Source organism: Trichomycterus rosablanca, chromosome 9 (assembly GCF_030014385.1).
Source record: "Trichomycterus rosablanca isolate fTriRos1 chromosome 9, fTriRos1.hap1, whole genome shotgun sequence".
In the NCBI taxonomy this organism is placed as follows: Eukaryota; Metazoa; Chordata; class Actinopteri; order Siluriformes; family Trichomycteridae; genus Trichomycterus; species Trichomycterus rosablanca.
Genome location: NC_085996.1, coordinates 4,244,265 through 4,315,833, shown reverse-complemented (window position 1 = coordinate 4,315,833; position 71,569 = coordinate 4,244,265). Strand labels below are relative to the sequence as shown.

Genomic DNA, 71,569 nt, shown 5'->3' with positions numbered 1-71,569 from the left:
TTCTAATGATTCCATAATTTTTTCCTCAGATTTGAGTGATTCCATATTTTTTTCCTCTACTTGATCTAAAAAAAAGCAATTGTGACTGACCACAACTATTATATTTGTTTCTTTTTTTATTGTTTCTTAATGCCAGAGGGTTGACAGTTTGAGAAATGATAGTTTTGTGGCATGTCTGTGATTTATTTTTTTTCTACAAAATTAAACAATTGAAAGAACATCTTCCAAGAGTGGTGATTCCATAATTTTTGCCAGGGGTTGTACATATCAATTAGATTGTGGAAGTTGTGTAAATTTAGTCCTGAATGCTATTTTCATTGAGGACTTAAAAAGCTTGTGGGAAAAAGCTTGTGGGTACCACAAGTATTGTTTATAGTATTTTTTATTCTATGTTTATATATGTAGTGTTCCTTTTTCTATTAGTTAATTAGATGTATATATGTTGACAACCTGCACCAAGAGAAATTCCTTGTACACCTAGTACTTGGCGAATAATAAAGATTCTGATTATATATATATATATATATATATATATATATATACAGTATATATAAACGAAGTTGGCAGTAGTACAAGTAGAATCGTGTAATTGGGGGAGAAAAATGGTGAAAGATGCATAAACAGAAAATACAAAAAATAAATACATTTATGGATTTTTTTTTCCATTTTATCAGTGTGAGAAAGAGAGTACGTATAACTAAGTCTCAAACAGTGATCTTCTTATAACTCTTCTTATAACTGTAATAATTCTGGAGGGCTTTCTCTCACAATAAACTCATACCTTCTCACTGTACATGCACTTTAACTGGACTCTATATCTAAGCGTACTTCTTGTTTACTCAAACCTAAGCTGCTAACACTACCTCAGACCTGTTTATGCACCTATGCACCTTGTTAATGCACCTTTGTCTTTGTCCATGCACCTTGTCTAAGCACCTTTTATGTATGCACCTTTTCCCCCCACCCCTTCTCCCCTATTGTCTTTACACTATTGTCTTTACACTATTGTCTTTCGTACGGCTGGAGATGTAGCCTGACAGTGTTTATACTGTACAACCCTGTATTGTATAATGACAATAAAGTTTAATTGAATTGAATATAAGACCATCGTTTTGTAATTTTTTAATGGACGAGTTAAATAATATCATTGTTTTTCAACAAGAAAACATAAAAACAATAATTTATATTGTTGTTTCAGTTATTATTAATTTTCTGCTGATATTATTTGTTGTTTTTGTTATTATTAACACTCTATTTGTTGGGCGGCACGGTGGCTAAGTGGGTAGCACTGTCGATCCCCAGGTGGGGCGGTCCGGGTCCTTTCTGTGTGGAGTTTGCATGTTCTCCCCGTGCCTGCGTGGGTTTCCTCCGGGTGCTCCGGTTTCCTCCCACAGTCCAAAGACAGGCAAGTGAGGTGAATTGGAGATACTAAATTGTCCATGACTGTGTTCAATATAATCTTGTGAACTGATGAATCTCGTGTAATGAGTAACTACTGTTCCTGTCATGAATGTAACCAAAGTGTAAAACATGACGTTAAAATCCTAATAAACAAACTTTATTTGTTATTGTTGTTATAATTACTAGTTATATCATGAATATTATAATCATTATTTTTATTATTGTTATTTTTGTGGTAACTCTTATTAATATCAACGTTATATAATTATGAATAGTATATTTATCATTATATCATTATTATCACTATACAGGAGCTGGGCGGTTCCTGAATCACCCGGGTTAATGAATCTCAATTAACCCGGATCCTATGAGTCCTCTGACTGGCTGCTGTTAAGTTCACAAGGTGAGTGAGGAGACTCACCGAAACACCGTGGACTCAGATGATTTGGTGAACCGACCTTACTCCAGTTTGTGAATCTAAGTAATGTGTTAAATATTCTAATAAACAAGCGGTTAAACACACTGGTGTTCGTTATGTGGCTGATTTTATGCACGTTATTATTATTATCAGTAGTTGTGGTATAGATTAGTAATGCAGTGTATGTTCTTGAAAGCAAAACAACAAAATATAGTTATATTATTATTATTATTATTAAAATGTAAATGTATCATAGCCCCCATGGTAATTTATTGACTGTTTGTTTTGGTGCCACTGTGGCTGCCTGACTGGGTCAAGTTACTGTGGCAATTTATTGTTGACCATCCCCCTTGAACCTTTGACCCATTAATATACCCATCTGATTGGTAGGTGAGTCCACCGATAAGTCCACCTTAGAAAAAAGTGCCAACTTGTCATTGACAGGAGAAGTGTGAGATGCCAGGAGAGTTAAGAGAGAAGGATTTATTGACAGAAGTGATATTTGGATGCATTTTCATGCAGTGAATCAATCGCAATCAAAATGTCAGTACAAGTGACTCAACTGACTCAAGTGAACCGAATCACATTACAGAGTGACTCATTAACCCGAGTCCATAAAATGAAGCGAATTTACTACCACTGGTCTGCTCGCGCCATTCGTTTGACAGACAACTGACGTCACGTCTGGGCGGAGTTTCCGTAGAAGCTGCTAGAAAGAACCGTATCACAGTCACTACCGTAACCCAAATCCTTCCGATAGAGGATATAGTTCGGCAGTTTTTATTGTCTAGCGAATTACTACATGTGGTTTTTTGTTTATTTTATGTTAGAATAATGTCATTAGACAATATAATAAAATAAAACATTGGAAAACATTCGTTCAGTTACTCGGTTTGATTCACCTAACGAGGCCGTATTGGCGTAACAACCAATGCTACTTTTATGGTACCAACAAAAGAAAATAAAGGAGGTTTATATTATAGAATAATTAAATATGTTCATTAATTATGAGCAAATAAATAAATAAAAAGGACACACGTTTATTACAGATATACTGTCAGTTCTACTGCAATATAAAAATAATAATAGTACTCATGCATTTACTCATGTACTTATTACTTAATTCATCTTAAAAATACAATATTTAAAAATTATGCACTGCTACTATTATTATTATTATTTTCTTATTAATTCTATTATTATTATTATTACTACAAATGTTGGCTTTTGCATCTTTTGCTGCTAACAGTCTGGATGATCTAAAACAAGCTAAAATGTGGACTCATTTCCAGTCTGGTTCGGTCCATCTGAGATGAGTTTGTAACCAGAAAACTTAGTCTTATTTATGCATTTAACTTTCAGGTTGTATTTCTTGATGCAGCTTGATGCAGCTTGATGCAGAGGTGGACTGTGTTTAGTGGCAATGATTTTCCAAAGCACTCCAAAGCCTATATACTTATCTATATTTATCACAGTAGCATGACTGCTTCTAATGCAATGCTGTCTAAGGTCTAGAAGGTCTCAAATCTTGAGTAGTTTGTATACTTGCCCTTCATGAACTGAGAATCCCATCACAATATTGTGTATGACCTAAATAATGTGCAATATTACTTTAAGAAATGTTCTTCATGAATGGATTGGCAATAACATGGTAAACCTTTAGTGGATCATGATTCCTCCACTTGTTATCAGTTCACCTGCACATTGTGGAATTGTTTAAAACTCTGTCACTTAAATATTTTATAACCTTTTCAAATTTATTCTGCCCATGTCCCAATATTTTTTTAATGTGTTGCAAGCATGGAATCCAAAATTAGCTTCTATTTACAAAATACAATGAAATTGATCTGAATGATGAATATTTTACAATGTAACGCTTACATACTATTTATTTGTATTAATTTGAACTTTATTATTTCGTATTAATATTATAAAATGCATTATAAGAATATTCTTATCGTTTTAAATGATTATTGTGCTGCATTTCGTCGTGGTTTATGATGTTTATGATGATGCTCTGTACTGTTGTGCCTCAGGCGGAGCGCGGAGTGATACATCAATTCTATAGTATATAAAGTGTTCACTGGCCAATTCTCGTTCCCGTCCTTCTGTAACTCCCTGCACCAGAGCGCAGCGGAGAGTGTTAAAGTGTTCATCTGGTAGCATTTTATTCAAGACAAGTCAACGAAACAAAGCAAGGTGAGAGATGAGCCTCGTTTGTCTTTTTTAATCTATATATTTTTCATATATCTTTATGTTGAATTTAGTCGCACCACACCTTGAGCCGGGTTAGTTTCATTTAAGCCGGTCACGATGACTGTAATACGCAGCTAAAGATGTTCTTACTTTATTTTACAATCACTTACTGATACAGTTTCTTTAAATATTTCCTAATTTGTGAATCGGTGTTAGTTTGGACGTTCTGTTTCTTGGTGAAATGATAGAAATCGATTGGAACAATGGCTATGCGGTAGTCTGTGGCTGAACCTCATTTAGCACCGTGCTCGCTACAGTAGTGCACTACATGGTGTAAGAAGTGAACGAGTCCTTTTCCCTTCTTAGTGCACTTTAGGGTTCACAAGAATGTATTTGGGATACAGCCAACCGACCGCATGCCTCTCTGCCATTAGGATAATGTGGTTAATGCTCAGGTTTGCTGTGGATCAATAATATCTCGGTATATTCGATTTAATCGTTTGTACCACCAAAATACAGCGTTTTATTATATAGCTACTACAAATAGACTTTATTCTTTGAACGTATTTACAAATTCCAGTGTTTTTGTACTATATTTGAGTGAGTGTGTAAATAAGCTGGAATATTATATATACACTATAAATATAATTAATTTCAAGTTTAAATCCAGCCCTGATATTCACGCTTTCATTCTGTTCGGTTAATGCGACATGAATCCTCATCATGGTACTATTAGGTAACTTGGCCATTGTGAAGCACGTGGTTGCTCCTTTGTGCACACGGAAGTTCAGCCATGTTTAACTGTGGAGCTGAACTACATTAACCCTTCATACACCTACATTATAGTTTATATAACATTTTAAAGAGATTTCTCACTTTATGTACTGATTTGGGTTCTATATCAGCTAATGCGAGCCTGTTGGGGCATTAAGTAGGGTGGGTGAAGGGAAGGGAAGGGGGGCATTTGAACCCTTTCATGACCTCACAAGGGTAATCAGTCGAATGTGAATCATTAACATACTGTTTACGTCCATATAAATAAATAAAACACCCCTGATTTACTCTAAACTGGAGTAATTTGACCAGTTAGTGTAGAATTTTTCAGCATTTTTGTCCAAACACACTTAGTCTAAGCGTTTGAGAGTGAAGTTGCCCAACAGTGCCTTATAGAAGCCATATAGAATAGGATAGAAGGCCATATTAATAATTAATAGTGTTTGGGAACTAGGCAGGATCTGTATGTACTGTTCTAGGTACCCTGTTGTAACTTCTATTCAAATATCTACATCAGGTTAAAGCTTAGAACAGGTTAACCTGGATAGGTCAGGTGTTGCAATACTGGCTTTGATTGATAGATCACTATTAATCGCATAGGGAAAGTCATTAGCTCAAATAATAGTACACGAGTACCATGTCTCTCCTTTTTTTAGGGAACTGTCCGGACAAACTGCTTAGTTAAGATTCTGTTCTACTAAATGACCCCTGACTGTTGAGATCCTGAGCTGCTCATCTTACTGCAAGTCATGGTGGATGAATTGAACTGCGTGTCAAATGCTAATGCTTGCTTTGCTCTTTTTTTTTTTTTCTCCCCCCAGATGCCTGAAGAAATGCGCCAAGAGGAGGAGGCTGAGACCTTTGCCTTCCAGGCAGAGATCGCCCAGCTGATGTCCCTCATCATTAACACTTTTTATTCCAACAAGGAGATCTTCCTCAGGGAGATCATTTCCAACGCCTCTGATGTAGGTACCAGTTATCTAGGGGTTTTGGGCTGGGGGTGCAGGTTATGCTTAGGATTTACGTACAGAACTGTTCATTTGGATGTGCTTTGAAGATTGATTTGTTTGCCATTAACGGTAAAAACGGTAGCTCTGGATGGTAACTGGAAGTTCTGGTTCGATCTGTGCGCTCGTCTTTCCTGCCCGCAGGCCCTCGACAAAATCAGATACGAAAGTCTGACTGATCCGAGCAAGCTGGAGAGTGGGAAGGACCTGAAGATCGACATCATCCCCAACCAGCACGAACGCACACTGACCCTCATCGACACTGGAATCGGCATGACCAAGGCCGACCTCATTAACAACCTGGGAACCATCGCCAAGTCTGGAACCAAGGCCTTCATGGAGGCTCTTCAGGTACGGTGACGGCTCAGGACTCGGTTTAGGAACGACCACGAGACCTGCGGTTTTCCCGTATTTACCTGGATTTTCTGCCTCCCCAGGCTGGTGCAGATATCTCCATGATTGGGCAGTTCGGTGTGGGCTTTTACTCGGCATACCTGGTGGCTGAGAAGGTGGTGGTCATCACCAAGCATAACGACGACGAGCAGTACGCCTGGGAGTCCTCAGCCGGCGGATCCTTCACAGTCAAAGTTGACCAAGGTACGCTACGCTACGAGTAGAATATTTGATAGTTTATTAGTACCAGCCAAGGATCAAGCGGTCAGGAAAAGCCTGTTTTTAATAATATAGCCTAAATTTGCAGTTAGATTAATGTGCAGGACAATTTGCTTAACTAAAAAAAGCAATTTAATTTGCATATACTGTACATTTACATGGACCCGATTCAGCCCTTAAATTTCTTTAAATTCGGCTTTAAGGTGTTAAATTTGACTCTCTACCCCCTCAGGCGAGCCCATCGGCCGTGGAACCAAAGTCATCCTGCATCTGAAGGAGGACCAGACCGAGTACGTCGAGGATAAGCGAGTCAAGGAGGTGGTCAAGAAGCACTCTCAGTTCATCGGCTACCCCATCACCCTCTATGTAAGCGTCAGGGCGTGGCTCCGTCCACATCTCCGTCTTTGGTTGCATCTTGAGTTCCTGAATTCTTATTGATCGTTTTATTTATTTATTTATTTATTTATTTTTCTCCAGGTGGAGAAGGAGCGCGACAAGGAGATCAGCGACGACGAAGCCGAGGAGGAGAAGGAAGAGAAGGAGGTGAAGGAGGAGGAGGAGGAAGGCGAGGACAAGCCCAAGATCGAGGACGTAGGCTCGGACGACGAGGAGGACGCCTCCAAGGACAAGAAGAAGAAGAAGAAAATCAAGGAGAAGTACATCGACCAGGAGGAGCTGAACAAGACCAAGCCCATCTGGACCAGGAACCCTGATGACATCACCAACGAGGAGTACGGCGAGTTCTACAAGAGCCTGACCAACGACTGGGAGGACCACCTTGCCATCAAGGTATTGGAGATCTGGACGTTTCGGTTCGGTCCTAGGTCCTTTTTATTTGTCATCAATTAGATTAATAACTTTTTTTTTTTTTTTTTTTCGCCCGTAGCACTTCTCAGTGGAGGGTCAGCTGGAGTTCCGCGCCCTGCTCTTCATCCCCCGCCGTGCCCCCTTCGACCTCTTCGAGAACAAGAAGAAGAAGAATAACATCAAGCTGTACGTCAGGAGGGTCTTCATCATGGACAGCTGCGAGGAGCTCATCCCAGAGTACCTGAGTAAGAGAACGTCCAGCCTAAATAAAATAAAACCGCACAGCAAAGGAAGAACGCTAACGTAGGGGTTATGGAACACGCCACACGACCACGTGTACTTCATCGTACGTGGGTGGTGCAGATGACTGATATCGCGACCTGTGTAGGAAGAGAGAAAATGCTTTGGTTCGTGTGGTACTAGTGTTGTAGTGCGGCTGCAGCAACCCTGGTTCGAATCTGGGTCACGTCAAAGGCTCTTGATGGCATGGCGTGGCACAGTGGGGTCAATGATGCAAGCTTGTATGAACCAATCAAATGAGGGCTGATGCTCTGTATAAGGTACTTGATTAGTAAGCAGAATCACCTTGTTGCCACTGTTGGACCCCTGAGCAAGCCCTGAGCCTCAATGCCCCCCCTCTTTTCTCCAGGCATCACTCTAAAGCTTCAGTGAATCATTTGATCCAAACAACATGATTCATTGCTCTGCTGTTGCCATGACGACCGTTCACCCAACTTTTGTCTGCCCCCTCAGACTTCATCCGCGGCGTGGTGGACTCCGAGGATCTGCCCCTGAACATCTCCAGGGAGATGCTGCAGCAGAGCAAGATCCTGAAGGTGATCCGCAAGAACATCGTCAAGAAGTGCCTGGAGCTGTTCGCCGAGCTCAGGGAGGACAAGGAGAACTACAAGAAGTTCTACGAGGCCTTCTCCAAGAACATCAAGGTGAGGGTGGTCCACTGCTGATACACGCTTGAATGTGATCCCTTAGGGCTTCCTAGCACCCCTCATGCTGGACCTGCATTTTATTTGGGATTGTGCACGTCCAGTTCCCCGGTTAGAACTTCGTCTGCCGCCGGTGACCCCTGAGGAAGCCTCAGACCATCGCACCCCCCATCCGGTGTGTACAAATCTCTCTCGTCCATTTACGTTCATGGCATTTAGCAGACGCCGTTATCCAAAGCGATTTACAATCAAGAGCCTCGCTCAAGGGCACAACGGTGGCAGATGTAGGGCTTCCTTTTAATTAACCCCTTAACCGCTACCACTGCCCACATCCATCCAGCAGAGGCCGCAAATCACAGCAGCATTGAGATCTTGGCAGTGGTGGGCTAGCAGGGTTTAGATCATCATATGTGCAATAATAATAATAATAATGTAAGTATTTTAATTGTGTGAAATAACTAACTTTCTATTTGTAAAAACTTTCTTAGAAATACAAACTTGAGGACTTTTTATTTTTTTTATAAATTACTGCCCCGAATAACTGGTCCTGCCTCGAAAATTACTCAATGGAGTAAACAAGGCGTTAGAAAAACCAAATAAACAAACGGTCTATTTAATAATTTAAAACAAAGAAAAAAGAAGAAAAATTTGCAGCGTTTATTCTTCTACATAAATGGGTACTACTGTAAGAACTGCAATTTCCCTCTGGGATCAATAAAGTATTTGGATTCTGACTTAACACTGTAGAAGAATGAAGCTTAATCCCCTTTTATTTATTTATTTTTTTCTTCTAGCTGGGCATCCATGAAGACTCTCAGAACCGCAAGAAACTCTCGGAGCTGCTGCTGTACCACAGCTCCCAGTCCGGAGACGAGATGACCTCTCTGTCGGAGTACCTCGGCCGCATGAAGGACAACCAGAAATCCATCTACTACATCACTGGTGAGACGCAGCACTACTTCTAGGTGACGTTTCTACAGATCGATTAGTGTGGGGGTGGTTTTAAACCCTTGGAGTGGTCTGCTCAACCATTTGGTGGAGATTACCTTGGGTCTAATATCTTTACCAAAAACAATGCAAACATGATCACAAACTTTCTGACACATACAAACTTGAGGCCTTTTTTTTTTTTTTTTTTTTTTTAATAAACTCAATAAATTCCTGCCCCAAATAACCGCTCCTGCCTTGAAATAACTCAACAGGAGTAAACAAGGTGTCAAAACAAAACAAATAAACAAACTAACTTTGGGTCTAAATACTTGAGGCAACACAATGTGATCCTGAGGTCTTGTGTTCGAGTCTCAGTGGTGCTACTCATAAGGTTTGGACTGTGGGTGCTACACTGGGGCTCGCCTCGGCCAGCGTCGGGCCGATAGGGGAGTTGTTGTAGCCTAGCAGTCAAGTCAGGACTTGGGTTCAAGCCCCACCACTGCCAGGAGTCTTAACCAACCTTGCATAAAATATACCAAATTATAAAGACAAGCTGATGAGATAAGCAGACGCACACAATACATGTATTGTTATTATGTATGTATTTAAATATGGGCCGTATCTACTCCTTGGTTGACGTGTCGAACTCGGATATTGGTAGAGGACACCGTGGTTCTAAGAAAACAGCCTTTCTAACCTATATCAACCTTAAAAATGCAGAAATACTCATAAAATCCCTTAATATAAGACTGAAAACATGTAATACAAAACCAGTGCACCAATATTAGCATTAAACACAGATTTCCTGCTATGAATATCTCATGTGTGACATGGCATTATAGAAGCAAACAAAACATAGGTTTAGTCCCAAGAAACTATAAGAAATACTAAAAAAACACTTTATATAGACATTATTTTCTATGGTGAGACCATTAAAGGGTTAAAGAGCAACCTTACTGTCCCTTCCCAGGTGAGAGCAAGGACCAGGTGGCGAACTCCGCCTTCGTGGAGCGGGTGCGCAAGCGCGGCTTCGAGGTTCTCTACATGACCGAGCCCATCGACGAGTACTGCGTCCAGCAGCTGAAGGAATTCGAGGGCAAGACCCTGGTGTCGGTCACCAAGGAGGGGCTGGAGCTGCCCGAGGACGAGGAGGAGAAGAAGAAGATGGAGGAGGACAAGGCCAAGTTCGAGAGCCTGTGCAAGCTGATGAAGGAGATCCTGGATAAGAAGGTCGAGAAGGTAAACGAAACGGTTCTATCGCTTCTCCTTTGATTGAAATATCGCTTCTTGATCTTGACCGTTCCTAACGCCGCTCCGTCAACAGGTCACCGTGTCCATCAGACTGGTCTCCTCGCCCTGCTGCATCGTCACCAGCACGTACGGCTGGACGGCCAACATGGAGCGCATCATGAAGGCCCAGGCCCTGAGGGACAACTCCACCATGGGCTACATGATGGCCAAGAAGCACCTGGAGATCAACCCCGACCACCCCATCATGGAGATGCTGAGGCAGAAGGCCGAGGCCGACAAGAACGACAAGGCGGTGAAGGACCTGGTCATCCTGCTGTTCGAGACCGCCCTGCTCTCGTCCGGCTTCTCCCTGGACGACCCACAGACGCACTCCAACCGCATCTACAGGATGATCAAGCTGGGCCTGGGTAAGACCGGGGGTGGATCGCGTGGGGCGTGCGTTCGGGTCTCGGTGGTGCCGCTCGCCTGGCCAGTGGTGGATTTGATCGCCTGGTTGAGGTTGTTGGTCTGATCAGAAGGTTGCTGGCTCGAGTCCCTCCACGGTCAAGCTGCCTTAATGCAAGCGATTTCGGACGGTGCAGGTGCCACACTGTGGCTCTCCTGAGCCTAGTGTTTAAGGTACCGGACTAGTAATCGAAAGGTCGCTGGTTCAAGCCCCACCACTGCCAGGTTGCCACTGTTGGGCCCTTGAGCAAGGCCCTTAAGTCTGAATTGCTTAGACGATACACTACTGTAAATTGCTTTGGATAAAAGCCTCCGCTAAATGATGGATTAATATCATTAGAGTGAATAAGAGGGAATTGGACATGACTAAGTCACATTTTAAACCTCTCCTCCTCCCCTGCAGGTATCGACGATGACGATTTGTCCCCCGAAGAGCCGAGCTCCACCCCCGCCACGGAGGAGATCCCGCCCCTGGAGGGAGACGACGACGCTTCACGCATGGAGGAGGTCGACTAAACCCCCGTGCCACCCGCTACCCCTTTTTAGCCTCACTTTTTTTCTAACGCCATTCCCTTCGCGCCCCGTACGAGGGCGACCCGGTCGAAACCCATCGCTGTTTTTTGTTTTTTTGTTTTCGTTGTACAAATTGTAATAGTCAAAACGGCTGTAATTTTTTGACGGTCGGTCCCGGTTACGATGCGCCTCCTGCCGCACCGAGCTTCCTGTAAAGTGAGGCACCAGGGGAAGTGAAGAACATTCCACCGCTCTACTGCTCGCTGCATTTGGGGGTGGACTGCAAAACGACCCGTTCTGCCTGATTCCAGACTCGTGTGTTCAAGTGTGTTTTTGTTTTTGCAGATTAAAAGTCGTGATAAAATTTCGACCGTCTTGTCGTCTCTATCATTTGCTTTTATGTGACCGAGATTTGAGAATTGGTCTGAAATCGAGTTTAGTTCTACAATTACTGACTAGTCCCTTTCTTTTTTTTTTTTTTTTTTTTCATGCTGTTCTTCAGTGGTCAGGACCCCCACAGAGCAGGTATTATTTAGATGGTGGATGATTCTCAGCACTGCAGTGTTAGTGTGTGTGGTGCTGGTATGAGTGGAAACGCCTCACTGTCACTGCTGGACTGAGAATAGTCCACCAGCCAACAGTGCCCCATGGGCAGCGTCCTATGACCACTGATGGTCTAGAAGATGAGCGACTCAAACAGCAGCAATAGATGAGCGATCGTCTCTGACTTTACATCTACAAGGTGGACCGACCAGGTAGGAGTGTCTAATAGTGGACAGTGAGTGGACACGGTGTTTAAATACTCCAGCAGCGCTGCTGTGTCTGATCCACTCATACCAGCACAACACACACTAACACACCACCACCATGTCAATGTTACTGCAGAGCTGAGAATCATCCACCACCTAAATAATACCTGCTCTGTGGGGGTCCTGACCACTGAAGAACAGGGTGAAAGGGGGTAACGAAGCATGTAGAGAAACGGATGGACTACAGTCAGTAATTGTAGAACTACAAAGTGCTTCTATATGGTAAGTGGAGCTGATAACATGGAGAGTGAGTGTTGAAACAAGGAGGTGGTTTTAATGTTATGGCTGATCGGTGTATATATAATGAATAAAGATGAACCAGACTTTCTGTGTTCCTCGGGTGACCTCAAACCTACGGGCTTCAGGATTGGGTGTGAAGGGTCCATATCTGAACTAGTGCAGGGGTAAAAAAATAAAAATCTAAAATATGATATGAACGTAATACAACCACTTTTTCCAGGACGTTTTGTAAATTGCAATGTAAAGGAGAATCTGTAACATTTGTTGGAATCCTGCAGAACGAAGTTGGAACAGGAGCAAAGTAAGACTAAACTGTTATAGGATATTAATGTGCAGTTTGTGATTTGGTAACAGGTGAGGGAATCGTATAGGATCAAATAAAGGTTCATGCTGAACTTCAAAGAGAATTGTCAGTACGTTTGTTTTACCACCTACTGTTCATAATATTGTGAAAAGATTAAGAGGATCTGGAGAGATCTTTGTGTAGGGCAAAGCCAAAACCAAGAGTGTGTGATCCTTGAGCCCTCCAACAGTACTGCAGTGCTCAGGAGTACCTGGGGAAATCATTGTCACTTAACACAGTCTCCCGCTACGTTAAACGACACCCCCAGAGTAAACTGGACATTAATCATGTGCACATAAAATAACCTTAACCCTGTACTATCAACCACACTAAGTTAGATTTTTACACTGCAGCCCTGATCACACACTATCAGATACTGCTCCTGAACATCTCCCACTACTGCTTATCTCCCTAACATATTCAAATCCAGTGCTCCCCAACGTTTTTGCACCACGGTCCGGTTTCATATCGGATATAATTTTACGGACCGGCATGGGCGGGAGGATTTAAAATAAAAAGATAGGACGAGCATAATAAAAAAACACAAAGTTCACAACGATACTAATTACCAATGGAAAATCACTAGGAACCCTGAGCTTTTTTCGCTGCAATGAGACGCTCCCACCTTGGGGTGATAGGAGACAATAACACCTGAGGTGTGTGTTCCTAAGGGCCAGTGATAGCTCAGTGGTTAAGTACTGGACTAGTAAACAGAAAGTTGCCGGTTCAAGCCCCGCAGCCACCACCAAGTTGCCCCTGTTGGGTCCCTGAGCAAAGCCCTTAACCCTCAATTGCTCAAGTCGCTTTGGATAAAGGTGTCTGCTAAATGCTGTGAATGTAATGTCCAGTCTACTCTGTAACTTTGTTTTGGTTGCCGTCACTGCAGAAAATCTCTAATTATTTATTCTTTCTGTGTGACCCGGTAATAAATGACCCACGGTCCGGTGGTTGGGGACCACTGTTCTAATCATCTCCTGAACATCTCCATTTAATTAGCATTAGTACGTTTTGTGTTGTGTTCATTGCTTGTTTACATACAGTAAGTTTAAACCTAGTTATTAAGCACCAGGATTTAGAAGATTCATGAACACCACACTCATGAACACCAGATCTCCACTGGGTGGCGCTGCTCTCTAACACAGAATTGCTCTGACCGACTGCATGAGGACGCCATTCCACGATCCTTAAAGTGGGCTGTGTCCCAAATCACAAGCAACTGTACGCACCATGTGGCACACAGCTCCTCCCAAATACACTGTACACGTCTTACGACTGATAAATGTGCAGCAACAGTTTAGGGAAGGCTCTTTCCTGTTCCAGCATGCACAGAGCGAGCTCTATTAAGACTCTTATAACTCTGATTTAATGTATTTATTCCCCAAATGATTACAGAACGTTGTGATGATTAATGTGCTTCTGTCCCAACGTTTTTGAAACGTGTTGCAGGAATCAAATTTGAAATAAATGTAAATTTATAAATTATTTATTGTTTTTTTTTATCCAGTCCAGTCACGGCCAATTGGATCTTATCTCTCTTATCTCTCTGCCACCCCCACCCCTGATCGAGGAGCGCCCCTTTTGACACTTGCACAGCTGCCAACCACTTCTTTTCACCTGCCAGGGAAAAAGAAGACACATATATCAAAAACTAAACTGTACAGTATATAAACAGAGTAGGGCAGCTGTAGCCTAGTGGTTAAGGTACCGGACTAGTAATCAAAAGGTCTCTGGTTCAAGCCCCACCACCACCAGGTTGTCACTGTTGGACCCTGTATACTTCTCTATATACAAAAGCTTCTCACAAGAATTTGAAGTATGTCTGTGGGAATTTGTGTTCATTTAGTCAAAAGATGACAGCATTTTTATGGCCGGGCACTGACGTCGGTCAAGAAAGCCTCAGTTGATGTTCCGGTTCATCCCAGAGCTGTTGAGTGGGGTTGAGCTCAGGACTCCAGAGGTCCAGGACGACAGACCGGGCCCGTGTCGCAGTGGGCGTGTGCCGATCCGGCTCTCTTTGATCGGATTGGGGGTTGTGCAAGAGGCGATGGAATCACAATCGGGAATTGGATATGACTAAATTGGGATATAAAAAGGAGGGGGGCAAAAGTATTGGGACGCCCCTTCTAATAATGGAATTCAAGTGTTTTAGCCACAACAGGTGTGATTGATTTATCATATAAAGGAAAGTCTATGCTTCCAACAGTTTAGGGAAGGCTCTTACCTGTTCCAGCATGAGCAAACTCAGTTTAAAGAAGCTCCAGTGTCCTGCTCAGACCTCTGACCTCAGCCCCGCTTAACAGCGTGGCTCTCCATACGCGATACGGATCTTTGTGTGATCCCAACACTGACAGGTGATAAGAAGTGGCCCCAGACCGGGCCCGTGTCGCAGTGTGCCGATCCGGCTCTCTTTGATCGGATTGGGGGTTGTGCAAGAGGCGGCGGATTCAGAATCGGAAATTGGATATGACTAAATTGGGATATAAAGAGAAGGAAGGAGGGGGGGTCCCACTCACCCACTCAAGAGCTCTGGAATGAACCTGAACGTCATTGGAGGCTTTTCGGTCATTCAAACGCTCTTTTGTGCAACTGATCGGGCACAAATTCCCACAGACACACTTCAAAGTCTTGTGAAAAGCAGATCTGCACCCATCAGATATAACATTTATAATTCGGCATTTAGCAGACGCTTTTTATCCAAATCGACTTACAATTATAAGGGCCCAACAGTGGTGGGGTCTTCCCTAAACTGCTACTTCAAAGTTGAAAGCACAGAATTTCCTTTAAATAACTGATTTATTACTAATTTTAGCAACTGTTGTGGCCGAAACACGAATTCAAAACCTTGAAGAAGGGGCGCCCCAATACTTTTGTACGTTTTGTGTATTTCAAGTAAATGAATGTAAGTGAGCCCCGTTATCAGCGAGCAGGATCTGTGGTGCCGCCTACAGACGGCTGAATTCACCGCTCGAACGTTTCTGGTGTTGCATCACATATTTGGGTTTCTTCTAAATCACATGCTCTAGGGTAAGGAGGCGCTGTGAGGGGGAGGAGGTGGAGCAGGAGGTGGAGGAGGAGGTTTCTGCTGTGGTGCTCGGTTCACATCCTCAGGTGCAGAAATGAGTCGCTGGAAGCCGCCGAACCGCCGTGAATCACTCATAACCGGCTCAAAGTTCAGCTCACGATCTGACGATCGACACTGAAGATGCGCCGGTGTGCACTGGGGCCTGAGACGTGGCCTCTGAGGCGTGGCGTCCGAGACGTAGCCATCGCCCGTCCAGCAACAACGTTTACATTTACATCTTCAGCATTCAGCAGACACCTTTATCCAAAGCGACTTACAGTACAGTGACAGTAAACAGTCTGAGCAGCAATTGAGGGTTAAGGGCCCAACAGCTGCAACCTGACAGTGGTGGGGCTTGAACCCAACTTTGCAGCAACAGTTTAGGGAAGGCTCTTACCTGTTCCAGCATGAGCAAACTCTTTTTAAAGAAGCTCCAGTGTCCTGCTCAGATCTCTGACCTCGATACAGATCTTTGTGGGATCCCAACACTGACCGGTGATAAGAAGCGGCCCCAGACCGGGCCCCTGTCGCAGTGGCCGTGTGGTGATCCGGCTCTCTTTGATCGGATTGGGGGTTGTGCAGGAGGCGGCGGATTCGCAATCGGGAATTGGATATGACTAAATTGGGATATAAAAATAAGGTACCCACTGAACAGCTCTGGAATGAACCCGAACGTCAATGGAGGCTTTCCAGTCATTCAAACGCTTTTTTGTACAACTGATCGGGCACAAATTCCCACAGACACACTTCTAAGCTCTGCAAGATCTGCACCCATCAGATCAGATATTACATTTACATTTTCGGCATTTAGCAGACGCTTGTATCCAATTATGTAATAATTTATTACCAATTATGACTGAACACAATTTATGAGCAATTGAGAGTTTTAAGGGCCTCGCTCAGGGGCCCAACAATGCCAGTGTTGGTGGTGGTTGGGCTTGAATCGGCAACCTTCGGATTACTAGTCCAGTACCTTAACCACTGAGCTATCACTGCTCTATAAGTACTGCAAACTATCAGACAACTGTGTTTAAACTGTCTGTCCGGGCTGCAGCACTCACTACTGGGTTCCAAACTGCTTAGGAAGCCACGTCGGCACAAACGGGAGTTTGATGGATCTTGTTTTCATGGTCAAGCATCTGTCTCTAATCTCAGACAGGGCTGACAAGACTGCTGGTTTTCATACCTGAGAACGACCACGCCTCACTTTCCTGGTTTAACTGGTCTTCAGTCGGTCCTGGACCATAGTGGACTGACCAGTTGAATCGTGTGAAGCTCCTGCCGACTATACCAACCTGTTGCTACACCACACCGTCCATCTATTTGCAGATAAGACAGGATGCACATGATCTCAAACCATGCCAAGGTCCTTAAAGATCGAACCCGGGTCCTTAGGATCTCAAAGCCTTTAGGGAACAATTGCTGCACCCTGGAGAGGGCTGATCCTGGATGGCAGTGCATGTCACTCCACACATGATACCGTGACTCACCTGACAGGTGAAAAGAAGCGGTTCACAGCTATGACAAGAGACCATGCCAGAGTTCTTAAACAGAATGACATTAGGGGAGGATCAAACCCGGGTCCTTAGGATCTCAAAGCCTTTAGGGACATATTGCTGCACCCTGGGGAAGGCTGATCATGGATGGCAGTGCATGTCTCTCCGAACGCGATAACGTGCTCTGTGAGACTCTGTAAGACTCCGCCCCTGGCAGGTGAAAAGAAGCGGTCAACAGCTATGGCGAGAGAGAGATACGCTCAAACTGGACACAAGTGGATTGGGTGAAAAAAGGCAGAACACACTAAAAAAACAATGTAATCCTTTGTTCTCTAACACCAAAGGTCAACATGAGTGAGTATTTCAACTCTGCAAAAGTATTCACACCCCCCCTAAAACACAGAAGAGAGATGAGAGACAGAAATCCCCTCAGTCACATTCTTGCTTGGAGGAAAGATTAGTAAACCGGGTTATAAAGGCCAGAGTGATGCACAAAGAAGTCCGATTTGTTCCTCTCCTCTCGCACAAAAGCCCACAAAAGCCCACAAAAGCCCACCCCGGGTTTCAGCTTCCCCTTCCTGTGGAAACTCGGGTGAAAACTCGACCGCGGCTTCTGATTTCTAGCTCTGCGGCTTCGACGCGCCCACGCGCCAGAGTTACGACGAAGCAGGAAGCGCGGGTGCTCATCTAAATCTGGGAATCCCTCCTCACCCACGGGGGGCCAGGTTACCATCGTGTCTTCATATCAAAACAACATCAAGCACTGAATCATCGATCGGATTACCATACGTCAGGTAGTGGGGGTCCCGATTCGCCTCATCGGGTTTTTACAACTGCAGAACGTTTGGTTGCATTTAATACGTTAGATATACACGATATGGAGAAGTTCACGTGTTTCAGCTAGAACAATCACTAACAGGTGTAATAGGTCCATTGGGTAATAAATCATTAGAGAGGTTTAGTCCAGCTCAGTTTCTAAATAAATAATAAATGAATTGGTGTGGAACAGTGGTAGCCTAGTGGGTAGAGCTTAAGACTATCAATCGTATGGTTGAGAGTTCGAATCCCAGCTCTGCAATGCAGCCAATGTTGGGCCCTTTAGCAAGGCCCTTAACCCTCCCTGCGCCAAAGGTGCCTTACAATGGCTGACCCCGCCTTCCAAACAAGCTGTTTTACTGTACACGTGTACAGGTCCTTCTAAAAAAATTCGCATATTGTGATAAAGTTCATTATTTTCCATAATGTAATGATAAAAATTAAACTTTCATATATTTTAGATTCATTGCACACCAACTGAAATATTTCAGGTCTTTTATTGTTTTAATACTGATGATTTTGGCATACAGCTCATGAAAACCCAAAATTCCTATCTCAAAAAATTAGCATATCATGAAAAGGTTCTCTAAACGAGCTATTAACCTAATCATCTGAATCAACGAATTAACTCTAAACACCTGCAAAAGATTCCTGAGGCTTTTAAAAACTCCCAGCCTGGTTCATTACTCGAAACTGCAATCATGGGTAAGACTGCCGACCTGACTGCTGTCCAGAAGGCCATCATTGACACCCTCAAGCAAGAGGGTAAGACACAGAAAGAAATTTCTGAACGAATAGGCTGTTCCCAGAGTGCTGTATCAAGGCACCTCAGTGGGAAGTCTGTGGGAAGGAAAAAGTGTGGCAGAAAACGCTGCACAACGAGAAGAGGTGACCGGACCCTGAGGAAGATTGTGGAGAAGGGCCGATTCCAGACCTTGGGGGACCTGCGGAAGCAGTGGACTGAGTCTGGAGTAGAAACATCCAGAGCCACCGTGCACAGGCGTGTGCAGGAAATGGGCTACAGGTGCCGCATTCCCCAGGTCAAGCCACTTTTGAACCAGAAACAGCGGCAGAAGCGCCTGACCTGGGCTACAGAGAAGCAGCACTGGACTGTTGCTCAGTGGTCCAAAGTACTGTTTTCGGAAATCAAGGTGCCAGAGTCTGGAGGAAGACTGGGGAGAAGGAAATGCCAAAATGCCTGAAGTCCAGTGTCAAGTACCCACAGTCAGTGATGGTCTGGGGTGCCATGTCAGCTGCTGGTGTTGGTCCACTGTGTTTTATCAAGGGCAGGGTCAATGCAGCTAGCTATCAGGAGATTTTGGAGCACTTCATGCTTCCATCTGCTGAAAAGCTTTATGGAGATGAAGATTTCATTTTTCAGCACGACCTGGCACCTGCTCACAGTGCCAAAACCACTGGTGAATGGTTTACTGACCATGGTATTACTGTGCTCAATTGGCCTGCCAACTCTCCTGACCTGAACCCCATAGAGAATCTGTGGGATATTGTGAAGAGAAAGTTGAGAGACACAAGACCCAACACTCTGGATGAGCTTAAGGCCGCTATCGAAGCATCCTGGGCCTCCATAACACCTCAGCAGTGCCACAGGCTGATTGCCTCCATGCCACGCCGCATTGAAGCAGTCATTTCTGCAAAAGGATTCCCGACCAAGTATTGAGTGCATAACTGAACATAATTATTTGAAGGTTGACTTTTTTTGTATTAAAAACACTTTTCTTTTATTGGTCGGATGAAATATGCTAATTTTTTGAGATAGGAATTTTGGGTTTTCATGAGCTGTATGCCAAAATCATCAGTATTAAAACAATAAAAGACCTGAAATATTTCAGTTGGTGTGCAATGAATCTAAAATATATGAAAGTTTAATTTTTATCATTACATTATGGAAAATAATGAACTTTATCACAATATGCTAATTTTTTTAGAAGAACCTGTATATGTATAAATGACAAATAAAGGCATTCTTTTTCTTAAATAAATGAAACGGGCACAAATTCCCACAGACATGCTTTAAAGTCTCGTGAGAAGCAGATCTGCTCTGCTAGTTCTGCACCAATCAGCTGTAGGTGCTGCAAAGTGTGAGGTTCAAACGACCGGACGACCAAGTGTTAAGTGTTTCGTTTGGGCTTTTTTGAATCAAAGAAAAGATTCAGATTCAGTTCAATGTGTCCACATAACATGACTGAATCGGAACTGAATAATTTATGACGACGTATTTAATAATTACGTGCACTGTACGTTTACGTATTCGGCATTTAGCAGACGCCTTTATCCAAAGCGACAGTACTGTGACTGTCTGAGCATTGAGCCTTGCTCAAGGGCCCAACAGCAGCAACCTGGGTTTGAACCAGTGACCTTCTGATTATTAGTCCAGCACCTTAACCACTAGGCTACAACTGTAAAAGCATCCAGTCTTCTCGTGGATGCTGATGAGGGTTCAGTTGTTTGTTCCTTTAAGAGAAACACCGGCTGCGTCTCATTTGCATTACTGAAAAGCACACAAACACACGCATGGGTTCGGCTGGTATAGCGAGTGGGTACGTGTGGGCGCAAGGTGCAATACGGTGGGGAAGCCATGACTGTACACAACACACTTACTGTACGCAGAGTGGTTCTTCATCTGTGTTGAAGGTGAGATTTCCACCCTTACCGCTCCCTCTGACTCAATTTCAGGCCAGGCTGTGTTTCAAAACAGCGCCAAAGAGCACCAAGGGGTGCCAACACCCTCGGCATCGTGACTCAACACAAAAACAAAACAAAATACCACCGCAGTATCGGGACTCCCTTTAACCGTGTTTAGTTCTTTATAATTCTGTCAGAATTCTTGTCTGATCCTTTCATCAAGCTCTGATACTGTGGTACTCTTGTGTGTAGAGCTTTGGCCTATCAATTGTGGGCTACTGTTGGGCCCTTGAGCAAGGCCCTTTGAAACTATGGGCTCCAGGGGCGCTGTATAACAGCTCGGCCTGCGCTCTGACCCCAGCTTCCAAACGAAGAACTACGGAACTACACAGAAAGGTACGTTGGCGCCCAGGTGATATTCCGCGGGCACACCAGCACCGAGATTCTGAACTTCTCGGTTCAAAACTCGGCACTGCCACCGGTCGACTAATTGGCCACCGTATATGCAGCGTGGGGGCCGGACTATGTGTGTGTGGGTGGGTCTTCATTCGCTGTGTAAGGACCCTGATTGGAGGAAGAGACGCCTGTGCAGAATGCAGGAGCGAGAAGAGGAGGGCTGTACACGTGTCGGAAGAGACGTGCTCTCCACGGATGCAATCAGGTATCTCTCAGCAGCGGAAGACAAAATTGGGTCGCTAAATCAGGAGGAAAATGCATTAAAAAAATAATCAAACTTTTTTTTTTTTTTACAAAAAATAACAAATGTAAATAAATAAAAAATAAAAAAATAAATAAAATACATAAAAATAATAAAATAATAAAAACAAAAAATAAAAATAAATTAAAAATTAAAAAATAAATTAAAAATTAAAATAATAAAAAAATATTTTTAAATAATTTCATAAATAATTTAAAAAAAAGTTTTTTAAAAAAGAAAAAAAAGGAAAGTACTTTCGTTATTATATGATGACAAATAAAAGCATTCGTATTCTGGTCAGGATTACAGTGGGTCCAGTTCTGATGGTTTGGTCATTACAGCACATTCCATCCAGAATGTGTGCAAAAGTTTTGGGACCCCTGACTTACCAAATACCATTTTTTAAAATTTATTGGTGCATTTTCTTCCAATGCAATCTGTCCTGCGACGACCCGCGCGCAGTCCTTAACGGAACCCTTTTCCACCCATGCATTCTGCACAAGCGCCTCTAATCAGGGTCCTTACACAGAGTTTTAAGACCCCGCCCACATATTCCGGTCATCCCACCTTAGCAGAGACATTGCTGCTGCAGGCACTGCCAATTATGCTTGCTAGATGGAGCCCAGCCGACCGGACCGAACCGAGGAGTTCAGAACCTCAGCGGAATATCCCGCTGCGCCAACTGGGTGCCACTAAATTAATTATTTATGGATCAATTCTTTAAAGTTTCTCTCTCTCTCGTCATTGACCCCGTCCTCACCCACGACCCCGGAGGGTCGAGGCTGTCCGTCGCAGCCGCCGATCGCTTCTTTCACCCCTAAAAGAATCCAAAAGGTAAAAAAAATCACGATGCCAGACAACCATCAAATATTCAAATTCTTTTATTTTGCCTCACGTCATTAATGCACCGTTTTATTTTTTTTAAAAGAAAAAGTACAAACAGGACACAACGGTTTGCATTTCCTCGCCCCGGACCTCCACATGCACCTTCACATTTGTCATAGAGAAAAAGAAAAAAGCCAAAAGCAGGGAAGGATCATCTGAACAGAACCCAAAACAAAGTGTCATGAAGACAGACGACAACAGACGAGTGGAAATAAAATACAAATAAAAACGCTGGGAGCCGCCTGTAACCAACCGTCCTGTCATGATTGGAACCAAAGTGTAAAACATGACGTTAAAATCCTAAATAAATAAATACCTCAACCGCTTTACCCCGGGCAGGGTGGCAGCAGTGACGCGCGGCAGGAATACCCCAGAACGGGGCACTAATCCATCTCAGGTTGTTCAGAAGAGCGAAGATCAAACGCACCTTGACGACGGGCGCCCCACACGGTGCAGTTTCATCCCAATATAGTCGTACCCGATTCCCCTCCTCTCAGAGTCGTGCGCAGTATTAATCGCCTCTGCTCATATGGAGATCTGTATCGTGCACGGAGAGTCACGCACGATCCTCGTCATCCCCCGATCAGCCAGCAGAGGTCGCAGGAGGAACCTTTATGACCCTCTGACCCCTAAATGAGCCAATCACGTTCGTGTAGGACCCGTCCGGCTGATAGCTAGAGCTAAACGTAGTGAGCGCTAACATGAAGGTAACAGTTAATGGAAGATGTGGAGCGAGTAGCCGTCGGCATTTATCCCAGTATAGTCGTACCCAATTCCCCTGTACTGCTGCAGACCTCCACTCCTGACCGACACCTATGCTGTACCGATCGCTTCTGCTCATATGGAGATCTGTATCGTGCACGGAGAGTCACGCACGATCCTCGTCATCCCCCGATCAGCCAGGAGAGGTCGCAGGAGGAACCTTTATGACCCTCTGACCCTTGAATGAGCCAATAGCAGAGCTGAGATTCGAACTTGTGAGCTCAAATTGTAATTTACCGACAGCTGATCTATCGTTAACGTCCCTCGTGTACGGAAATAAACGTGAAAGCGGCTCCTAAATAATAATAAAGAGCGAAATAAATAAATTAAGGCCATAATTATGATTTGTAGTGAGTTCGGAGGCGTTTAGGGCTGCGAGTAAATATAAAACTGTACTAAAATAAACGTTAAAAGTAACCGTGAGCGAGGAACGTCCCGCTTTCCTCAGTAAAAGAATAATAAAACGGCCTACGCACCCACCGAACACCGCCGGGACGCTGCGACCAGACGCTGGCTCAGCGAAAACCAGAGGAAACACACACACACACACACACACACTATGTAACATTTCCTCCTGTTTGAGTCCAAATCCCAAGTTTAAAAAAAAAGAGCTTCCCTTTCTGTACCTGTTTATATACAAAGAGTAAAAACACACACACACACACACACACACACACACACACACACACACAGAACCACAAAAACGTGGTTATTTCCCCCCACGGTCCTCCGCCTAGACCTTCTGCAGCGGCGTCTGCGGCGCCTTCTTGCCCTTCTTCATGCGGTTGCGCGCGTAGACGCGCAGAAACAGCGCCAGGAACACCACCACCACGCCCATGCCGCCCGTGGCCGAGATGGCGTGGCCGTACAGCAGGCAGGACAGCAGGATGGCGAAGGCCTGGCGCAGCGTCATGATGATGGTGAAGACGGCGGCGCCGAACTGGCCGATGGTGTAGAAGATGAAGAGCTGGCCGCAGGCCGAGCAGAGCGACAGCAGCGCCGCGTGGGCGGCGAACTCGCCGTGCCGGCTCATGAAGGCCAGCGAGTCGAAGAGCGCGCCCGTCTCCAGCAGCGCGCCCACGGTCAGCAGGCAGGAGAACAGGTTCACCCCGAACATCATCTGCACCGACGACATCTTGTGGCGGAACAGCTCGTCCTGCCAGTTGGACGTGAAGCTGTCGAAGGTGATGTACCCGGCCAGGATGACCACGCCCGAGAAGGTGGTGACGGTGGACGGGTGCTTGGCGCCGGCGCTGGACAGCAGGAACATGCTGACGCCCACCGAGATCAGCATGGCCGTGAAGTACTCCCAGTACTCGTAGCTCTTGTGGGACACCAGTTTGCCCATCAGCATGACCGGGATGACTTTAGAGGCTTTGGCCAGCACCTGGAGGTGGCACAGAGACAGCTGGCATGAGCTGGGCACCCTACACTGGGCTACGTCATGGTCAAACCTTGCCTGCCAGGTATCGATCCCTATTGAACTCATGAACTCATGTCCTGGAGGAAGCACGTGCTAACCATAACCCTCACAGTACATTTATGGCATTTAGCTACAGTATACAGTCTGAGCAATTAAGGGTTAAGGGCCTTGCTCAAGGGCCAAACATCAGCAACCTAGCACTGGTAAGGCTTGAACCAGTGACCTTCTGATTACTAGTGCAGTACCTTAACCACTACGCTACGGCTTGCCCTGCATGTTCGTTGTCATATAAAGCAAAAATACACCATATGGCCAAAAGTATTTGGACGCCCGCCCGTTACCTGTGTGGGGAAGCTGATGTACTTCAGGGCCTCGTACTGGCACCAGCTGCTCAGGATGTTGGAGATGGAGGCGAACGAGTACTTGTACATGGGCGCCGTGTGTCTGGGCTGCTTGAAGACGGCGCAGCAGACGCCGGCCACCGTCAGGGCCAGGATGCGGTTCATGAACACCAGGAACTGGGAGTCGGTGAAGCGCTCGCCGCTGCCCTCCTCCTCCGTGGCTCCGTAGGAGCGCGTCATCACTCGCTCCTGCAGCACGCCCCACGTCAGGTACGAACCCTGAGGAGACGATGCGTTATTAATGATGTTATGAGCTCTGTTATATTCCGTGTATCTGTTGTCCCTCCCCCACAGACACACAGCCAATCGTGTGTCTGTGCAGGCGTCAGGCTGGCTGATAGCACACAGTTTCTACCCTGCGTTTCTGCCCTTCTTCACATGGAGCATCTTGAACTTCAGGTTCCTCACCACCGTCCCACTGTTCCTCACCACCATCTTACTGTTCCTTACCACCCCACTGTTCCTCACCACCACCCCACTGTTCCTCACCACCACCCCACTGTTCCTCACCACCATCTTACTGTTCCTTACCACCCCACTGTTCCTCACCACCACCCCACTGTTCCTCACCACCATCTTACTGTTCCTTACCACCCCACTGTTCCTCACCACCACCCCACTGTTCCTTACCACCACCCCACTGTTCCTCACCACCATCTTACTGTTCCTTACCACCCCACTGTTCCTCACCACCACCCCACTGTTCCTCACCACCACCCCACTGTTCCTCACCACCATCTTACTGTTCCTTACCACCCCACTGTTCCTCACCACCACCCCACTGTTCCTCACCACCACCCCACTGTTCCTCACCACCATCTTACTGTTCCTTACCACCCCACTGTTCCTCACCACCACCCCACTGTTCCTCACCACCATCTTACTGTTCCTTACCACCCCACTGTTCCTCACCACCACCCCACTGTTCCTCACCACCATCTTACTGTTCCTTACCACCCCACTGTTCCTCACCAACATCCCACTGTTCCTCACCACCACTCCACCATTCCCCATCACTGTCCCACTGTTCCTCTTCACCCTGTTCCTCACCACCACTCCACTGTTCCTCACCAACATCCCACTGTTCCTCACCACCACCCCACTGTTCCTCACCACCACCCCACTGTTCCTCACCACCACTCCACTGTTCCTCACCAACATCCCACTGTTCCTCACCACCACCCCACTGTTCCTCACCAACATCCCACTGTTCCTCACCACCACCCCACTGTTCCTCACCACCACCCCACTGTTCCTCACCAACATCCCACTGTTCCTCACCACCACCCCACTGTTCCTCACCACCATCCTACTGTTCCTCACCACCACTCCACTGTTCCTCAGCACCACCCCACTGTTCCTCACCACCACTCCACTGTTCCTCACCACCACTCCACTGTTCCTCACCAACATCCCACTGTTCCTCACCACCACCCCACTGTTCCTCACCACCACCCCACTGTTCCTCACCACCACCCCACTGTTCCTCACCACCACTCCACTGTTCCTCACCAACATCCCACTGTTCCTCACCACCACCCCACTGTTCCTCACCACCATCCTACTGTTCCTCACCACCACCCCACTGTTCCTCAGCACCATCCTACTGTTCCTCACCACCACCACGCCATTCCCCATCACTGTCCCACTGTTCCTCATCACCCTGTTCCTCACCACCACCCCACTGTTCCTCAGCACCATCCTACTGTTCCTCACCACCACCCCACCATTCCCCATCACTGTCCCACTGTTCCTCATCACCCTGTTCCTCACCACCACTCCACTGTTCCTCACCAACATCCCACTGTTCCTCACCACCACCCCACTGTTCCTCACCACCACCCCACTGTTCCTCACCAACATCCCACTGTTCCTCACCACCACCCCACTGTTCCTCACCAACATCCCACTGTTCCTCACCACCACCCCACTGTTCCTCACCACCACTCCACTGTTCCTCACCACCACCCCACTGTTCCTCACCACCACTCCACTGTTCCTCACCAACATCTCACTGTTCCTCACCACCACCCCACTGTTCCTCACCGCCACCCCACTGTTCCTCACCACCACCCCACTGTTCCTCACCACCACTCCACTGTTCCTCACCACCACTCCACTGTTCCTCACCACCACCCCACTGTTCCTCACCACCACTCCACTGTTCCTCACCACCACCCCACTGTTCCTCACCAACATCCCACTGTTCCTCACCAACATCCCACTGTTCCTCACCAACATCCCACTGTTCCTCACCAACATCCCACTGTTCCTCACCACCACTGCACTGTTCCTCACCACCACCCCACTGTTCCTCACCACCACTCCACTGTTCCTCACCACCACCCCACTGTTCCTCACCACCACTCCACTGTTCCTCACCACCACTCCACTGTTCCTCACCACCACCCCACTGTTCCTCACCGCCACTCCAACGTTCCTCACGACTTCACTGTTCCTCACCACTGTCCCCCACCACCGTCCCACTGTTCCTAAACACCGTCCCTCACCATGGTCCTACTGTTCCTCACCACCACTCCACTGTTCCTCACTGCCACTCCAACATTCCTCACCACCCCACTGTTCCTTACCGCCCCTCCCTATAAGCTCTATTATACTCTGTGTTGTATCTGTGGTACTGTGGTATGTGTAGATGTATTGTGTAGATCCAGTTATTCCTGTTGGTTGAACAGTGCTGTGTGATGTGTACAGCTATTCTATAGGTCCCGGCATGTCGTCTGTCGAGCCGACGTTTCAACTGTGTCCACTACACCACTGAACCTACTTCTAACTCGTAACAGCTCTGACTTGCCTAGACAGCCAAAGCCTTCATGTCATCTGGCATTAGTGAGTCTTGGCCGCCCAACGCCTGAGGGAGGGCAGGTGGGCGACAGGCTTTCACTGCTGTTGTGCAAAAGCGACCTGCTGCCTGCTCAAGGCGCCTGTTCGAGTGGTGAATGATTTACAGTACAGAGTGGTGTGACTCTCCGTACGCCATGCGGCTCTCTGTGAGAATAAGGAGGCGACCGATGGCTGCACGCATGTCAGAGCGGGCGCATTATATTCGGTGAGCACAGGGGTTCACCCCCATACCAGGGTAATGCATTACTATCACAGTTACATGAAAGGACAGGGCAGACTGATGCTCACCTGAAGTCCCACAGCACAGAACACCAGCTTCAAAGCCTGCTGGGTCGAGGACGAGGAGTCCGTCTCGGTCCGGGCCGACGGAGCCGGATCGTCCAGCAGTGTGGACTTAGCGTCGCTGCCGAACACACAAGATTTAATGACGGGGAAGCAAACACCCCTACCTGCAGGAGGAGAGAGAACAAAACAGTAAACAAAGGACGACGGCTTCAAACAAACCCCGACATACGAGCGTAGATTTATCCTGCACCTCACCTGTCTCCAGGTAGTTGGTCCTCTTGAAGTGGCGAATGAGAAAGTAGCCGGGGATGATGATGGTGGAGTAGCCCAGGATGTTCAGGAAGAACCGAAAAACCCACATGTCCTGCCAGCCGTCCAGGAACGGGGAGTCCCCGGCGTCGGCCAGCGCGGACCCGCAGAGAGCCAGCAGCAGGACAGGACTCGCACTGCAACACACACACACAGTGACTTTCACTATATGACTTTAAAGTGCGTCTGTGGGGATTTGCGCCCATTCGGTCAAAAGAGCATCTGTATGGCTGACTGTTCTGGTCCATTCCAGAGCTGTTGAGTGGGGCTGAGGTCAGGAAAGGGCCTTCCCTAAACTGTTGCTGCAAAGTTGGAAGCATATTTCCTTTAAATCAGTGTTTTTTTCAAACCTGTGAGCAACCCTTGTGTTTGAAACACATGAATTCAGTAATCAGAAGGGGCGTCCCAATACTTTTGCTCATGCAGTGTGTGTGTTTTGGTGCACAGAGGCAACATTCAGCCACACAACCACCTCCTTCAGCAGGAATTTTCACCAAACAGGAAGTGCTGTTACAGAGCAGCCGAGAGAGCGCACACATGAAGGTGTCCTCACCCCGGACCTGAAGTCGTGTGAAAGCGCAATATTTAAAGCCGTTATGGTGACGTGTACAGAACCGAATGAGCATCTCGTCAGGTGAAACACGACTGATGATTATTTTAAGCATCTCTACCTAAACGAGCCCCCAGTGGAAGGATGGAGGTTCAGTTAGACGTGAAGCGTTTATGTGATCTTAGGTTTCTCAGAGATAAATACGTTTATAAGCAGCAGCATCTGCCGAAGATCCTTCACTTGAGGACACGATGACACTGTTTTGTCTGTAAGAATGTAATCTAAACACTCTATAATCGTAAAAGCTGCACCAGCAATATAAACTGTGAGGAAAAAGTTTATAAATAATTTTTAAAAATTGATAAAAATCAAGGCCGTGACAGGCTGGGTGAAAGGGTCTGAACTCATAACAGTGTGATGTGTGCGTGCATGTACGTTTGCATGCATGTATGTGTCTGTGCTTATCTGTATGCGTATGTGTGAGCGCATGTATGTGTGTGTATGTACGAGTCCGAGTTCATTTGTGTGTGTGTGCGAGTGTGTGTATGTGCATGTATGGTCTGTGGTTTCATATTTATTTGTGTGCACATGTATGTGAGTCTATGCTTATGTGTGTGTGTGTGCATGGTTCCATGTTTATTTGTGTGTGTGTGCATACATGTGTATTTGAGTGTGTGTGTGTGTGCATACATGTGTATTTGTGTGTGTGTGTGTGTATTTGTGCATGTATGTGTCTGTATTTATTTGTGTGTGTATGTATGTGAGTGTGTGTGCGAGTCTTTGTGTATTTGTGTGCATATTGATTTGTGTGTGTGTGTGTGCATACATGTGTATTTGGGTGTGTGTGTGTGCATACATGTGTATTTGAGAGTGTGTGTGTGTGTGTGTGTGTATTTGTGCATGTATGGGTCTGTATTTATTTGTGTGTGTATGTATGTGAGTGTGTGTGCGAGTCTTTGTGTATGTGTGCGCATATTGATGTGTGTGTGTGTGTGTATTTGAGGGTGCATTTGTGCATGTATGGGTCTGTATTGATGTGTGTGTGAGTGTGTGTGCGAGTCTTTGTGTATTTGTGTGCATATTGATTTGTGTGTGTGTGTGTATTTGTGTGTGTGTGTGTGTGAGTGTGTGTGTATGGTTCCATGTTTGTGTGTGTGTGTGTGTGTGTGTGTGTATTTGAGTGTGCATTTGTGCATGTATGGGTCTGTATTGATTTGTGTGTGTGTGTGCGCCATAACAGGGTGCACTCGTCAGTGTGCATTCAGTGCAGGTCCCAAGCCCGGATACGATATGGAGGGTCGGGTCAGAAAGGGCATCGGGGAATTCTGGGAGTCAGGAAAATTTTCAGAGAGAGAGAGAGAGCAGCACACGAGCACTGCTGAGGCTCTCCAGACTTTCTGAAGGACCCCGTCTGGACACGTCTGGTTGGGATGGATGTTCTGATGACTTCCTGGAGTTGCACAAGCAGGATGTGACGGTTTAACGGATGTAAGTCGCAGCCGCAGCCCAAATACACTGGACAAATATTTAGCATGGTTTAGTATGTTGACCAACTGCGATGGCTACAGTCAGTGGTGGAACTTCTCAGCTGTGATGTTTTAGGCTGCTAATCAGGATCTCAATTCGATTTACTCAGCAAGCAATTTATTAGGTACACCTATCCGGTTGGTACAGGCACTACCTGCTATACAGATGAAATATGTGGCTATACAATTACTACCCGTAGCCCGTCTGTTGCTCTGTAGACCCAACAGAAATGAACCACTATAGGACAGTTTACTGCTTACGCTGTTTGCACCGGAACTGGAGAGGAAAAGACCTTCCCTAAACTATTGCTGCAAAGTTTGACTGATTATAACTGATTCATTACAACTGTTAGCGATAGCTGTGTCTGAAACACATGAATTCGGTATTTAAGAGGGGCGTCCCAATACTTTTGTCCATTTCATGTATATCACTAACCTACAGGAGTAAAACTGAAATGATGTAAATGATGTAAACAGGGAAACTATGAACCACTTTAGTCCAGTATGATGTCCTAAGTGTCTCCCTGTGGAACTGAACCCGCTGCAACCTTGACCAGGATAAAGCACTAGATGAGAATATGTTTTTTATCTTATTAAGAATAGGACACAATTTTAAAATCTGTACGAAAACCTGAGCCAGTCTGGTAAACGTCACACACACAACGTCCAGATCTGCTTCTGAATCCAGTAGAAAATCTGAGGAACATGAAGAACCTGGAGCAGATCGTAACCATTCCTAAACAGAGCACAAACCTGGTAGAAACTTACCTCAAGAAAACTGAAGCCTTCATCACCAATAATAAATAAATAAATAAATAAATAAATGGTGGTTCTATTAGAAATGGGTCCGAGATCTGAAGTGAGCAGCGTCCTGACTTTTAAACATCAGAAACAGGTTCATCGGGTACAGGAAGTTTGCTGCTACGTACATTTAAAGTACAGCTCACCATCATCAATCATCATCACGTCTACTGACCCCTGAACGATAACCGGGTGTGGTAACGCTGGAGGACGATTCATCACGGTTAGAATAAACAGGAGAGTAAAGCGCTTCAGCTAACGACGTGATTATACAATCTGTAGGTAACTAGATTACGTGACACACCTGCTCGCTACGACAGATTTGGATTATTTAAGTTCAGTCACGTCCGATACGACGCCCGGTTTAGAGAAGCACGGACAGCAGGAACCAGGAGGAGCTACGGCCAAAATATTTCCACTTTATTCTCCTAATTATTTTCACTTGATTTATTCTTTAAATTATCTCCAATTTATTTTACTAATTATTTCCACTTTAGTCCTCAAATTATTTAGATTTTATTCCTCTAATTATTTTAATTTTATTTATGAAATTATTTCCACTTTACTTATGAAATTATTTCTACTTTATTTATGAAATTATTTCTACTTTATTTATCAAATTATTTCCACTTTATTTATCAAATTATTTCTACTTTATTGTCCAAATTATTTCCACTTTATCAAATTATTTTCACTTTATTCATCAAATTATTTAGATTTTATTCCTCAAATTATTTTAATTTTATTTATCAAATGATTTCCACTTTACTTATGAAATTATTTCTACTTTATTGTCCAAATGATTTCCACTTTATCAAATTATTTCCACTATTTATCTAATTATTTCCACTTCATTTATCAAATTATTTCCACTTTATTTATCAACTTTTTCAAATTGATTTGATTAGAAGTGGTTCTAACACGCTGCTGTATTGAGCAGGAAGGACGTGTTTCAGAATATTTTCTAAAAGAAGATGCAGCACGTCTGACGCAACCAAATTAATAAAACGAAAACAGCGTCAGGTGGGACAGTTAAAATTTCAGTGACTTTAACTTTGGTGCTTTTGAGTCTTTTTAAACGAGAACCTTGAACGGCAACGGAGACGAACAAACGGATCCTCGACTGAATCATACATGACGACACTTTATGAGAGGAACCAGTTCAACCAGCTGAAAGAGCCATTTAAAACAAACCAGCCGTTAAGAAGCCTGAAGACAAACAGCAGACAGAGGAACAGGATGCTCTGAGGAAACACCATCCGTGTCATAGCAGTAAAATCATCAATCAAAAGTCAGTACTATTAACATGTTGGATATCAATGACCTTCTTTTCCTTTTGCCCCCCTACCCCCCTTTCTCCCAATTTAATAATTTCTATTTCTTCTCTACACCTCTTTCTACATCTGTCGCTTCTTTCCATCAACCAGCAGGACGTTTTGGAGAATCACGCTAAGCTTCATGTGAATCCCTGAGCATATCCCAGAACCCCATCCGACCTTCCTACCCTCAGATACCGTCGATTGTGTCTGTAGGACGCCTGTCCTGGTCCGTGGTACCACTGAGGTTCGAACTCAAGAGCTTAAACAATCCTCTTTGGTCTGAATTTATTATGTTTTTATGTTTATAAAACATTCACACTGTGTTTAGCAGGAGCCACTGGGACGTCTTCAGAACTAAATTACCTGAGGTTCATGCCTGACTTAAACATATTTAACGCCAGAACAAATATTCACTTTAGATTTGCATATTTATGGAAAGATTACACGCCTGACTACTTGTTCAAATCGCATCAATCACGTAGAGATTGATTTATATAAAGATTTACTTATCAGCCCCAGTCAGATGAGATTAGTTTTACTTGGGGACGCAGGGCAAATTATTAGGGTTAAAATCCAGACCTACATTTCTAAACACTGCTGGGATCCAGGGTTCGAATCGCTGTGGTGATACTGGCGGCCAGGCATCTACGGCTGAGGCCCCGTGATGAATTGGCGTCCTGTTATTTCGGATGCAACTCTTGACCGGTATAAAAATGATGATGTAGGTCATGGCGGTATAATCTGCTGGGTTACAAAACTACACACTCCAAGCTTTGATGATCAGTTTGATGATCAGTTTGATGATGTAGAAAATTCTATGGCATGGCCTATCTATTCCTTATGATTGGCTTTACCTGTTGATGTCTTCATGCCCATGTAAATGAGGGCAGTTTGACTGCACTCACTCATAAAACACATAATGAAAAGGACTTGACACGAGCAACCTATTAAATATTACATAGATTAAGAAACTCCTGCACAAATACAAGTTCCTACTCCTGATTTATGTTTTTGGTCTAAACAAGCAGTCATGTTTTATGGTGCCAGTTTTGCCAGCAGGGCGTCTTCCAGCCAGAGGCAGTGTACAGCATACAGCATACAGTGACTGTTACATACAGCAGCTTCTCATTCATAGCAGACTGTTGTTTTTGGGTGGTTCTTGGATTTTACGTGACCGTTTCTTCATGATAACTGACCACAGTCAAACAAGCTCTTTTCATATATTGTTTTTTTCTAGAATAAAACACAATGCTTTGTTTTAAACCAATTAAATCTGTAAAAATCAACATGAAATTCAGAATTTGTACTGCAGAGCAGGTCAGCACTTCTGAAAGTGACCACGTCAACTCATACGAGTCGAGCAGGTGTATTGGATCAACTCATCAGAAGCTTCAGACTCAGTTCTCATGCTGATTAAATGATTTGTAATAAAAACAATTGTAGTCAATTTAAGAAAATGCAAAATAGAAGCGTTTTCACTAGTGCTCTCAGACTTATATATGGGCACAGAGAAGCCAGCTGTTCCAACAATAACAACTAACGTTAGGAACTTTCCACCAGCATATTTTGATGCGTATATATTTTGTAGATGTTTATTTACCTAAATATTAAACTGTACAGCTTGAACAGTCTGCAAATTTACTCCAAGTGACTAATAATGGACAGATACACTGCGGCCGAATCCCGAATATAGCGTACTGAATAGTGAAGTGCACTAGATAGCGAATATGACAACGCTAAGATAACGTAGGGCGCATTATAGTGAATAGTGAACATGGTGATATTTGGAATACAGCCCACTTCGCTACCTAGATACAATCGGAACAAAATACAGCTGACAACCAGCAGTTTCTCGGTATTTACGCATTTCGTTACATTTACAAACTTCAAAAAAAGAATAATAATTATAAGCATTATTCTTACCTGCATAATAACGGCGGCATTTCCACCAGAAAAGTTTTGCTTTTCCAGGCTTAAGTTGGCTAGCAGCTCGGCTAGTATTCAGTGTGAACGTTATAGCCCCCCGAATAACTCTCACAACCTAAACTAGCGCACAACATCCATCACTAAACCATTTCTACAGCCCCTACGACAGAAAAGGCGCTTATATAAATAAATACATTTATATAAAATCTGTTAATAAAGAGGCACTGGGTGAAATAGTCGCTTAAGTGCAACTCTCAACACTGAGCCCAATCACTTCAACAGAGGAGCCACTGTCACCACTTCTACTGCGTGCGCATGCGCAAAGAATCGACGCCTGCGCCGTACTGAAAACGAGCAACTCGATTCTTTAATGAATCGATTCATCTTCTGTACGTTCATCAAAAGCGGGGGGAGTCGATTGTTTTTAGTTCGAATCACTGAATCAGTGGCTCCCAAACTGTTTGGATTTCTTTTATATTTATATAAAACAACCATTTTTCAAATCGTGAAAACATTAGGCATATTTTAGGCAAGTACAGTGGGGGCCAAAAGTCTGAGACCACTGGTGAACATGCTTCTATTCTGCATTGCTTTAGAATTTAATACAAGTTTTCTCAAAAGTTTGGTTAACAAACCTTTAACGATTTTAAAAGAAACAAGCCGGGTTCATTAGTAGTGGGAGGATTTTGTGTGAGTGTGTGTACGTGGAATACAAACAGTGAAGGAACGTTGTAGCATAGCGGTTAAGGTACTGGACTAGTGATCAGAAGGTTGCTGCTGTCGGGCCCTTGAGCGAGGCCCTTAACCCTCAATTGCTTAGACTGTATACTGTCCCAGTACTGCAAGTCGTTTTTGGATAAAAGAGTCTGCTAAATGCCAGAAATATAAAGAATTTGGTTATCGTGGGACCTCCGCCCTCCACCACTCCGCCCACCCTTTAAAATATACAGTCGTGTCTGTGTTCTGTGTGTAGATGCCCGACCGGCCGATAGCACCGCCGTACCGGGCTTGTTACTGTATTTTGCCCAGCAATTAAGATTTAAGCCAGACCCACTACAGCCCTGACTGGGATAGAGCAATAGTAATAAATAATAATGATAATAATAACAACATTCATCATTATCATTATCATCTTTACTTAGTACCTTTTTTACAGCAGTAGTTCAAAGTAATTTACAGGAGATAAAAATTCAATTAAAAGAATAAAAAGGTATTAGTCATATTACAAAGAAAAGCCTAATTACACTCCAAGATTTTTTAAGCATTGTTTGGCCTTCAGATTGATAGGTTTTAGATACACCTGTAGGTAAGCAGTGACAGCGCTATCTACTGTGCCACCTCGATATCAAAGCGTGAAGTAATAAAACATGAATATGTAAAATAAATCCATACAGTCGTACTGGTGAATCTATTCAGTTTATTACAACTAACAGCATCTATTAGATAGCTCAAACTCAACCCTGCACCCCCCTCCCTAAACCCCCACAAAAATCCCAGGCATAAAAATAACCACAGAATTAAACAAGTGTCACAAAGCTTGAATTCATGACCAGCCTTCCACTTAAAATTCATCTGTACGTATGAAAGGTCGGTGTGTGACGACACGTTGCGATGTATAATAGACCTGAATTCCCTGAATGTATTTTTCTGCAGTACAGAAGTCAGTAATGGTATGATCAGAACCTGGTGGACGTCATCAGTAAGGTGATCCTTACACAGTCAAATACCGGAACTGAAACGAACCGGTTTTACCGGATGATGTGCACAATGTGGTATGAACACACTTCCTCAGTGATGCTCCGAACCCCCTCACACTGGTGTCAGGAACTTCCATGGCCTCCTCGATCGCCTTCAAACAGCATTAAAGCTCCAAATCCTTTTCCTTTCACAGACCAAAGGACTTTTCTTCTATTAGAGCTGATATATGATTCAACATCTCTATACACATCATTCAGGATGCGTATGATGTTGTTTTAAGAAGGATTAAAGTAGACGTGGCCTTTCCAAACCCTTTTAAACAGACATTTGGAGACGTTTTACGTCACGAACTCCAGATCAGAATGAGTTAAAAGCTAAAAATTTGCCGTGGTGATACTAAACAATGTTTGCAACAGGAATAATATGTTGGTAATGGCTTTCCAGACCTGCTCTCTTATTTATACTCACCAAAACTCAACTACATTTTTGGAGTTTTTATCATTTAAGCATGGTAAAATATCATCATGATCTTAAGCTATGTTTTTCTGATACTTTATGAGATTTTCTGTAACATTAAACTATAAATTTCCTTTTATCTACAAACCTTCTGAATAAAAAGCCTAAAAATCTAGACATTTGTATATTTGTGCATTTTTCTTCAGGAAGAAAATGCACAAAAATTAATAGAACGTTATGGGGTTAAAGCTCCAAATCATTTTTCCTTTAAAAACAAGGATTTTATTTATTGTTGATTGTTTTAAAAGCTCCAGCATTTCACTACAAACCATCCAAGATGTTTACGACATTGTTTTAAAAAGGATTAAAACTGTAGCTTTTATTTTAAAAGTAAAAAGCAGACTTTTCACCTCCTCAAACCCATTTATATAAACATTTGGACTCCAAAAATAGACTCATTTTACTCCAACGTCAAGAACTACAGATCAGAATCAGTTAGAAGCTGAAAATATGGTGAATTAAATGTTGGTAATGACTCACTAACACTTTGGATTCAAAAAATTTGTAAAAAGCGCCTGTGTTTCTTGTTTCTTTGTAGTTTTTATCACCATTTAAGCATAATTAATAATTAAATATCATCATGAGCTTTAGCTGTTTTTCTGATAGTTTATGAGATTTTCTGTAACATTAAACTATACATTTCATCTTATCTACAAACTTTCTGAATAAAAAGCCTGAAAAAAATGGACATTTGTACATATTTTGCACAAAAATAAATAGAAAGTTATGGGGTTAAAGCTCCAAATCCGTTTCCCTTCAAAAACAAGGATTTTATTTGTTGTTGTTGTTTTAAATGCTCCAGCATTTAACTACAAATCATCCAGAATGTTCATGACATTGTTTTAAGAAAGATTAAAGCTGTTTTGAAAATAAAAAGTAGACTGTTCAACCCCTTTATAGTCTTTTTTTACTTATCACCATTTAAGCATAATTAAATATCATTATGCCCTTTAGCTCTTTTTTCTGATAGTTTGACATATTTTGTAACATTAAACTATAAACTTCCTCTTATCTATAAACTTCCTGAATAAAAAACTTAAAAAAAATTGGACATTTGTACATATTTTGCACAAAAATAAACCCGAAAGCTCTGAATCATCTTCCCTTCAAAAATAAGCATTTTATTTGTTGTTGATTGTTTTAAAAGCTCCAGGATTTCACTACAAACCATCCAGGATGTGTATGACATTATTTTTCACGACATTGTTTTAGGAAGGATTAAAGCTGTTCCGAATGTAAACAGACCCGTTTTTAGTAATGTAGGTTTCCATTATTTTGTCCAAGCCCTGTGTTCGTGCCATGAAATCCTGTCGCTGCTGCATTTTTAAGAAACGTAATGAAAAACGTTAAATGCTAAACAACCTACTGGCATGTCTGTAGTCTTGTGAGGATCCATGAGGCTTGAACCTTTGACCTTCTGATTACTAGTCCAGCACATTAACACCACTAGGCTACGACTTGCCCACCTACTGCCATGTCTGTGGGAATCTGTGCCTGATAATCTTAGTCAAAAACAAATACGCATTTGTATGGCTTGGCATTGCTGTTGGTTAAGAAAGTCTCAGTCGGTGTTCCAATTCGTTCCAGAGCTGTTAAATGGGGCTGAGGTCAGAGCTCGTGCTGGAACAAAAAAGGACCTTCCCTAAACTGTTGCTGCAAAGTCAGAAGCCTGTCATTTTCTTTATATAACTGATTTATTACACCCCTGTTAGTAACTGTTGTGGCTGAAACACATGAATGCAAAGCAGAACAGCCAGCGGTTTGAAAATGCGTTCTTTAATAACAATAATATTAATATTAATAATAATAAGGAAATTTGGTCACAGTTTTTTAACAAGGAAATTTAAGCTGTACATGTTAAAAGCTGTAAAAGAAAAAAAAAAACTCCAGTCATTTCCTTATTTCTTAAATGCTTTAAAAAAAAAAAAAAAAAAAAAAAAAAAAAACGTGACTTGTTTCACCTTCAGGCCCAAAACACCTCGCTACGAATTTAACACATCACACAATACACAGACCCAAAACACACACACACAGCACGGGTTAGGAAAGCTCGCTCGGTCGAGAGCGCTCGTGCGACTGACTGACGGAAGTGAAAATCAGGCCGGGTACAAAGAGGACCAGAGCTACGACGGCGTGAATTACCGCTCAATAGCATGCAAACGGCGACGATTTAGGAAGCGGGGTATTTCCCAAATCTGAAACAGTGAAGCGGCCGCGTGTGCGTCTGTACCACAATGATGAGGTTGTTTTGTCATGTTTTCTGAGATATTTTGAACGTTTTAGACGGTTTGCACAAGCAGTTCAGCATTTGCATGAAATCGTTCGGTCGGAGCGAGCAGTTATCGACCCTTTAAACGATCGTCTGCGTCTTATTTACAAAGAAGCGGCTCAGGAGGGCGTCGGTTCTGTAAAAACGAGCCACGGAGGTCTATAAAATACTGATCTGTACAGAACCGTGCGCTCGTTTTTGAGACTCTCAAGTGGCGCAGGAATCTAATATGCTTACTCACCAGTTCTCAGACCTGTGTTTGAGTCTGAGTGGTAAAACAGGCCCAGAAGGGGGCGCTACAGACACAGCTGGCCGTGTCGGATGGAGATTCACAGCTTTGCACAGCTTTTCGGTGGAGGAATACGGAGAGCAGAGCGGAGGGATCCGCCGCTGGCTGGGGAAAAAGAAGCAACCGGTGGCTTCAAATCTCAGAACAAATTGCAATGGGAAATTGGATATGACTAAAAGTTTTTAATATGACCGAATTCACTATGAATTTATATACACTTTATGGCCAAAAGTATTTGGACGTCTGCGTGATCTTTTTAGCTTTAACAACAGTCGCTCTACTGAGGAGGCTTCTCACAGGTTTTGGAGCGTCCAAAAAAGCTGATCTGTAAGGCTGGGCGCTGATGTCTTTATAGAGCTTGCGCCATGCTGGAACAGGAATGATCCTTCCCTAAACTGTTGCTGCAAAGTGGAAAGCATATAATTTCCTTTATATAATTGATTTATTTCATCTGTTAGAAACTGCTGTGGCTGAAACATGTGGATTCATTCATTAGAAGGGGCGTCCCAATACTTTTGCCCGTATAGTATATATATGTTGATGCATTATCAGATCATCAGATCACATTTTGGCATAAATTACACATCTCGAACGTACAAAAACTTCCAAATCAACACAAATATAAAGCCGTAAATGAAGCTTTGAAAGTTTGGACTTCACATGGACGCCGATCTTCAGAGGTTCAGGTCGAGGCTGACGGTTCTGCCCATGATCTGGATGTCGTCAAATGGGAGCACGGCAAGGATCTAAAAAAATCAATCAATACATAAATAAATACATAAAAAAATTAATAATAAATAAATGAATACATACATACATACATACATGAATAAATAATAAATAAATAAACAAACAAATAAATAAATAATAAATAATTAAAACACAAATAAATACGTACATACATAAATAAATAAACAAATAAATAAATACATAAATAATAAATAAATAAATACATAAATAAATAATAAATGAATAAATACATAAAAAAATAAAAAATACATAAATAAACAAATACATACATACATAAATAATAAATAAATAAACAAAGAAATAAATAATAAATAAACACAAATAAATAAATACATACATACATAAACAAACAAACAAACAAATAAATACATAAACAATAAATACATAAAATAAATAAATAAATAAATAAATATATACTGTACATACATAAATAAATAAACAAATAAATAACTAAATACATAAATAAATAAATAAATAAATAAATAAATATTCTACACACAGGAACAGTGGTAGCCTAGTGGGTAAGGTACTGGACCAGTAATCAAAAGGTTGCTGGTTCAAGCCCCACCACTGCCAGGTTGTCACTGTTGTTGGGATTTACTGTTTAAACGTACCGGCCTCTTTATTAGAAACACGCACCCTGTTAGGGGCTTAAGTTCAGTGGATCGGAGCGCTATCCTCCTCCCAGCATTGACATCGAGACGGACGTTTTCCGAAATCCCAACAACACTGCTGCACCTGCTACACTCATGACCATGAATAGCTCTTACATCATCGTTTCCATCGGCGAGGTCCAGCGGCGTGTCGCCCTCGACGTTACGGATCATCTTGTTGGCCCCCGCTCGACACAGGTGGCTGGTGATGGCGGCGTCCTGGCGCCCGACCGCCAGATGGAGCGCGGTGCAGCCGTTCAGCATGACGGCGTCCACGTCGGCGCCTCTCTTCAGCAGCAGAGCCACGGCGTCGACGTCGTGCAGCTCCACGGCCATGTGCAGCGCCGTCTTACCGCTCGTCCCCTCCTAACGGGCAGACGCGCAGCGACAGGGTTTTAGAGGCATGCTAACAAACGATCTTATTTACAATTATTAGGGGTGTCCACATACTTCTGGCTGAGGTGTTCCAGATTGCTAACTGGTAAAAGTTACTGATGTAAGTGGTTCATGCCAACGAGAGTTAAAGTACTAGAGTAGTGACCAGAAGGTTGCTGGTTCAAGTAGAAACTGAGTGCTATAAACTGACCCTAGCTGTGAATGGGTGAGTGTGTGGACTGGCACCCTGTCCTGTGTGGCTCTGGACTCATTGTGACCCTGGTCAGGAGTCACTGTGGTGTTTCCTCACCTGGATGTTCAGATCCACTCCTTTCTTCATCAGCAGTCTCATCATGCGGTGGTGTTTGTGCAGCGTGGCCACGTGCAGACACGTCAGACCTGAACACAAACACAATCAACACGCTTATTAACACGCTCATCAACACTTTAAATCTCTCGTTCTGAAATCAGTGCCAAAAAAAGTTGGGACAGGGCGATATGAGGCTGATCTCACAGCTGAGATTCAAACCCGGGTCTTAGAGGTAGCAAGCTTGTATAATAGACTGCTGCACCACCAACTCTACCCCACTCTACAGGACCTCTTTCAGTCTGTAGTTCCCAGATTTTAGTCCATGTCCCACGTCTTTAGTCTCCAAATGACTGAAGACTGATCTTTAGTATTTTGGGAATTGAAGACTGAAGGATGTGGACTAAAGACTAAAAGACCTCAGTCATCAAAATACTAAAGTCTCTAGTATTTCAGTGAAGTCTTTTAGTCTTCAGTTCCCAGATTTTAGTCAACGTCCTTCAATCTTTAGTCTGCAAAAAATGAAAGCCTTTTAGTCTTTAGTCCACATCTTTCATTATTTAGTCACCAAAAAAAACTAGTCTTTCAGTCCCCATATGACTGAAGTCTTCCAGTCTTTAGTCCACATCCTTCAGTCTTCAGTTCCCAAAATACAAAACTTCAAGTCTTTCAATCTTCAAAAGTAAGAATCTTTCAGTCTTTATTGCCTGAATGACTAGTCTTTTAGTCTTTAGCCCACGTCTTTCAGTATTTAGTCGCCAAAAAGCTAGTCTTTCAGTCCACATGACTGCAGCCTTCCAGTCTTTAGTCCCCCCCAAAATGAAAGTCTTTCAGTTTTTAGTCACCAAATGAGTGAAACCTTTTAGACTTTAGCCCACATCTTTCAGTTCTTAGTTCCTGTCTTTCAGCCTTTAGTCCCCAAATGACTAAAGTTTTTTAGTATTTAGTCCACATACTTCAGTCTTCAGTTCCCAGTCTTTAGTCCACATCTTAAAGTCTTTAATCTTCAAAAACTAAAGTTTCAGTCTTTAGTCCCCAAAAGACGAAGGCCTTTTAGTCTTTAGTCCATGTCTTTCGGTATTTAGTCACCAAAAAACTAGTCTTTCAGTCCCCATATGACTGAAGCCTTTCAGCCTTTAGTCCCCCCCAAAAATAAGTCTTTCAGTCTTTAGTTCCCAAATACTAAAGCTTTTCAGTCTTAATTCATGTCTTTCAGTCCCCAAAAAACTAAAGTCTTTCATTCCTTAATCCCTAAATAACCTGTCTTTAATCCCCAAATGACTTTTAGGTCTTTCAGTCTTTAGTCGCCAAAAGAGAAGTCTTTTAATCTTTAGCCTCCAAAAAACAAAAGTCTTTCGGTCTTTAGTTCACGTTTTAGTCTTTAGTCCCCAAATGACTAGTTTTTCAGTCTTTAGTCCACGTCTCCAAAAAATTAAAGCCCGTCAGTCTTTAGTCCACATCTCAGACTTTAGAAGTCTTTCAGTCTTTAGTCCCCAAATAAGTAAAACCTGTCAGTCTTTAGTCCACATCTTTCAGTCTTTAGTCCTTAACTGAGTGAGTTAAATGTAACCGGGTGTTAAAGACGCTCCTGTTCCAACATTTTTTGGAACTGAGGTTAGTATAACAAACAGACCGGTGGAGGAAAGGTTACTGATTGGTCACGGTGTTCGTCACTGGTCTTTATATAACTGTAATTTTGCTCGGTTGTCATGACGACGTGGTTGGCAATTCCAAACTCGTCACACAACTTCCCTGTTCTGTTACTGACGATCTGAACATGAGCGCCGGAGGGTTCGGTTCCTCCGTCACGCCGTCAGTCCACACAGGGACAAGTGAAGGCAGAGCAGGTTGAAGCACATACACACTGAACACCTCTGGGGATGAATCGGAACGTCAATTGTGAGCCAGGCCTTGTAATCCAACATCATTCCCTGATCTTACAAATTTTTACTGAATAGGCACAAATTTCCACAGACACACTCCAAAACATTGTTTCTGTGTACTTCTTTTTACAATGCCAATGAACTTGTGGTCAGGTGTCCACATACTTTTGGTCATGTAGTGTCACATGGTGTAAGAAGCCAATAACTTGGACCCCTGAGCAATACAGATTCCAGCTTTTACCTTATGGCCAAAAGTATGTGGACACCTGATTGCACCCTTTACTCTGCTTGGAACGCTTTCCAGGATTTTGGAGTGTGTCTGTGGGAATTTATGTCCGTTTAGTCCAAAGAGCATTCATGAGATTTGACACTGATGGTGAGCGATCAGGCCTGATAAGGAGCTGATGAACCTTATGGCCAAAAGTATGCGACCCCCTGGAGCAGACAGGATTAGGGGCCTCGCTCAAGGGCCCAACAGTGTCTGAGCAGTAGCTGGTGTTACCTCTCCAGTTCTGGGTTTCGAAGAGCGGGGCGAGCTCGGCGGGTGGAAGGTGGAGGATCATCTGGTTGGCGCAGTCCAGCCATCCGTGTTCACAGGCGACGTGCAGCGGCGTGTTTCCCTCCTGGTCCTGCAGCTCCAGAGACGCCCTCTTCTCCACCAGGGCCTGGACCACGCCCACCAGGTTCAGGTACACGGCCAGATGCAGCGGCGCCTGAACAGAGACACGAGCACAATTAATGGATTAGCGCATATCAGCGGCCTCGCCCTGCTAATACAGCGCCCAGATTTACAGCGCGTCTGTAAGAATGAAACTAGCATCTGCTCCGAACTCCGACCATCACTGATGATGCAACAGTCTGCATGGGTTCCACCTAAAGCACAGCCGTGCTACACACTCTCATTACTCAGTTTCAGAACGAGCACTTTGAGTCACTCAACTAACCGAGTCGACTCGACTGCGTGGATTCCAGTAAGCTGGGCTCAGGTCAGCGTTTCCATTAGTCACACTTCTAAACGCTGAGCGCCGCACTTTTATATGTTCTTCTGTCAGAAACAAGTGCAGAACTCATCACACACGACATAACCAGCATAATTCACACACCGAGCACTATTACACACCGAGCACTTTTACACACCGAGCACTATTACACACCGAGCACTATTCACACACCGAGCACTATTACACACCGAGCACTATTACACACCGAGCACTATTACACACCGAGCACTATTACACACCGAGCACTATTCACACACCGAGCACTATTACACACCGAGCACTATTACACACCGAGCACTATTCACACACTGAGCACTATTACACACCGAGCACTATTACACACCGAGTACTTTTACACACCGAGCACTATTACACACCGAGCACTATTCACACACCGAGCACTATTACACACCGAGTACTTTTACACACCGAGCACTATTACACACCGAGCACTATTCACACACCGAGCACTATTCACACACCGAGCACTATTCACACACCGAGCACTATTCACACACCGAGCACTATTACACACCGAGCACTATTACACACCGAGCACTATTACACACCGAGCACTTTTACACACCGAGCACTATTCACACACCGAGCACTATTCACACACCGAGCACTATTCACACACCGAGCACTATTACACACCGAGCACTATTCACACACCGAGCACTATTACACACCGAGCACTATTACACACCGAGTACTTTTACACACCGAGCACTATTACACACCGAGCACTATTCACACACCGAGCACTATTACACACCGAGTACTTTTACACACCGAGCACTATTACACACCGAGCACTATTCACACACCGAGCACTATTACACACCGAGCACTATTACACACCGAGCACTTTTACACACCGAGCACTATTCACACACCGAGCACTATTCACACACCGAGCACTATTCACACACCGAGCACTATTTATACACCGAGCACTATTTACACACCGAGCACTATTACACACCGAGCACTATTTACACACCGAGCACTATTTACACACCGAGCACTATTCACACACCGAGCACTATTACACACCGAGCACTTTTACACACCGAGTACTTTTACACACCGAGCACTATTTACACACCGAGTACTTTTACACACCGAGCACTATTTACACACCGAGTACTTTTACACACCGAGTACTTTTACACACCGAGCACTATTTACACACCGAGCACTATTACACACAGAGCACTATTTACACACCGAGCACTTTTACACACCGAGCACTATTCACACACCGAGCACTATTCACACACCGAGCACTATTTATACACCGAGCACTATTACACACAGAGCACTATTACACACCGAGCACTATTTACACACCGAGCACTATTCACACACCGAGCACTATTCACACACCGAGCACTTTTACACACCGTCCCAGATCCTGCAGCGCTCGTACCGAAACCCTGAAGCCACATCACACACCTGAGGGTAAACATGAGCTTTTACACACTCCCCAAAATCTGCCAGAGTACCCAGAGTAGAGACAAGATAATAATAATTCTAATAAATAATAATAAATAATAATAAGTAATAATAATAATAATAATTCTAATAATAATAATAGGCAGTTGTAGCCTAGTGGTTAAAGTACTGGACTAGTAATCCAAAGGTTGCTGGTTCAAGCCTCACCACTGCCAGGTTGCCACTGTTGAGCAAGGCCCTTAATCCTTAGTTGCTTAGATAATACACTGTCACAGTACTGCAAATACTGTACTGTAATCTGCTAAATGCAGAAAATGTAAATGTAAATAATAACAATAATAATAATTCTAATAATGATAATTAATAATAATGATAATAATTTTAATATTAATAATAATAATAATAATAATAATAATAATGATAATAATTTTAATATTAATAATAATAATTCCAATAATAATAATAATAATTAATAGTAATTATAATAATAATTTAAATATTAATAATAGTAATTCTAATATAATAATGATAATAATAATTATTATTATTATTAATAATATAATGATAATAATAATTTTAATTCTGATGAAAATAATAATAATTATAATAATAATAATAATAATTAATGAAATATAAAATACAATAATAATAATAATAAATTTAAAAAAAAATGATAATAACAATATAAATTATAATAATAACAATGATGATAATCAAAAAAATAAATTCAATACACAATACAATAATAATAAATAAAAATATAATAATAATAACAGCAATAACAATAATAATGGTAATAAATATAATAATAATAAACAAAACAGCAATGATAATAATAATCTGAATAATAATAACAATAAACATTAATAATAATAATAAATTAGTAACAGAGGACCCATTATGAGGTGCACTAATCAGTGCTGCTCTCAAGCCCGGATAGAGAATCAGGAGGGTGAATCAGGAGGATGTAAGAAACTGTGATTCTGTGCGACCCCTAAATACAGGCGCAGTACGAGATTAATCACATCCTCTTTATAAAACTGCCAAAAAGCTGCTGTGTCGGACTGCACCGACCTTCTCACACTGCACCTAACCCACACCCACTGTGGATTTCCACTCAAAACATTCCCAGGATCCCCTGCAGTGGAAAACTTGAAGAAGCGCTGATGGTTCTAATGAAGACGTGGAGGTGTGAAACCCCTGACAGTCAGGACTTTTATCTCGAGTAACGCTGGAGTTTCCCTGTCAGCAGCTCTGACGTCGATCAGCTTCAGTCCTGCAGTCTGCAGGAGGGCAGAGCTGGGAAAAAGTATTCACACACCCCGACCCCTCAAGCCTTCCTTCCTGACCTCCACAGAGCGCTGGTCAACATGTGGATGACCAACATACGACCAAAAGTATCAGGACACAATAGTGTCTGTGGTAGCTTAATGGTTAAGATATTGGACTTGTAACCAAAAGGTTGTTGGTTCAAGCCCCTGTGCAAGGTCCTTAACTCTTAATTGCTCAAAAAGTGATCAGTTGTAATTGTGAGTGGCTTTAGAAGAAAGTAAATGTAGATCTAACGTGTAATAAATCAATGATATAATAATATAAAGGCAAGATTCTTCCAACTTTGCAGCAACAGTTTAGGGAAGGACCTTTTCTGTTCCAGCACAAAGCGAGCTCTATAAAGACATGAAGAAAAGCACAGAGCCCTGACCTCAGCCCCATTCAACAGCTCTGGAATGAACCAGAACGGTGACTGACGCTTTCTTAATCAGCTCTGTTGACTAAATGGGCACAAATCCCCACAGATATACAACAAAGTCATGTGAGAAGCTTCTCAGAAGAGAACAGATCACCTAGAGATCACTTTTAATACATTTTTAAGTCTAGCGAGCTTGTGGTCAGGTGTCCAAACGTGATCAGTCAAAAGAAAAGAAAACAAGTGACACGAGGCTTTATTTACCTGGTAGAGATTATTCTGAATGTCCAGGATCTCTTTAGGAAACAGATAAATCAGATGGTTTGCGAATGACTCCAACTCCTGGATTATCACCAAGTGGAGAAACCTGGACAGAACAGAAGAAGAAAAGGAGCAGAATTTAAACGTCTACCTCAATACTCAGAATATATATATATATACACCGATCAGCCATAACATTAAAACCACCTCCTGGTTTCTACACTCACTGTCCATTTTATCAGCTCCACTTACCATATAGAAGCACTTTGTAGTTCTACAATTACTGACTGTAGTCCATCTGTTTCTCTACATGCTTTGTTACCCCCCCTTTCATGCTGTTCTTCAATGGTCAGGACCCCCACAGGACCACCACAGAGCAGGTATTATTTAGGTGGTGGATCATTCTCGGCACTGCAGTGACACTGACATGGTGGTGGTGTGTTAGTGTGTGTTGTGCTGGTATGAGTGGATCAGACACAGCAGTGCTGCTGGAGTTTTTAAAACACCGTGTTCACTCACTGTCCATTCTATTAGACACTCCTACCTAGTTGGTCCACCTTGTAGATGTAAAGTCAGAGACGATCGCTCATCTATTGCTGCTGTTTGAGTCGGTCATCTTCTAGACCTTCATCAGTGGTCACAGGACGCTGCCCACGGGGCGCTGTTGGCTGGATGTTTTTGGTTGGTGGACTATTCTCAGTCCAGCAGTGACAGTGAGGTGTTTAAAAACTTCAGCAGCGCTGCTGTGTCTGATCCACTCCTACCAGCACAACACACACTAACACACCACCACCATGTTAGTGTCACTGCAGTGCTGAGAATCATCCACCACCTAAATAATACCTGCTCTGTGGGGGTCCTGTGGGGGTCCTGACCATTGAAGAACAGCATGAAAGGGGCTAACAAAGCATGTAGAGAAACAGATGGACTACAGTCAGTAATTGTAGAACTACCTGTCCAGGACCCACTGTGACCCCGATCAGGAGAAAACAGTGAATGAATGTGGATTACAGTGAGTGTACATAGCTGAATCCATGGGGTCTTTTTCACTTTGTCAATTTTTAATAGTTGCAGCCTAGTGGTTAAGGTACTGGACTAGTAACCAGAAGGTCACTGGTTCAAGCCCCACCACTGCCAGGTAGCTGCTGTTGGGCCCTTGAGCAAGGCCCCTAACCTTGTAAATGTAAATGTAATGCAGTAAACGCTTCCTCCTGCACTATAAAACTCTCAGAAGTGAAGCGGCTTCATCACTGCTCAGTTTTGGGTTTATTAGCGTCGGATGGAAACGGAGGCAGAAGCTTCACACACAAACAAAGGAAACTGTTGCACAATCAGAGACGCTGACTAATTCAGAGTTAAATAAGCTCTACTCAGAATCCTTCACACACCCCCCTCGCCCTGCCCCGCCCCGCCCGCGCCACCGAGTTGCGCAACAGTGGAACTTTCGCTACGCGCCGCAAAGTCAAATCGGGACGCCGGGGCCCAGCGTCCGGTTCTTGGAAGGCCAGACGACTGAAATAGATCCGCTCTGAGTTACTGAAGTGAATCAGGAGCGTGTTTGGGAGCGGTGCGCGTCTGAGCGCGTGGGGAGAAGAGCACAGGAAGTAGTACTCCCACCGCCACAAGCTTACAACTCTCGGCTCTTCTACTCAGAGACGCTTTTTAAAGGAACGGATCAGCCAGAACGACAACAAACTTCCCCTGATCTGAAGCATAGAGCTTCATCAAGTCTCAAAAGCTTCCTGAGCTCTCTTACACTGAGCTAACAACACACTCCTGTGTGTGTCTGTGTGTCTCTCTCTCTCTCTGTGTATGTGTGTGTATTTAATTGTGTGTGTGTGTGTGTGTGTGTGCATGTATATGTGTGTGTGTATTTAAATGTGTGTGTCTCTCTCTGTATGTGTGTGCATTTAAGTGTGTGTGTATTGGTCTATATGTGTGTTTGTATGTGTGTGTGTGTGTCTCTCTCTCTCTGTGTATGTGTGTGTATTTAATTGTGTGTGTGTGTGTGTGTGTGTGTTTGTGTGCATGTATATGTGTGTGTGTATTTAAATGTGTGTGTCTCTCTCTGTATGTGTGTGCATTTAAGTGTGTGTGTATTGGTCTATGTGTGTGTTTGTATGTGTGTGTGTGTGTGTCTCTCTCTCTCTCTGTGTATGTGTGTGTATTTAATTGTGTGTGTATTTAAGTGTGTGTGTGTGTGTGTTTGTGTGCGTGTATATGTGTGTGTGTATTTAAATGTGTGTGTCTCTCTCTGTATGTGTGTGTATTTAAGTGTGTGTGTGTGTGTGTGTGTGCGTGTATATGTGTGTGTGTATTTAAATGTGTGTGTCTCTGTATGTGTGTGCATTTAAGTGTGTGTGTATTGGTCTATGTGTGTGTTTGTATGTGTGTGTATTTAAGTGTGTGTGTGTGTGTGTGTGTGTGTGTGTGTGCGTGTATATGTGTGTGTGTATTTAAATGTGTGTGTCTCTGTATGTGTGTGCATTTAAGTGTGTGTGTATTGGTCTATGTGTGTGTTTGTATGTGTGTGTATTTAAGTGTGTGTGTATTTAAGTGTGTGTGTGTGTGTGTGTGTTTGTGTGCGTGTATATATGTGTGTGTGTATTTAAATGTGTGTGTCTCTCGCTGTATGTGTGTGCATTTAAGTGTGTGTGTATTGGTCTATGTGTGTGTTTGTATGTGTGTGTATTTAAGTGTGTGTGTCTCTCTGTATGTGTGTATATTTAAGTGTGTATGAGTTTAAGTGTGTGAGGGCATTTAAGTGTGTGTGTCTCTCTGTGTGTGTATTTAAGTGTGTGTCTCTCTGTGTGTGTGTGTGTGTGTATTTAAGTGTATGTGTGTATATTTAAGTGTGTGTGTCTCCCTGTGTGTGTGTCTGTGTGTGTGTATATATTTAAGTGTATGTGTGTGTCTGTGTGTGTGTGTGTGTATATATTTAAGTGTATGTGTGTATTTAAGTGTGTGTCTCTCTCTGTATGTGTGTGTATATATCTGTGTGCATGTGTGTTTGTATATGTATGTGGTACGAGGCTAATACACCCTCCTTGGTCACTGTCGAGGCCGTGGATTGGCTACGCTAAATTAAAAGAAAAAGGGAAAAATGCATATGAGAAAAAGAAACGGGAATCAAACCCATGCCCAATGCACTCTCAGTGCAGGTGCCACGCCCGGATAAATGAGGGTTCCATCAGGAAGGGCAAACTCAAGTTCTGATCAGAAGTCGCAGTTCCGTACCGGTTCGGTTGATGCCCGGGCTGTACAACGTCCTTTTACATGACTTTGAAGTGTGTCTGTGGGAATTTGTGCGTGTGTATCTGTACGGCTGGGCGCTGATGATATGTTGATGTTCCGGTTCATCCCAGAGCTGCTCAGGTCAGGGCTCTGCACAGGACACTGGAGCTTCTTGCTTTGTGCTGGAACAGGAAAAGACCTTCCCCAAACTGTTACTGCCATATAGTGTATCAAGTGAAGCTGAACATGGGATGCTAAGGACTCCACACAGAGCACAAAACAGTGACATTTCTGTAATGAAGGACACTGGTTTCTGTTCCCAGTAACGATTCTATTTACAGCCTGATACAGGAAGTGCTACTGTTGATAAAAACTGTGTTTATATTCCAGTCTTCACAGATCAGAATAAAAACCAGAGTTTTACTGTGACTCAGATTAAACACTTTTATTTCGGGATGGGGGCGTGGCGGTGGGTGTGGGGGTGTATGAGGGGGTCGGGGGGACTTTTGTAGGAACTTTGTAAACACTCCTGACATGGACGACGGTTTCTCCTGAACGGGGATTTTCAGCAGGTGGAACTGGAACCTCGTTCATTTACACTCAGTGTTCATTCACTGGGTTAGGCCTCTGTCCTGGAAATCAAAAGGTTGCTGGTTCAAGCCCCAGCAGCTACCACCGCTGAGCCCCTGAGCAAGTCCGTTTAACCCTCACTAGCTAAATAATGAACACCAAACAGACATTTGCAGAGGTTCTGGGTTTAAACCCCAACACCACCACCACCACCACCACGTCGGGCCCATGAGAGAGGCCCCCAACTCTCAGTTGCTTAATCTGTAATCAGTCATAGAGGTAAAGAGACACATCGAACAGTGTGAGACTCGTTCACACCTAGAGACAATTTAGAGCAACCAATCCACCTTCTGCATGTTTTGGCAAGTAGAAGGAAACCAGACAACTCACATGGATAGAGAACATGCAAAACTCTTTACAGACTGTGATCAGAGATAGAAATTAAAGTGTAGTGTGCGTGTCAATCAAGTGTGTGTGTGTGTTTAAAAGATCTTTAGGTGTTAGATCTACAGTGGGGGAAATAAGTATTTGATCCCCTGCTGATTTTGTAAGTTTACCCCCTTACAAAGACTTGAACAGTCTATAATTTTTATGGAAGGTTTATTTTAACAGAGAGAGACAGAATATCAACAAAAAATCCAGAAAAAAAACATTAAATAAAAGTTATAAATTAATTTGTATTTAATTAAGGGAAATAAGTATTTGATCCCCTACCAACCAGTAAGACTTCTGACCCCCACAGACCGGTTATGTGCCCATGAGGCACACAAATTATTCCTGTCCCTGTATAAAAGACTCCTGTCACAGAATCAGTTTCTTCCATTCAAATCTCTCCACCACCATGGGCAAGAGCAAAGAGCTATCAAAGGACATCAGGGACAAGATTGTAGACCTGCACAAGGCTGGAATGGGCTACAAGACCATCAGCAAGAAGCTTGGTGAGAAAGAGACCACTGTTGGTGCGATCATTCGAAAATGGAAGAAATACAAGATCACAGTCAATCACCCTCACTCTGGAGCTCCATGCAAGATCTCACCTGGTGGGGTAAGAATGATTCTGAGAAAGGTGAGGTCAGTCCAGAATTACACGGGAGGAGCTTGTCAATGATCTCAAGGGAGCTGGGAGCAGAGAAATGCTGGATATGACCCCAGGAACACCATCCCCACCGGGCATTTCTCTGCCTCCAAACACGGCGAGTGGAGTTGATGCCAAAGAGCTCAATTTTGGTCTCATCTGACCATATCACATTCTCCCAAGCTTTCTCTGAATCATTCAGGTGTTCATTGGCAAACTTCAGACGGGCCTGTACATGAGCCTTCTTGAGCAGAGGGACTTTGCGGGCACTGCAGGATCTCGATCCATTACGGCGAAGTGTGTTGCTAATGGTTTTCTTGGTGACTGTGCTCCCAGCTTCCTTGAGATCATTGACAAGCTCCTCCCGTGTAATTCTGGACTGACCTCACCTTTCTCAGAATCATTCTTACCCCACCAGGTGAGATCTTGCATGGAGCTCCAGAGTGAGGGTGATTGACTGTGATCTTGTATTTCTTCCATTTTCGAATGATCGCACCAACAGTGGTCTCTTTCTCACCAAGCTTCTTGCTGATGGTCTTGTAGCCCATTCCAGCCTTGTGCAGGTCTACAATCTTGTCCCTGATGTCCTTTGATAGCTCCTTGGTCTTGCCCATGGTGGTCGAGAGATTTGAACGGAAGAAACTGATTAAACCTCTCTGTTAAAATAAACCTTCCATAAAAATTATAGACTGTTCAAGTCTTTGTAAGGGGGTAAACTTACAAAATCAGCAGGGGATCAAATACTTATTTCCCCCACTGTATGTGTGTGTGTGTGTATGTGTGCATTTGTGTGTGTATTTGTCTGTGTGTGTCTCTCTCTCTCGCTGAGTGTATTTAAGTGTGTGTGTATTTAAGTGTGTGCATTTAAGTGTGTGTGTGTGTGTATATATATTTAGGTGTGTGTACATTTGTGTGTATATTTAAGTGTGTGTGCATTTGTGTGTGTCTTTTTGTCTGTGTGTGTCTCTCTCTCTCGCTGAGTGTATTTAAGTGTGTGTGTATTTAAGTGTGTGTATTTAAGTGTGTGTGTGTGTATATATATTTAGGTGTGTGTGCATTTGTGTGTATATTTAAGTGTGTGTGCATTTGTGTGTGTCTCTTTTTGTGTGTGTATTTAAGTGTGTGTGCATTTGTGCATGTGTCTGTGTGTGTGTGTATTTAAGTGTGTGTGCATTTTTGTGTGTGTCTCTGTATGTGTGTGTGTATTTAAGTGTGTGTGTCGCTCTGTGTGTGTGTGTGTGTGTGTGTGTGTGTGTGTGTGTATTTAAGTGTGTGCATTTGTGCATGTGTCTGTGTGTGTGTGTATTTAAGTGTATGTGTCTCTCTCTGTATGTGTGTGTATTTAAGTGTGTGTGCATTTGTGCATGTGTCTGTGTGTGTGTGTGTATTTAAGTGTGTGCATTTGTGCATGTGTCTGTGTGTGTGTATTTAAGTGTGTGAGTCGCTCTGTGTGTGTGTGTGTGTGTGTATTTAAGTGTGTGTGCATTTGTGTGTGTGTCTCTCTCTGTATGTGTGTGTGTATTTAAGTGTATGTGTCGCTCTGTGTGTGTGTGTGTGTGTGTATTTAAGTGTGTGTGCATTTGTGCATGTGTCTGTGTGTGTGTGTATTTAAGTGTGTGTGCATTTGTGCATGTGTCTGTGTGTGTGTGTATTTAAGTGTGTGTGCATTTGTGCATGTGTCTGTGTGTGTGTATTTAAGTGTGTGAGTCGCTCTGTGTGTGTGTGTATTTAAGTGTGTGCATTTGTGAGCATGTGTGTATATTTGTAACTCTGTGTGAGTTTGTGTGTGTGTGTATTTAAGTGTGTGTGTGTGTGTGTGTGTGTTTAAGTGTGTGTGTGTGTATTTAAGTGTGTGTGCATTTGTGAGCATGTGTGTATATTTGTAACTGTGTGAGTTTGTGTGTGTGTGTGTATTTAAGTGTGTGTGTGTGTGTGTGTGTGTATTTAGGTGTGTGTGTGTGTGTTTAAGTGTGTGTGTGTGTGTATTTAAGTGTGTGTGCATTTGTGCATGTGTCTGTGTGTGTGTATTTAAGTGTGTGTGTCGCTCTGTGTGTGTGTGTGTATTTAAGTGTGTGTGCATTTGTGCATGTGTCTGTGTGTGTGTATTTAAGTGTGTGTGTCGCTCTGTGTGTGTGTGTGTGTGTGTATTTAAGTGTGTGTGTCGCTCTGTGTGTGTGTGTGTGTGTATTTAAGTGTGTGTGCATTTGTGAGCATGTGTGTATATTTGTAACTGTGTGAGTTTGTGTGTGTGTGTATTTAAGTGTTTGTGTGTGTGTGTGTGTGTTTAAGTGTGTGTGTGTGTGTATTTAAGTGTGTGTGCATTTGTGAGCATGTGTGTATATTTGTAACTGTGTGAGTTTGTGTGTGTGTGTGTGTATTTAAGTGTGTGTGTGTGTGTGTGTATTTAGGTGTGTGTGTGTGTGTTTAAGTGTGTGTGTGTGTATTTAAGTGTGTGTGCATTTGTGCATGTGTGTGTGTGTGTGTATTTAAGTGTGTGTGTCGCTCTGTGTGTGTGTGTGTATTTAAGTGTGTGTGCATTTGTGCATGTGTCTGTGTGTGTGTGTCGCTCTGTGTGTGTGTGTGTGTGTGTGTGTATTTAAGTGTGTGTGTCGCTCTGTGTGTGTGTATTTAAGTGTGTGTGCATTTGTGAGCATGTGTGTATATTTGTAACTCTGTGTGAGTTTGTGTGTGTGTGTATTTAAGTGTTTGTGTGTGTGTGTGTATTTAGGTGTGTGTGTGTGTGTTTAAGTGTGTGTGTGTGTATTTAAGTGTGTGTGCATTTGTGCATGTGTCTGTGTGTGTGTATTTAAGTGTGTGTGTCGCTCTGTGTGTGTGTGTGTATTTAAGTGTGTGTGTCGCTCTGTATGTGTGTGTGTGTATTTAAGTGTGTGTGTGTCGCTCTGTGTGTGTGTGTGTGTGTGTGTGTGTGTGTGTATTTAAGTGTGTGTGCATTTGTGAGCATGTGTGTATATTTGTAACTCTGTGTGAGTTTGTGTGTGTGTGTATTTAAGTGTTTGTGTGTGTGTGTGTGTTCACCTGCTCTTCACCCTCACACACAGAGGAGCTGTTTCTAGCAGCAGTGGGTATCAGACTGTGTTTCCAGTGAGTACTGGGGAAATTCCACTGCACTCTGTTCTACTTCTGCTTTCTCACACAGATGCACCACAGATAAGCGCATCAGCTTATAGAGGTGTGTGTGTGTGTGTGTGTGTGTGAGCTCCAACACTAAGCTCTACTTTTGCACACAAACACGTCTATATTTATATACACACACCAGAGAGGACAATTTGGACTTGTTGGAGGAAACCAGAGCACCCGGGGGAAATCCACGCAGATGCAGGGAGAACATGCAAAACTCCACACAGAACCGTGAAACTCCAGGACCTCGGAGTTTAATTCTAACCTACATGTTTACACAGACGAGTCAGTTTTACGAGCCTGACCACGAGACCCCACGTCGAACCCGCAGCCTCCACCAAAACACAACCACGCCTGAAGCACTTTCAGCTTCAAATATTTATAGACACACATCAGGTACCGTTTAAAACTCTATTCATGCATTTCCCTTTTCTTGCAATCTAGTCATATCCAATTCCCCAGCTGTATCTCTGTGGGACGTACCTCAAGGTGGGACGTACCTAAAACACAACACCTCTCAACCGCTTCTTTTTACCTAAACAAGGCAGGTACACACAGGGATCAGTATCACGTATGGGGAGTCACGCACTGCTCTCCGTTATTCACCGTCTCTGTGCAGCAACTCGACCAGCCAGCAGAGGTCACAACTGCAGCAGTAATGAGGAATCCCTACAGCCCTCGCACCCTGCAGACGTTAGCCAATCATGTCTGAGTCTAGGTGCCCGACCGGCTGATAGCATAGCTGAGATCTCGGCACTACTGGGCCGCCCGAGCGCCACAAATCAGGTCCGATAACTTGGAGTTGCAGCCGAGACGGGGGAGTAGCACAACATTCAAAATTTACCGCTATTTAAACAACGTAGGCTGATGTAATGGCGCATCGGCCAATCACAGACGAGGGTGAAACATCACGGTTATCAGCACTAATCCAAAACTGACCAATCAGATTCTCTAAGACTAAACAAATGACAGACTAGATTACAAAGCAGCGTGTTTATTTCAGCACGCTAGGGTCAGTCCTTACGGCTATGTTCCAATCCACACCATAGTGCACTAAAGCCATGATGAATTAGAACACCACCGCTAACATAGTATGTAAAGAAATGCAGAAACGCGTCTCTCTTTGCTGACTGTCGCAGACTTTCCTCCGCAGTCACATGACCGGCTGACCTAAACCCCATCCAGCGGTTACAGAGCCGGAGGAAGCCGAGAACTCAAAAACATCACGGGATGCTCTGTGGAATATTGTGGAATCATGCTGGGAGAACGTGGATTTTAGGTTTATGCATGACCGATGGAATGCATGGACACCCGACCATCAGCTTTTATAATAGAGAGACCTCTGTGATCTTTTCAGCTAGAACAACAGACTCTGAAGTGTGTCTGTGTGTGGGAATTTGTGCCCATTCAGTCAAAAAAGCTGATTTGTATGGCTTGGCGTGGACGTCAATGTTCTGGTTCATCCCAGAGCTGTTGAGTGTTTGTTTCCTTAATAGAAGTGATTTATTACACCTGTTAGCAACCGCCATGGCTGAAACGCATGAACTCAGTAATTAGAAGCGCTGTCCCAATACTTTTGTCCTGTGTGAAGTGAAACTACGCCGGCGTGTATGAATGGAAGCCTGCAGCACCTCTGCTCAAACACTCCTGACCTACATAAATACACACACACGACCCACAGAAGCGGCAGCAACACGTCGCTGTTTTGCTTTTCATCTAGTTTTGATGTGGATTAACCAGACGAACGGAGATACGAGCGTCTGCGTACGATCATCTCTCACACGTCTGGCTCGTTTCTGATGCTCTGATGAACCAGTGTTTACAGAAATGAGCAAACGTCTGCAGAGAGAGCAAGAAGAACCTCATCAACAAATAAAATCTCATTAATGCTGCTTCACCCATGAATAAAAACCCTCGGTCGGGTCGTTAGATGCGCCCAATCTTGTCGGTTGATTTTGATCTCTTCGTGTTATCCAGCTCAGGGCGGCTTCTGGCTCCCAAGTTAAATATTTGCGCTGATGGTGTTGCTGCTCTGATAATAAATCCTGAGCTGATCGTGAATCGAAACCAGACTGATCTGGGAACAGCTACGTCGGGCTATTTTTATTTTTATTGAGTACACTGGACAAGAGGTGGCTCGGTGGGTAGCACTGTCGCCTCACAGCAAGAAGGTCCTGGGTCCGTTCTGTGTGGAGTTTGTATGTTCTCCCCGTGTCTGCGTGGGTTTCCTCTGGGAGCTCCGGTTTCCTCCCACAGTCCAAAGACGTGCAAGTGAGGTGAACCAGGTGCAAATATTTAACTTGGGAGCCAGAAGCCGCCCTGAGCTGGATAACACAAAGAGATCGGAATCAGCCGACGAGATTGGGCGCATCTAACAACCCGACCGAGGGTTTTTATTCACGGGTGAAGCAGCATTAATGAGATTTTATTTGCTGATGAGGTTCTTCTTGCTTTCTCTTGGTCTGGATTTGTATTTGTTTGCTCATTTCTGTAAACACTGGTTCATCAGAGCGTCAGAAACGAGCCAGACGTGTGAGAGATGATCGTACGCAGACGCTCGTATCTCCGTTCGTCTGGTTAATCCACATCAACACTAGATGAAAAGCAAAACAGCGACGTGTTGCTGCCGCTTCTGTGGGTCGTGCGTGTGTATTTATGTAGGTCAGGAGTGTTTGAGCAGAGGTGCTGCAGGCTTCCATTCATACACGCCGGCGTAGTTTCACTTCACACAGGACAAAAGTATTGGGACAGCGCTTCTAATCACTGGGTTCATGCGTTTCAACCACGGCGTTCGCAAACACTGTCGCCTCACAGCACCTCAGAGCAAGAAGGTCCTGGGTTCGATCCGCAGGTGGGGCGGTTTGGGTCCTTTCTGTGTGGAGATTGCATGTTCTCCCCGTGTCTGCGTGGGTTTCCTCCCACAGTCCAAAGACGTGCAAGTGAGGTGAACTGGAGATACTAAAAGGTCCAGGACTGTGTTTGACATTAAACTGTAACTGATGAATCTGTCCTGTCATGAATGTAAACAAAGTGCGTAAAACGTGATGTTAAAATCCTAATAAATACATAATAAACAAACATCGGACAAGATTCACATTAATGCCGATGAATCCGCCTCGTAAACCTCTCGTTCACTCACGTTCAACAGGTGGGAGTTTCTCCACCAGAGGGAGCCGTCAGCACGGGTTCTAACACATTTCCCATCAGCGACCATCCGCTTATTCATTCAGAACTTTGGCCTTTAATGCTCACTAATCGAAACAGGTCGCCTGCCTTTCGTTTCAGCGCAGTGATGAGAAACTGGACTCACATTCTCGTTACTGAGCACTTTTAGATTTCCTCTCTCTGATCTAACTCATCTGGCTGTTTAGAAGCTGCAGATGATTCACGCTGACTGCTGTCATGTTCTCATACTTCACATTTCTGTCTGCTTATTTCACCAGTAATTCTGGTTCAGGGAAAGAAAACAGAGTAAATCACTGGTCCCAACTTTGAGAACCTGTGGCGACCTACAGAACTATTGTACGTTTCTCTCAAAGCATTAAAGCGAATAAAATACTAAAAAACTCCACCAGCTTACCAACACTAACATTGTGGAATAAACTCAGAGGTGTGTGGAAGCCGAATTCACACTCCAAGATGTAACTGGTTCAGGTTTCTTTGTCTTTTCCCCTAATAAATCACTTTAAGAAAAAAAATGCAGTTTTATTTAAAGGTTCTGGTATGACAACACCCTGTCAGATTCCACCGTTCCCCTTTATCTAAACTATAGAGGGACCTGAGGTATTTATTTATTTATTTATTAGGATTTAACGTCATGTTTTACACACTTTGGTTCCATTCATGAAAGAACAGATTCATCAGTTCTTCAGTCCTGGACCATTTTGTATCTCCAGTTCACCTCACTTGCACGTCTTTGGACTGTGGGAGAACATGCAAACTCCACACAGAAAGGACCAGACCAACACACCTGGGGATCGAACCCCAAACCTTGTTGCTGTGTGAAGACAGAGCTACCAATATAAAAACCTAAAGCCTTATTTATTTATTTATAGTTTGTACCAGGTGACAAACCCAGTCTACTCCTTACTTTGAGCATGGACAGTACTGACAGAAGTATTGGGACACCCCTTGCTAACAGGTGTAATAACTCAGTTATAAATACAGGACATTTTATGCTTCATTCTTTGCAGCAACAGTTTAGGGAAGGTCCTTCCCTGTGCCAGCATAAAAAAGCTCTATAAACACATCTACAAAAACAAGAAACCCTAGTGTCCCGACCTCAACAGCTCTGGGATTAACTGGAACACCGACATCAGTGTCTTCTTGTAAATGAACGGGCACACATTCCCCACAGACACACTTCAGAACTATTTGTTTTTCAAGCAGTCGGATGATCAAATATATAATATAATATAATAGAAACCCCTGGAGAACTTGGCATTACTCAGGTCAGACACCAGTGCAGTAAAAAGCATGTAGAATATTTATAATAAATAATAAATGATTATGAGAGCAGGCAGAAGGTTCAGATGTAAGTAGGAGTGTTATAAAAACCTACGTGTCTCCATCCTCTGTAAGAGTTGCTAACAGGTTTCCTTCCTCTTCACTAGATTCTGGATTTTCTTTGTTCGGTTCGGTCAGGGTCGCAGAAATGCTGCAGTTCTGAAGAATCTCACTCAGACTGTCCACACTGAGAGACGCAGATCCATAAGCAGAGTCCAGCCTTTCATCAGTCATCACTTTATCCTGCTCATCTCTCCCGCTATCAAACTTTTTATCGTCCGGTACCGATCCCGGGCCAGAACCGCATCGATCCTCTCTGGTCACCGACCTGTAGGAGTCGATTCCTGAATCGATCCTGGATTCCTCCAACAGATCGAGCTTGTTTTTCTCCCCTCCAGCTCCACCACTCATCGCCATGATTCGATAATCAGAAGAATCGAAACCGAGTTGAGTTTGATCAGTAAGAAACACGCGAGCGGGGTTTACCAGTCAGCCAGTCAGTCACCAGTGCGCCATATCCACCCCAGACCAGTTCATCTCATCTCACACTTCTCTCCTCTCGGCTGGGTTTCATTCCACCAGAACTTTCTGTTTCCTTCTGAATCCAGCATACAAACAACCCGAGCTGATCCGAGTCCGTTCATAACCGATCCAAGCTCACAAATCCGATACTAAACAGATCGGAACTATCAAAGAAAGATCAAAGTCGGAGATCAAAGCGGCTGGAAGTTAAAACCTTACACTTTAAAACAATGTAGCAGTGCGGGGAAGGGGGCGGGGTCTAACACATTAAAAGGAAGTAAAACAGGGGGCGGGGCTTGTGCATTAACTTCTGATTGGCCGATTTAACATTTAAAAAAAAATCCCCCAAAATGTCCAAAATCAAGAAACTCCAAATGAATAGTAAGTGATTTATCCTGATCATGGTCCCAGAAGGTCAGGTGCCTAACCAGAACACCCTGGATGCAATACAGCTCACCTTTGTACACACCTGGGCCAATTCATAGCAGCCAATCCACCTTCTGCGTGTGTCAGGGAGGTGGGAAGACAGCTGGAATACCAAAAAAGAACACGAATTGATAATAAGAACAAAATGAAACCCTGGTGTCTAGGATTCGGAGCTGTGCAGCACCCACACCACCTATGATCATAGTAGTAACAGTAACCAGTGGGTTGAACCAGTGATAAAGCAATCGGAAGGAACAGATCCAGCTCCAGAGTGATCTACTGGATCCAGCTTCGCTTCGCACTTTTGCTCATTACACTGTACATCAGGGCCACACCGTGGTGCTACTAGTCGAGTTAAGGATGCACAGCAAATCTGCAAGGGACCTGGGCACCAGGGTTCGATCCTCCTCTCTGGTTTGTCCACGAGAAGCCTGACATGTTTATTTCCATGACAGTTAATACTGTAATATCAGGTTTCCTTTGGCAGCTTTCTACCTCACAAAACATGCAGAAGGTGTATTAGTGGCTGTAGGCTGACCCCGTGTGGTGTATAAGTGAACGTCAAGTCAAATTTTGTTAGACCAAACACCCTTCTGACGAGCAGCCGAGGACAACAGAGACAAGCAAGGACTCAAGGAGGAACCAGACTCAGAATGGACCTTCATTCTCTGTAGATGTCTGGGGGATTATTTAAATAAGTGGATCTGGGTGGCACCTGATCCACAGAGACCTTGACCAGGATGAATAAAATGGTTCTGTTTTCAGAATGAATTGTAGGTCTTTGTCTGTCTCGTGTAAATATATTTATTTATTTTATTTATTTAAAATAAACAAAATAAATAAGGGCAGTAATAGCTCAGGTTGCCGGTTCAAGCCCCACCACCGTATACGGCCCGATGCTTTAATTTGACCGGCCCCTTTAACCACAGCAGCAATACATGTTGTCTGGCCCCTGTTCATCTTCGAACTCACAGTATTATAACGGGAAAAAATAACAAGAGGAAACAAAAATTGGCCACCCGGAGTCTCAGTAGATTATACGGCAGCGATCCAGCGGGTGGCGCTCCAAGCATGAGGGGAGTGATTGGTGCATCAATAGAGAGATGAGTGACCGCAGCCACTGAACTGTGTTGCGAAGCAGTTAAGTGGGATTTCGTTATGAAAATCCTCGTGTCCTGTGTTAGTTTCATTAAAGCTAATGCTCTTAACTACAGGCAGCTTCAGGAATTCTTGTCTGAGCTGAAGATGTGCTTTACTGAGATCCGCTGGCTGAGTCGGGGCGAGTTTTGAAATGTTTTAACGACCTGCTCCCGGAGATCAACGCATCCAAAATCAAAACTCAAACACATTGTTTAATTTTTATGCTTCTCTTTCCATTGTGAGCTCCCCGATCTCAATAAAACATGCACTCAAAGTAACTACCGTTTTCGGGAGCATCTGCATCTGTGTGCAGACTTTTTCGAAGTTGAAACACCTTAAATCTCCAACCAGATCCAGACTCACTGATCAACATTTATTAGCTATTATGACTGGCAGTAACAAATATGGAACCTGATGCTTACTCTCGTCAGGCAAAAGCAGGCTCACAGTTCACACTGATTTTTTTAAGGAAACACTGTATGAGGAAGGATAATGGAAATTATTAAAATAAATAAAAATTTCTGCATTATCATTATGAACTACAATTATACAAAGCACAGACAATACATCCAGTATACATAGAAAATAGCTTTTTTGGGTGTGTTTACTATTTCACCTGCGGTCCGGCCCCCCGAAACACTGAAGAACAGTAATCTGGCCCTTCGGTTAAAAAGATTGATGACCCCTGCCCTAGATAAAAGCGTCTGCTAAATGTCAAAAATGTAAATGTAAATTTAGTGTATTTTACAGACAGTGCAAGTCTCTTTTAATGCCACACGAGGGCGCTACAGCATCAGATATTATTTATGGCTATTTTTTAACGTAATTTTGTTTACATTTTCTAAAAAACATTTTTCGTTTTCTATTTATTTATGTATTATTTATTTATTTTTTATTTATTTATTTTCTATTAATAAAATATGTATGTATTATTTATGTATTATTTATTTATTTTCTATTGATTTATTATTAATAAATTATTTATGTATTATTTATTAATTTTCTATTTATTTATTATTTATTTTCTATTTATTTATTATTAATAAATTATTTATTACTTATTTATGTATTACTTATTTATTTATTTTCTATTTATGTATTATTAATAAATTATTTGTTTATTATTTATTTATTTTCTATGTATTTATTATTTATTTATCTATTATTAATAAATTATTTATTTATTATTCATTTATGGAACACAACTAAACATTTATATCGATACTGTGTTCGAACACCACCTGGTTTGCATCTATAAATGTTATAATAAAATATAATATATTGCCACACTTTAATATTCTATCCCAGGTCGCAGCAGGTGGTGTTGGTGCCGCTCAGGTTTAGGGTCCTGATGACCTGGGTTTGCATCTGGTCACTGGTCGCTGGGAGTGAAGCATGCAGCAGGTGAACTGGCTGCTCCTTACTTACCTCCCTAAGTGGGTGGAATGGTATGCGCCGTACCCACCGCGACCATGCCCATGATTAGAAAAGAAGAAGACAGCACACGCAACAAAGCGCTCGTCTGAACACCAGCATCGCCTGAGTCTGTTGCTATGGCAACCGTCTCCCGGTAATAAACCGCGGGAGAGGCGGCAGGCGTTGTTAGCTGTGATGCTAATGCTAACCCGTCTTTCTTCTCCATCACAGCACAGCACAGCACATCACATCACATCCTCCTGCTGCTCTTCAGCTTCAGCAGGACCTCCAGCTTCAGCAGGACCTCCAGCTTCTTCTGTTCCTTCCTTTTAAGAGATTTATAGGAAATATTAGTGGACGCGGTTTTGCTTTCTCTGTCCGTTAAAAGCAAGTTCTGTCACCTATAAAGAATTACCAGGGTGTGTGTGGGTGATGTGCAGCTCCGAGCGTTACAGTTCTGATATTTTACTATCGGTATCGGTATCGATACTTTGATGATCGTTGATCAGAGTCCCGATGTCTCCACCGTCATCAGGAGAGAGCAGCAGCTGCACCGTTCCTCATGAACAATCCCAGAGAACCAGAGAGCAGGTGAGAGCCCAGGGACATGTTCATTCATTCATTCATTCATTCATCCTGTTTAGGGTGCAGATGTACAGGCTACAACTTTAATGCTACAGTGATAGTGTTAGTAGTTAACATGCTTTTCAGACTGACATTCATTCATTCATTCATTCATCCTGGACAGGGTGCAGATGTACAGGCTACAACTTTTATGATACAGGGATAGAATCAGTATTTGACGTGCACTTTAAACTGACCCTCATTCATTCATTCATTCATCTTGATCCTGGTGCAAGTGTACAGGCTACACATTTAACTGTACAGAGATAGAATCAGTAGTTGACGTGCACTTCAAACTGACTTTCATTCATTCATTCATTCATGTAATTAACTAACTCGGGCAGCACACAGCAGACACTAGGAAGCAGCTCAGCGTGAGGTGCTCGACTAAAAATCAGAAGGTTGCTGGTTCATGTTCTGTTTGGCTTCTGGTGGCAGGCAGAACGTTGACAAATGCATGGAAAACTGAAGTATGTCTGTGGGAATTTGTGCCCATTCGTTTAAAAGAGCATTTGTAAAGCTGGGAACTGATGGTGCTCATGAAAGCCTCAGTCGGTGTTCCGGTTCATCCCAGAGCTGTTGAGTGGTGCAGGACACTGGAGTTTCTGAGCTTTTCTTCACGTCTTTATAGAGCTTGTTTTGTGCTGGGACAGGAAAGGACCTTCCCTAAACTGTTGCAATGTTAGAGGCATATCGTTTCCTTTATATCACCGATTTATTACAACAGGAGAACTGACAGGGCTCGATAGGAAGAAAATAGGGTTCAGAGCGCAGGGTCAGTCATTGTACAGTGCATTTGGAGCTGAGAGGGTTAAGGGCCTTGCTCAAGGGCCCAACAGTGTCTGCAAGTTTTCTCCTTTGTTTTTTTTTGGACAGTTGCTTTGTCTTCTGTAAAAAGTGCTAAATAAATAAATAAATAAATAAATACATCTGACTTGACATGGCAGAGCCAGGACTCAAACTCACACCCTTCCAGTTGGTATCTGACAGCTCTACCCACTAGATTACTGCTTTGATAACAGTAAAACCACCACAATAATATATCACGTCCAAGATTCTATCATTTTTAGCTGGGTTCATATAACGAGCTCCTGAGTTTGAGCGGATCTTACTTCAGATCTCACTTCAGATCTCACTCTGATCCTCTCATTAAAATCTGTGATCACAGATCTGCAAATGGAGACGAGCGCTGATCTCACTTCGCTCACAGCCGTCCGCACGATGTAGAGTTGTGAACCCTGGAGTGGTTGGCTGGCGTCGTGGGGCTCGTAGGGCGAGGTGGAAAAAAGCTGCATCAATAATTTAAAGTCAGCTGCTGTGAAGTGAAGTGTTGATCTGAAAGCCAGTCAGAGCTCAGAGCGGCGTGGAAATGCTACTCAGCGCTGTTTCTTTACGTAATTAATAAAAATGGTGGTAATCTGGTCCCTCTGTGGTTTACTAGACGTAACGTAAAGCCTCCACGAGGGGGCGTGCGTGTACAAGCTTGTTTTTTATGTGCCTGTTAAAATCGGTACCTTTAATACCTAAGTGGTTAACCCTCCCGTCCTCTCTGTCGTCCCTCAGCAGCGACCCCAGAGGCAGTCCCTCTGCCAGGCGCTATGGCACAGGTCGCACTGGAAGTGCTTCCTCCTCACGCTGCTGATGTACAGCTGTGCGGTCGCCATGGCATGGTGCCGCCTGGCCGAGGTGACCCGCCTGAGCTTGGACGGCAAGTCCGCGGCGTTCCACGACAGCGCCTGCTCCGACGGCTACGTCTACATCCCCGTGGCCTTTCTGCTGGCGGCGTACGTGCTTTACCTGCTGGAGTGTTGGCACTGTGCGGTGCGCGCCGACCTGAAGTACAAGGCAGATCTGGAGAGCGTGGTGGAGCTGGTGCGGCGGATGCAGCAGGCCACGCCGTGCATCTGGTGGAAAGCCATCAGCTACAACTACGCGCGGCGGACGCGGCACGTGGCGCGGTATCGGAACGGCGACGCCTACAGCGCCACGCAGGTCTACCACGAACGGGTGAACACGCACACCGCCGAGGGCGAGTTCGACTACGGGAACTGCGGGGCGAAGGACGTCTCCAAGCAGATCGCAGGTCTGGAGGAGTTCGGCATCACCAAGCTCCGGTTCACCAAGTGCTTCAGCTTCGCCAACGTCGAGTCGGAGAACTCGTACCTCACTCAGAGGGCGCGGTTCTTCGCCGAAAACGAAGGCCTGGACGACTACATGGAGGCTCGTGAAGGTATGCACCTGAAGAACGTAGACTTCCGGGAGCACGTGATGGCCGTCTCGGGTCGACTCCCGTGGTTCTCGCGGCGCTGCGTGTTCTGGCTGGCGGCGACCCTGACTCTGTCCTGGCCCTTGCGCGTGTTGACGGAGTACAGCACGGTGTACCTTCATTACCACGTGGAGAAGCTCTTCGGGTTCGATTACGTGCCCTACAGCCAGAGCATTCCCAGGGTGAACACGGTCGACAGCACCGAGCTGGAGTGGCACATCCGCTCGAACCGGCAGCTGGTCCCCAGTTACTCGGAAGCGGTCCTGATGGACGAGCCCCGGCCGGCGCTCCTCGACTCCTTCACTCAGCAGAGCTGCGAGCGCTGCCGGCCGTCCCTGAGCGCCTCGTCCATCTTCTCCCGCAGCGCCCTCAGCCTGCTCTCTCTCGGCCACGCGTACGGCAGCCTGAACGACGGCGCCGCCCCTGAGCGCCGACCGCTGTCTCCTCCGGGCTATCAGGACGCGCTGCGCTTCCCGGTGCTGATCGTGCACCGCAGTGACGGCTGCCTGAGCCGCGAGCATCGTTCCGTCCGCTGCAGCGGCTCCTGTGTGGAGACGTCCTTATGACCCGGGTCCAAAAACCGCCGGAGAGGTTCAGACCACAGATCTGCTGGATATTTTACCAAGACTGAACACAACAGAACAGCCTCATGATCAGGAATGTATTTTTGGATACAGGTACTGTCGCTTTAAACCTCAGTAACAAATGAAACTGACCGTCAGGGTTTATTTATGGCAAATATGACTATGCATAACAAAATATTCAGCCACAAACAGGAACTTCCATTATTTATAGCAATACTAGTCACACAGATCATTCATTTATGATTGTAACACCAAATCTGATTACAAGTAACGTTACAAGTTACAACGTTACAAACAAGTAAAATTAATAAACCTTCCTAGATCGTTAAATGAAGTTAACATGCTGTCGACCTGGCCGAGCGTCCAACAGGCACGATTGGCCGTGTCTGAGGGGGGTAAGAGAACAGGGCTCCTCCTTGCTGCTGCGAATGCGACCTCTGCTTGCCGGTCAAGGTGCCTGCACGAGGGCTGGAGGTGGTTACAGGTAAAGACATGAAGAAAAGCACCACCGGAACACCAACATCAGCACCCAGCCATACACACGCTGTCATCTTTTGACTGAATGGGCACAAATTCCCACAGACGTACTTCGAAGCCTTGTGAGAAGCTTCTCAGTGGAGCGGCTGTTCTTATATTTACCTCATAACCCCGAAACTTCTTCACATTTGCTTCCTTTTCTTCCAAGCTGGGATTTTGCTCTGTATGGGACGTTGTCTTCAGTCTGTAATGCAGTTAATAGTCCTATACATTAATCTATATGTTTATAATGAAGACTTTATAATTCAGTATGGACTCAGGCTTAAACAAACAAAAACAGTCTAAACTCAAACCAATAACCTCAAGCAAGGTGGCCATTAAAACTTTAAATATTTATAATAATATTTTGCATTAGTTTGACTGGCTTCAGTAAGTTTTTTTGATGCTTTGATGTCACTTTTATATTTTTATATTCATTATTTAACCTGGATTTAGTTTTTTAACGTTATTTATGTAACAGTAGCGTGTTGTAAGTGCCTCAGAGCTGCCAGCACTCAGTTCTGCTTGGGTTCAGCAGACGGATCCACTAAAGTCCTGTCAGAGACCGACGGGTGTAAGAATTTAGTCAGATGCTGATTTTTACACCCTGGTTCAGTGACACTTCTTCCACACCGCTGCCTGATTCAGGCTGAATTACTTAGCGATTTATTTTGGTAGCAAAACCTGACGAGTGTTTATCGTGTTTCACTCAGTGGAGCTTCTGCTGTTATTCAGTTCTGTGATTATGTGACGTTTTGTGGTTGTAGAATCTTTTACTGTTATCATTCATCAGCAATAGAACTTAAATTAAATTTATAAATGCTTTAATACAATTCTCATAAACAATATAGCAATGTTACACTATTAATGGAACTACTTTTATAAACCCTGTTTCCAGAAATCTTGGGATGACGTTATAGAATAGGAACACAGGAAAATTAAGAGTAAAAGATATTTAGGGAAGTTTTTCTTACTACTTTTGTCATTTTAACAGGTTTAGGAGAATCAACACATTACAGATTCTTCTTTTTATTGCAGATTTAATTATTAAATCCTAATGTTACATGATCAGTGGACGTCTGTACTCAGATCATTTTGCTAAATCCTCATTAACATGATGTGATGTCTAAACACAGTTTGTAGATTAAAGCGTTTATATTTAATATAATCCCGTTTACTAGTTGTTCTTTTTTTAATAAAATGTGTAATAAGGTTCGTTTGTATCGACACTTTTTCTATGTTTAAATGTCGGTTGATGTTGTGATGCGTTATTTGTAATACCAGATCGTTCCTTCTTTTCTTTCTTAGTAAATAATTTTATAACACGACAAAGCAGCAGGACTTTGATTTATATGATATATAATATTTTATGTGTCATTAATAATTGTCTGTAAAATAAACGAACGAAAGATGAAAACTCGTCATTTTTTACAGCCGTGTTTAAAATCACAGTCATGAGCTTATAAAGAACCGACAGAGAAAGAGCATAAAAAAACATACAGAAACTGTACATGATGTCTTCAACACTAAAATAAAACAGTTTCTTTCCTTCTTTTCTTTCTTTCTCTCTTTTTACTTTCTCTTTCTGATGTTTCTTTTATTTCTCTCTCTCTCTCTCTTTTTCTCTTGTATCTCTCTGTTCTGTCTTTCTTTCTGATGTTTCTTTTCTTTCTTTCTTTCTTTCTTTCTTTCTTTCTTTCTTTCGTTTCTTTTTTCTCTTTTTCTTTCTTTCTTTCTTTCTTTCTTTCTTTCTTTCTTTCTTTCTTTCTTTCTTTCTTTCATTCATATATTCTCTCTCTCTCTTTCTTTTTTTATTTCCTTATTTTTCTGAGAGTAAGAATCATTGGCTGGATAAATCCTGATGACCCCCGTAATTAAAATCACAGCCGTGAGCTTAAAGAACCGACAGAGAAAGAACATAAAAACATACAGAAACTGTACATGATGTCTTCAACACTAAAACTACAAAAGTTCTCTCTTTCTCACCGTCTTTCTCTCTTTTCTGTTGTTTCTTTCTTCCTCTTGTTTTTCTCGTTTCTTTTTTTCTCTATTTATTTATTTATTTATTTTTCTGAGAATAAGGGTCAGGATAAATTCTGATGACCCCTGCGGTTCCTCTAAACCCCACGTGCTGATGCTGCTGTTATTCGGTTCTCTCTGGTGATGCAGCAATTTCACTTCCTTTTTTTATTCTCGGCTTTTTTCCGTTCAGCGTTTGTCTTTAGAAAGTGATAAGCTTTGATACGACCTCAGGAAGGTCCTGATATTAAATCTGCCTAAAGAGAGAGAGAGCACATCACCCCAGTCCTGGTGTTACAGGATCACAAATCTAATCCTTTTACTCCTTTAATGGATCTGCACCAGCGTATTCAGGAGTCTTTGTGGTCGTTTGCTCAGTCGCTCCTGACTGTGTTACAGTCCCGGTTTAAGCTCAGGAGGGCTTTTCAGACGTGGGACGGCTGACCTGTGGACATTAGATCCGCACCGTCCACTACTGGTGTGAAATCTAAATTAAAACACTCAGCAGGTGGATTGGCTTGATTAAATTCCCACCACATGTGTGTGTGTGTGTGTAAGCTGAGGTGTGTGTGTGCTGGCTTTAGTGTTTCAGGGTCAGTCTTCAGTGACCCTGACCAGGATTGAGCAATTTCACTTCCTTCTTTGTTTCTTGCTTTTTCATCTAGTCATTGTCGTTCAAACAGTGAAAAGCAAAAAACAAAAACACCCTCCTGTACCCACCACAACACACTTGTTTTTAAATCTGCACGTCTGAGTGAATGAGCTTTATGTTTGGAGAACATGTGATCAACCCAACAGCACTGTACCTCCTGTAAAGCATGGTGGTGGTAGTATTATTCTATAGCAGAGGTCACTAACAGGCGGACCGCGGTCCGGATCCGGACCCAGAAGCTGTCCCATACGGACCCGGACCTACAGCCAAAACAGAAAGTTATGATTTGAAACCTGACGGAGCGCTTCTATTTTAACCGGCGCAGCTTCTGTACCATTTACGGTGTATGAGAAAACGCACAGACACCAGAGATCACGTGACACCACTCAGCCAATCAAGTCTGTGCATTCCAGTCGGTAAACACTGCAACTCTACAGATGAGAGAGTTAGAGGCGAGTTACATGTGAAAAGACGGTGGAAAGAAAAAGAAAGATAGCGAACGTAGAACAAACGAAGGGAGAGATACAGACGACTGTGCAGGAGAAAGTTGAGAAAGGACGAGTGAGACAGGAGACAAATGACGCTCTCCAAAAAAGAAACGTGTACAGCGAAATTACAGCATTTAATCTGTGATGGACTCAATTCTGTTCTTACTTCCCACTGGAGCACAATTTATTTTTATTTTCTCCTAATTTGATAAGAGAAAGGTTTGATAAGGTGGGGCGGTCCGGGTCCTCTCTGTGTGGAGTTTGCATGTTCTCCCCGTGTCTGCATGGGTTTACTTCGGTGCTCCGGTTTCCTCTTACAGTCCAAAGACGTGCAAGTGAGGTGAATTGGAGACACTAAATTGTCCATGACTGTGTTGGATATAAACTTGTGAACTGATGAATCTTGTGTAATGAGTAACTACCTTCCTGTCATGATGTAACCAAAGTGTAAAACATGACGTTATAATCCTAATAAACAAACAAACATTTGATTTGACAGTCAGTTATTGATTACATGCAGATGTTGATACAACTACTAGGCTACTTATATATTATATATATATCAATATATATATTATATGTTATACAGTGATAGCTCAGTGGTTAAGGTACTGGACTAATAAACAGAAGGTTGCCGGTTCAAGCCCCACCACCACCAAGTTGCCACTGTTGGGTCCCTGAGTAAGGCCCTTAACCCTCAGTTGCTCATTGTGTAAGTCGCTTTGGATAAAAGTGTCCGCTAAATGCTATATATATATATATATATATATATATACATATATATATATACAC

The 71,569-nt window shown here is 43.5% G+C and overlaps 4 protein-coding genes across 4 annotated transcripts; 2 read left to right on the top strand and 2 right to left on the bottom strand.

The window, feature by feature from the left end:
* The first annotated feature begins 3,915 nt into the window (after positions 1-3,915).
* On the top strand, positions 3,916-11,665 carry hsp90ab1 (heat shock protein 90, alpha (cytosolic), class B member 1). Its single transcript, XM_063001693.1, has 12 exons — positions 3,916-4,018; positions 5,611-5,754; positions 5,941-6,147; positions 6,234-6,393; positions 6,641-6,774; positions 6,886-7,197; positions 7,295-7,460; positions 7,969-8,159; positions 8,954-9,101; positions 10,060-10,328; positions 10,414-10,747; positions 11,188-11,665. The coding sequence occupies exons 2-12, from the start codon at positions 5,611-5,613 to the stop codon at positions 11,298-11,300; spliced, it is 2,178 nt and encodes a 725-aa protein (XP_062857763.1). The 5' UTR covers positions 3,916-4,018; the 3' UTR covers positions 11,301-11,665.
* A 10,602-nt stretch (positions 11,666-22,267) lies between these two features.
* Positions 22,268-34,664, bottom strand: slc35b2 (solute carrier family 35 member B2). Its single transcript, XM_063000990.1, has 5 exons — positions 34,449-34,664; positions 28,276-28,466; positions 28,024-28,184; positions 24,814-25,092; positions 22,268-24,436 (listed from the first exon to the last, which is right to left on the bottom strand). The coding sequence occupies exons 1-5, from the start codon at positions 34,466-34,468 to the stop codon at positions 23,783-23,785; spliced, it is 1,305 nt and encodes a 434-aa protein (XP_062857060.1). The 5' UTR covers positions 34,469-34,664; the 3' UTR covers positions 22,268-23,782.
* Positions 34,665-38,421: 3,757 nt separating this feature from the next.
* On the bottom strand, positions 38,422-60,830 carry nfkbie (nuclear factor of kappa light polypeptide gene enhancer in B-cells inhibitor, epsilon). Its single transcript, XM_063000989.1, has 6 exons — positions 60,180-60,830; positions 47,605-47,707; positions 43,694-43,904; positions 41,312-41,400; positions 40,744-40,992; positions 38,422-39,969 (listed from the first exon to the last, which is right to left on the bottom strand). The coding sequence occupies exons 1-6, from the start codon at positions 60,539-60,541 to the stop codon at positions 39,898-39,900; spliced, it is 1,086 nt and encodes a 361-aa protein (XP_062857059.1). The 5' UTR covers positions 60,542-60,830; the 3' UTR covers positions 38,422-39,897.
* Positions 60,831-64,144: 3,314 nt separating this feature from the next.
* Positions 64,145-67,233, top strand: tmem151ba (transmembrane protein 151Ba). Its single transcript, XM_063000987.1, has 2 exons — positions 64,145-64,219; positions 65,816-67,233. The coding sequence occupies exons 1-2, from the start codon at positions 64,145-64,147 to the stop codon at positions 67,082-67,084; spliced, it is 1,344 nt and encodes a 447-aa protein (XP_062857057.1). The 3' UTR covers positions 67,085-67,233.
* The last annotated feature ends 4,336 nt before the right edge of the window (positions 67,234-71,569 follow it).

What these genes read in the sequence shown, in the direction of transcription:
- nfkbie (XM_063000989.1), bottom strand. Translation starts at nt 60,541, where the DNA reads ATGGCGATGAGTGGTGGAGCTGGAGGGGAGAAAAACAAGCTCGATCTG. An exon ending in CTTACAGAGGATGGAGACAC is followed by an intron (nt 47,708 to 60,179) that starts GTAGGTTTTTAT and finishes TGTTCTGTCCAG; the next exon opens with GTTTCTCCACTTGGTGATAA. An exon ending in GAGTGGATCTGAACATCCAG is followed by an intron (nt 40,993 to 41,311) that starts GTGAGGAAACAC and finishes TCTGCCCGTTAG; the next exon opens with GAGGGGACGAGCGGTAAGAC.
- tmem151ba (XM_063000987.1), top strand. Translation starts at nt 64,145, where the DNA reads ATGTCTCCACCGTCATCAGGAGAGAGCAGCAGCTGCACCGTTCCTCAT. An exon ending in CCCAGAGAACCAGAGAGCAG is followed by an intron (nt 64,220 to 65,815) that starts GTGAGAGCCCAG and finishes GTCGTCCCTCAG; the next exon opens with CAGCGACCCCAGAGGCAGTC.
- hsp90ab1 (XM_063001693.1), top strand. Translation starts at nt 5,611, where the DNA reads ATGCCTGAAGAAATGCGCCAAGAGGAGGAGGCTGAGACCTTTGCCTTC. An exon ending in GCTCATCCCAGAGTACCTGA is followed by an intron (nt 7,461 to 7,968) that starts GTAAGAGAACGT and finishes CTGCCCCCTCAG; the next exon opens with ACTTCATCCGCGGCGTGGTG. An exon ending in CCTTCTCCAAGAACATCAAG is followed by an intron (nt 8,160 to 8,953) that starts GTGAGGGTGGTC and finishes TTTTTCTTCTAG; the next exon opens with CTGGGCATCCATGAAGACTC.
- slc35b2 (XM_063000990.1), bottom strand. Translation starts at nt 34,468, where the DNA reads ATGCCGCCGTTATTATGCAG. An exon ending in GACCAACTACCTGGAGACAG is followed by an intron (nt 28,185 to 28,275) that starts GTGAGGTGCAGG and finishes CTCCTCCTGCAG; the next exon opens with GTAGGGGTGTTTGCTTCCCC. An exon ending in ACATCAGCTTCCCCACACAG is followed by an intron (nt 24,437 to 24,813) that starts GTAACGGGCGGG and finishes TGCCACCTCCAG; the next exon opens with GTGCTGGCCAAAGCCTCTAA.